The sequence below is a fragment of the Gouania willdenowi genome, chromosome 19 (assembly GCF_900634775.1).
Source record: "Gouania willdenowi chromosome 19, fGouWil2.1, whole genome shotgun sequence".
Taxonomy (NCBI): Eukaryota; Metazoa; Chordata; class Actinopteri; order Blenniiformes; family Gobiesocidae; genus Gouania; species Gouania willdenowi.
In genome coordinates, this window is record NC_041062.1 from 19,172,791 (window position 1) to 19,244,879 (window position 72,089).

The following is a 72,089-nucleotide window of genomic DNA, read 5'->3' on the forward strand; positions in this document are numbered from 1 at the left end:
CGCTATCAAAATATAAAATTCATAATAAAAAGGAAAAAACCCAACAAATCCACATGAACAAGCATAATCGTTTACTATAAAATATGTTTTTACATATTTTTGAATCCATTAGTATGTAATATAAATGTATTAAACACTACCCTACACCTTAAGAGGGATAATGTTGTCTTTATAATAATAAATATTTAGTTATTTTAAAAAAAGCACTGCTGTTTGGCTCAGTGTAATACCCAAATTTCACAACTTTTTTTTAATTGCAAGTCTTGCCAGATACAAGAGGTTTTTTAACCCCAAAATAACTTTTTTTTTTTGGCTAAAAACAAATATATTAGGTTATTAAGTAGTGCTACAGGAGCCCCACTCATAACAATGCATTCTAAAAATATCCCACTTGTGGCAGTTGTTGCTCAACGTTCTAAGGTAGCCATGGTAACGCAGAGTAAAAGATGAAAGATTAAAAGAATCTACCACAGTGTAAGTTCTGCAGCAGGATCTACAACAGTGACTGACTAAAGGTCTAATATCATTAAAACCAGTCCGTAAACATTGACCAGCAGAGGTCAGCAGTGACCAAGGTTTGTATCCAAAGGTTTTTTTTTTTTTTTGTAATATTGTAAACTAATGATTAATTCAGTGATATTCCTGAATCAAGTTAATAAATACTGCTCGATTTGTACTATTGTAAATATAGTTATTTATTCAGATAAATTCCTGAGTCAAGTTTATAATATTGAAAATGTAGTTACATATTCAGTTATAATCCAGTGTGTTTGAGCTGATATTGTAAAGCAATTTGGAAGTACTTTGTGATAAAAACCCTACTTAAATCTAGTCCATTTTAACATTTACTGTTTAGTCAGAATTGTTTTATTTAATACATAATTCCAACAGTGTGGAAGCCTTTTTGTGAAACTTTTGCTAATTTAATAGATTGAAAATGAACGTTATTGACTCATGTTTAGCAAGACTTCTCATCAATTCAATAGCAATGTGAATAAAGAAATGTATAAATACTTACACATTTAAATTCCATGAAAGCAAAGCATGATGTGTAAATTATATATATATATATATATATATATATGTTTATTGATATTTACAATGTACTGTATATTCTGTTGACCTTTGTCAACGTAGGTTGAGGTTTAATGTGTGTAATCTGTATACTTCCAGGACCTAAAGCGGTTCATGTCTGACTAAAATCTCACTGATGTATTCTGGACCAAACCCATTCACAGATTTATACACCAGCAGCAGAACTTTAAAGTCTGTTCTGAGGCTGAATAGGAGTCACTGTTTTATAGCCGACAAATTTTGAACACTTAACTCACTTTTCTTTCATTTGAGACAAATTCATATGAAACAACATGTTCAATATCATTGTTAAAAATGTGTAAACATGAAAAATAAATCTAAATGTTAAATTTAAATGTAAAAGTTAAATCTAAATCTAAATGTTAAATCTAAATTAGGCACTGACCTGCATACATTGCATAGTTTCTAGTTTTACACTTGGCTACCGATTTAACATTTAGATATAAATTCAACATTTAGATTTACATTTAACATTTAGATTTAGATTTAACATTTAGATTTTCATTTAACATTTTGATTTATCTATGTATTTATGTGACAGGGACAATGCAATTCAATATAGATATAAAAGTTTGCAGCTGGTGTGATGCACATAAAGGGTGGAGCCAATGCTAGTTCACAACTCCTGTACCTGGTTGGGCCTTTCTACACTACAGTCAAATATAGTCAAAACAATAAAACGTACCCACCCACAAAATAAAGATTATAAAACGTTCACATACACGCACAGCTATTTACAAATGGTTACAATTTAGATTTTCTTTCAGCCAAGACTTAAGAGTACAGGTGAACGTTTTAAAATCCGATATGGAGTTCAGGGGATAATGGATTCTCCAGCTTAACATTTAGATTTAGATTAATATTTAGATTCAACATTTATATTTATTTTTCATGCGTACACATTTTTAACAATGATAAAAAACACTGGTTCTCAACCTTTTTGGTGGTTGAACACAGACATGAACATTTAGAAATAGTCATGTGGAGACAGGGCCATCCATAAGGGGGAATAAAGGGGAGAGCTTTTAGGGGCCCATAAAGTCAGCAAAATGATGGTCCATTGTGGTAACCACATTTATTTATTTATCCAAATAATATCCACTGTTATCCAGGAAATTTATTAGGGTTAGGTTAGGGTTATCTTAAAGATGATTTAATCAGAAATAAAAAGCTTAAAGTAACCAAAAATGGTAGAAAAGGACGTTAAAACTTGCAAATTAGAGTGGACAAAAATTGACAAAAAAGAGTGATAGTAATGTCATTTATAAGGTAGAAACAAATAATTTAAACTGGACAATAATGGGCATGACATTTTTTTAAAAACCATAAATATACATATTTTCCTGTGCACCATGCATTTCACAGCATGCCTGTCAAAGGAAAACTTTCTTTCAAAATAAAAGACATGTCTAACATTAAACATTAAATATTTATTTATTTTTGACCCGCTGTCCGCGACCCACTTTTGTATCCCGACCCACCAGTTGAGAATCAGTGCTCTAAAGCCTTAACATATGTAACAATTTGCGTGGCGAGGTAAAAAAGATGACTGGTGAATGTAAACATGATGATATTCCCATTTTGTTTAAATCAACAGTGATGAATATGAATAAATGTTAAATTCAGCATTGCTCTTATCTTTAATGACTGAAAGCAGTGTTTAGTTCAATTCAATTCAACTTTATCTATATAGCGCTAATTACAACAAAAGTCATCTCAAAGCGCTATCAAAATATAAAATTCATAATAAAAAGGAAAAAACCCAACAAATCCACATGAACAAGCATAATCGTTTACTATAAAATATGTTTTTACATATTTTTGAATCCATTAGTATGTAATATAAATGTATTAAACACTACCCTACACCTTAAGAGGGATAATGTTGTCTTTATAATAATAAATATTTAGTTATTTTAAAAAAAGCACTGCTGTTTGGCTCAGTGTAATACCCAAATTTCACAACTTTTTTTTAATTGCAAGTCTTGCCAGATACAAGAGGTTTTTTAACCCCAAAATAACTTTTTTTTTTTGGCTAAAAACAAATATATTAGGTTATTAAGTAGTGCTACAGGAGCCCCACTCATAACAATGCATTCTAAAAATATCCCACTTGTGGCAGTTGTTGCTCAACGTTCTAAGGTAGCCATGGTAACGCAGAGTAAAAGATGAAAGATTAAAAGAATCTACCACAGTGTAAGTTCTGCAGCAGGATCTACAACAGTGACTGACTAAAGGTCTAATATCATTAAAACCAGTCCGTAAACATTGACCAGCAGAGGTCAGCAGTGACCAAGGTTTGTATCCAAAGGTTTTTTTTTTTTTTTTGTAATATTGTAAACTAATGATTAATTCAGTGATATTCCTGAATCAAGTTAATAAATACTGCTCGATTTGTACTATTGTAAATATAGTTATTTATTCAGATAAATTCCTGAGTCAAGTTTATAATATTGAAAATGTAGTTACATATTCAGTTATAATCCAGTGTGTTTGAGCTGATATTGTAAAGCAATTTGGAAGTACTTTGTGATAAAAACCCTACTTAAATCTAGTCCATTTTAACATTTACTGTTCAGTCAGAATTGTTTTATTTAATACATAATTCCAACAGTGTGGAAGCCTTTTTGTGAAACTTTTGCTAATTTAATAGATTGAAAATGAACGTTATTGACTCATGTTTAGCAAGACTTCTCATCAATTCAATAGCAATGTGATTAAAGAAATGTATAAATACTTACACATTTAAATTCCATGAAAGCAAAGCATGATGTGTAAATTATATATATATATATATATATATATATATATATATATATATATGTTTATTGATATTTACAATGTACTGTATATTCTGTTGACCTTTGTCAACGTAGGTTGAGGTTTAATGTGTGTAATCTGTATACTTCCAGGACCTAAAGCGGTTCATGTCTGACTAAAATCTCACTGATGTATTCTGGACCAAACTCATTCACAGATTTATACACCAGCAGCAGAACTTTAAAGTCTATTCTGAGGCTGAATAGGAGTCACTGTTTTATAGCCGACAAATTTTGAACATTTAACTATTTTTTCTTTCATTTGAGACAAATTCATGTAAAACAGTATGCTCTATATTATTGTTAAACATGTGAAACCTTGAAAAATAAATCTAAATGTTAATGTTAGTAAATAAAAACAGCCTGGGTCACCGTGGATTTATCATAATAGCAGCACTTTTGTCTCCTTTTCTTCCATCGCTCTGGTTTAAGGATAAAGTGCTTAGTTCTTGGAGAGAAGATCAGACCGCAACAGGTGCACTGACAGCATCTCCTGCCTCAGAGGTAGGAAAATACATCAGCCACACACACACACACAAAAAAAAATCTTTAAACATTTTATTATTTATTTAAACAGGAAGTACAATTTTTTTTTCTTTTTTTATGTTGATTTTTTCACTGGTTCTTTTTCCATGCCAGTTTGAGCATCTTCCATCTCAAACCAGGATATTGGACTTTCCAATGTCTGGAGCCAAAATGTTTAGTACGGACAGGTTGGAGATGTACACGGAGGATCAGGTCCAAGGGTTCAGACCTGCCCCCCTTGATGACGACCTGACCAGCCTCCACTGGCTCCAGAACTTCTCCATCTCGATGCAGCCCATCCCTCAAGTGGAGGTGGACTACAAGACCAACCCCAATGTCAAGCCACCTTATACCTACAAATCTCTCATCTGCATGACCATGCAGGCCAGCAAACAGCCCAAAGTCACTTTGTCCACCATCTGTAAATGGATAACAGAGAACTTCTGCTACTACAGACACGCCGATCCCAGCTGGCAGGTAACTGTCACCCACTTTTATTATTTATGAGTGTCCATCTGCCTTCATTTCTCATCACTTACTCATATTTGCTCATGGCTGAGTAATAAATCTTGGTTTTATTGTGTCTTTGTTACAGAAAGCTATTCGTTGGAACTTGTCCACCAAAAAGTGCTTCAGGAAGGTCCCTCGACAGAAAGACGAGCCCGGCAAGGGAGGGTTCTGGCAAATTGATCCTGAGTATTCAGACAGGTTGCTCAAAGGCTGCTACAAGCCTAGAAAAAACAAACGTTTTGAGGGCTATCAGGGCACTGCAAGCACTTCTGGTAATCAAGGTGTGAGTCCTGAACAGATGCTCCTGTCGTCTACAGACGACACAAAGACCACAAGGTCTACAGAGACACCTCTGGTAGCCAGGAAACCAGACTCCTTGAGTGGAGACAATCTTGCAGCAGCATATAATTACGTTTTTGCTGAGAATTATAGCATCTTGGAGGATTTTGACTATAACGCTGCTCTGAGGTCCCTGGAACGTGTGTTAGAGGAGTTGACCAACCAATAAGAGAGATGACAGGAGCAGGAGGAGGAGGAGAGATGTGATGAACCACCAGCTGTCCTATGGTTACATGCACTGGTGTGCCACCACCATGAAAGGCACAGGGAACGTAGCAGAGCTCCAAATGCCTCTGCAGGATCTCCATCAGCATCAGGACCAACAGCATTTGGTGCATCTGGATGAGTCCTTGGTGATATTTTCTGAGCAGTCAGGGGTAGGAAAGGTGCAGCCATGGGCGGAGGTCAAAGTGGCAACAAAGATCGAAACCACCCACCCTGAATCAATGCTTTGGTCTGAGTGAGGGCTTCTTCGCAGCTACCTGTGACCATCCACCACCAACAACATAGTTTTGTCATTTTCTCCTTCACAGCTTTGAAATAAATGTGATTATTGAACAAATAATCACATACATTGTCATCAAATGTGTCCAAACTATTATTGTATTTATTTATTCAAATAAATTGTTTTTGGCTAAATAATAATAGAGGACAAGCAGTTTGGAAGTGATAAGCATAAACCACACCATGGAAAAACTAACATGAGGACATGATTCATGACTTTGCCCGCAAAACTTGAGAATCTGTCGTCTAAAATCATCAAAATGCCCATATTTTGTGTAGTTTACAGCTGCTTCAATTGTTCGAACCGAGAAAAGGAAAAGAGATTTTATAGAGTACCAAAGATTGTCATTCACAAGGGTGAGAAATGTAAAAAGCTCACAGAACAACGGCGTAAAAAGTGGATTTTAAACCTACGTCAGTGGTCGGGAGGAGCAGAGTCTGCTGATGCTGTAGCGACCACTTCATAAGGTACTGTATGTTAGAGAGCTAACTTTGTTTTTGTGGCTGTGTTTATATAGCATTAGGAATCCGTGTACCCTTTGTTCTTTGGTTTTTCCGTTTTATAACCAAATCAAAATAATAAACAGTGTGATTATTAGGCCCCATAGCTCCCCCTTCCCTCCCCCCCGACGCCACACACGCCGGCCTGAGAGCCAATCCTTATCCCTAAGTTACAGGCCAACCACAGGCCACATTTTGAGATGACCACCAGGGGTCATCATTATAAAGTTATTGTTAAATGGTTTGTTTATAGGTGTGTAACGTGTTTACGTTGAAATGTTGCACCTTTGTTACGTACATCTCATGCTCAAAACAATATGTTTTGAGGAGAAATGTTTGGCTGAAATGTTGCACTTTGTTGTGAGTATTCTGTAATGAGTCAGCCATTTTTTTTTTTTTTTTTTTTTTTGGTCAATGTCTAAAAATAAATACATTGACATGTGATTTTGCTGCTCTGTTTTTGTTTTGCCTGTGCCATAAAGCCACAATGCTTGTGGACATGTGGTCTTTTACATATTTGAAAAGAAAATATTGTACTGTCACTTTAGAATTGGCTTCTTTATTTTATGAAATATCTCCAACAGATATTTACCGTAGAAACAAATCGTATAGTTCCAACACTGTATCGAATCGACTGGCATTGAATTGGTAACCTGTGTATCAAGATGCATATTGAATCGTTTATCACAGGGCGATGTGCAACACTAATACTCACCCTACCTCTATTCACAATTATCTCAATCCAACCTACTCACCACAGTCTACAGGTGCTAGATTTTATTTAAGGGGCGCAGCCAACAGTGCTGTATTTTGAGTAGGGATGTAACGATTCACTCAACTCCCGATACGATTCGATTCACGATACTGGGTTCACGATACGATTCTCTCACGATTCATTTTACAAAATGGGACTGTACTTAAATGACTGAAAAATGTTCCTTTATTTTTTTGGGGGAAAAAAAACTAGAAAAAACTGTATTATGTTCCTTTTATTTTTCATTGTCAAAAGAATTCCTTGATGAACTATTCAAACAATGCAATTTAACTAAAAATAAATCTTGAATGAAATAAATAAAGGAATAATACAAATGAAGAAGCCTATTCATTTAAATTCTGGTTCCATAGTAAACAATAAAAAACTGCATAATAGTTATTTTTCTTTTTTAAAGTGCAACTGAAAATGTATTTTGTGACTTAACAATTGGACCTTAAAAAAAAAAAAAAAAAAAACAGTCTGCACTGTATTTGCGTCAGATATTTGTTTGAACCAGCAGAGGGCGATGGTAACCCGGTGGTTGGTTGGGGTGCAGCTAAGTGCAGTGAAGAAGAGATGCTATGCTAGCCGACAGAGCTAATAGAAAAACGTGACTTTTACAGATATTCACGTAATATTACAGATATTTTTTTTGGTGCTAAAGGGGTAAGGAATCATTTATGAATATGTTTAAGAGTAGAAGGCGGCCAGAAAGAAAGTATTAGCAGATTTTGCCCGCCGCCATGACTTCTGGATAGCGGTTAAAAAAAGTACTGCGATTCAATTTTCACAGCATCGCTGTGAATCGTTATACCTATGAATCGATTTTTAACTGCCTTACGATTAATCGTTACATCCCTAATTTTGAGCCACCAAAAGCACCATTCTCAGCCAATAGCAAAATTCAATTGTACCAGCCGGGTTTCAACCCATACAGGGCAGTTACTGTGGCATTTTCACTACTAAATACGCCAAATTGAAATACTTGGACCAAAATGTCAAGCGTTGGCCCAGGATCAATCAACAGCACTACTTCATATGCACACACATGTATGCATTTGTTATTGGCAGAAAACCGGTTTTGGGGTGGAGTTAATCTTTAAGCTAAAACATCAATGACCATGTAGCACCATTTGTTAAAACCAACACAATTTAGTGTATTTTTTGTCTATTATATTTAAACATCTTCAGACATTTGCACATTTGTTCTCATTCTACGTGAAAGTCCCTACATGTAAATACTCCTTACATCATAAATATTTTCCCATTCACTTAACTGCTTTTTCATATAGGAGAAACTGAAATTTAGATTTTATGAACATATATTATATTTATTGTTGTTGTTTATTTTAGCTTTGGGAGGAACATGGAAAGAAATTAGATTCTACACACCCTTCAGGTATTATTGTATGGTATTACAGAGGTATTTTTCATTTTCATTAATATTTAATATCCATATTGGATAATCATTGCACATATTTAAAAAAAAAAGTATATATCACATACCAACAAACATCACACATACATCTCTATATAAGTGTAGCATCATAAGTTATTGATGTAGATTCCAGGGAGAACGTGGAAGCCTCTCATCTGTATTTTTCGGCCAGCACAGCTGCAAAAGCAGAGAGATACTTGTCCATTGCAGCGTGTGCAACCGCTGTGAATTCGTCGCCCAGGTAAACAGCCAGAGTGACCAGCATACAGTGTGAAAACAGCTGCAAAAGGAACACAAACAAAGCCATTGATGACTGCCTTCAAACTGTAAGATAAAAAATGAATTTATTTTAGTATGGTATAGTTGTACTGGTGCCTGGAAAAGTAAGTATATTCTCAATGTTCGCTCTTTTAAATAAAATAAAATTTAAAAACAAATCCAGAAAAGCGTCCTGTTTTAAGAACAGTGACATTTAAGACTTGATTTAATTCTGGAGCAGTTTGTAAATTAGTCACACACGAAGCCTGCATGAATGTAAAATATATTGTAGAATATGTAGGACAACAAAAACACACAAAACAACTACATTCATACACATAAATAGCAGGAAAAACAATATACTAAATAACAAAAATATACAAAATGACAACAAAAATAAACCAAAATGCACTTCTTCTCTTTTATCTTTCCCTCACTTCTGCCTTCTGTTTGGAGCCCTCGGTCCTGTACTACGTAGTTGGATAAACATATCTGAGATATTTTGAGAAAGGTAATTCGTTCAATAGTTCATTTATTCATTTCTAGTTACTTTGATGCACGCTGAGAACTAAAAACGTTTAATATATTTGTAGTTTAAAATACAAATAATGTCCACCCTCTGTGTGGGTTTACTGGGCTCTATGCTGAATGCAGCATGTCTCTCCTTTTAAAAACCATAATAAAGTGAAAGTGATCACAGTGCGTTCCGTTTAGTGTCTGATGAGTTATTTCTACGCATTAAAAGAGTCGGCAATTCTCTGCCTGCATTCTTTCCTTCCTGCTTTTGCTGTGGCAACAAGTGTTGCGTTTAGCCTGGATTATGGATTTTAATTCTTATTTCTTTTAGGAATAATTCTCTTTTAATCAATGATAATCTAGGCTGCTTTGTAGGGTTTCTATGAGATTGCGATTGGTCAGATGGTGCAAACTCCTCGGCTTTTTTGTGAGCACGCACTGATCCAGATTGGAAAACTGAGTTGATAACCAGCTTTGTAGTACAGCTGATCTGTATCGTGAATGTCTGGTTTAGTCAACCCAGCTAATATATATATCCTGGATAAGTAAACCCTGCTTTGTAGTTAAGGCCTTAGCTGTACTATGAAGCAGAGTTATTAACAACGTTGAATAACGTTGTTGGCAGTCAATGTGCTGGAAGCCTATAGCCTACCTTTTGTATGAGACGTCATTGGGTAAATGGAATGAGTTGCATCAATCCCTAAATATTCTTTCTCTCCTAAACTCACCTCTCGATACACATTCCAACCAGAATCTTCTAAGAATAGGCATTTCTAAGTGAACTAATTGGTCAGAACGCAGTCCTGGACTCTTCCCAATAATTGATGCTGTGAATTCATGGCATACAACAATTTTTTTAGAATACAGTATAGATCTATTATTATTTGTAGGAATAATTTGTCACACGTAATCTTTGACTCTATGGCAGGGCTGTCAAATATGGAGCAGCTTGAGCTCAAGTCAAGTATTTATGTGAGAAAACAAGTAATTTCCACATTATTGTGCCCTAGTTTACACTTCTAAGTTTACATAAAATACAAGATATGTAAGAAACTGACAACATCCAAGCATTAAGTGACAGACATCAGTCCCAACAGGATTGTCACTTAAAATTTTCTAAATTTTGTGATCAATTCCTATTTAATTAAGGGAAATACTATGTAATAATTTGAGGGAAAATTAAAGTTGTTTTTTCAACTGTTTTACATTAAAAGTTACTGCAATCTTGCAATATGAGCACCGGGAAAACTGTGAGAACCTGCAAATATTGTTGAGTTTCATTTACACGATTCATGTTTTCTCTGTCATTTTGACTTTCTCCTGCGGGTCGAAATGGATGCTCCATAGGGCCTGATTTGGCCCCCGGGCCATGAGTTTGACACGTGTGCTCTACAGTATATCAATAACTATAATAAGGTACATGAAGAAGGAAGTGGGCCCTTTCTACTTGGTTTGTGGGGACCTTGAAGTTGGTGGGATCAATCCGGAGCTGGTAGGCATGTAGGATCTGTAGAGGAGCCAGAGTGGACATGAGATCGCTGATGTTATGAGCTCCCTCTGCTATGGCCATCACAATCTTTTTCCCGTGATTGAATAGGTGGGTGGAGCCTGGACTGATGTCGAGATGGGCGAAGTATGTCTTGGTGCCAGGGTACGAGGCAAACATCCTGTGAGAGAAAAAGAGTGCACAGTACAAGGAATCTGAACTCACTCAATGAAGCTATCAAGTTATTCTTTTAGCAACACGTTGACCTTTTGGTAAAACTTTACTTGACGTTTTATACATAAGGCTGACATTAAGCTGTCATTATTATGACATGACACCTGTCCTTCGTTACCCTAACCCAGGGAGGGGCAACTGTTATCACAGTAGGGCCACAAAAATGTGATTGTCTAATCCGAGGGCCACATTTTCAACATTCATTCCAGTATTAAGAAAAACCACAAATCTTAGCATTAAAGGTCCCATATCATGCTTTTTTTCACCCATCTCCATTTGTTCTAAGAACCCCAAAAACATAGTATTTGAGGTTTTTTTTTCCCAAACTCGCCTGTTTTCCGGAGTTTTAGCCTCTGAAAAGTCACTTTCTGAGCAACTCTACACAAACAGGCTGATTTGCGGCCTACTTATGCATATTCATGAGTGGGCGTTATACATAGACTGTAGAAAATACATACATAGCACAGTAAGAAAGGAGCAAATCACCCTCTAACTAACGATTGAGTGAATCATGATCTTTGACAGCATGTGCAGACAAAAAAAAAAAAAAAAAAAAAGAGGGAATCAATGAAAAAAACACTTTGGGCATGTGTATGAATCCCAAATTCATACATCTGTGCCTTTTTTGATTTTGTCAGAATTTTTGTTGTTTTGGGTACTTTTTCTGTCATTTTGTGTAATGGTTGTTGTTTTGTGAGTTTGTGTCATTTTGTGTGTATTTTTGGAATCTTACTTGTGTTTTTGTTGTTGTTGCTTCATGTGTTTTTGTTGACATTCTGTGCATTTTTTGCTGTTGTTTTGTGTGTTTTTGGAGTTATTTCACGTATTATGTTGGGCTTCATTTTACTTCCAATTTCTTGAATTACTATTTTTGGTGGATTTGTCTTTGAGGGCAGCACAGAATTAGACCGAGGGCCGCGTGTGGCCCACGGGCTGCCAGTTGCCTATGTCTGCTTTAACCCTTCATTACCCTAACTTTAAGGATAACCCTAACCCTACCCTACCTCGATCTAACCCAAAAAATGCCAACATAGCTCCAAAGGTGTCATAATTTAGCGAACTACACTTAATGACAGCCTTCATGACACCTTATTCATGCTAATGACAGAAAATGACAGCATAACGTCAGCCAAACTTCAAGTAAAGTGTTACTGACCTTTTAAGTAGATTGTATACTTAATACCACATTTCTACAATTCTATTCTGACATAATTTCCAGTGTTTTCAACAGCAATGAATTTTGGATCATCCTTTAACTACTTAGAGTCATCAATCACCAAAACGTCAATATATTTATGAGCAAAATAAACAAAGTATTTACCTTAGAAGTGCATCTGATCCGATGTGTTCAGCCACAGGCGTCAGTCTCTCCCATATTTCTCTAATAAGTTTCTTCTCCTTCTTTGACAGCATGGCATCAAGCAACAGAAAGTCCCTTGAATTTGAATTTTCAGACTTTTCAGTGTCTTCTCGAGCGGCTAAGATGCTCATCGGTCAACCATTGTTTGTGCAGCTTTAAACAAACGAGTTGACAAATTTAGAAAAATGCTGTGATGTCTTCTGTGTGAGTGTATAGGTGTTTAAAGCTTTCAGAGGTCAGTAGCTGTGTTGTTTCTCTACTCGCCGTTATCAGGCAGCAGCCAGAGGAGGGCGGGGTCTCCACATCACTGTGCTATCTGCTGCTGTATGTGCGTCACACAAGGTTTTCCTATTTGTCATCAATGAGTTTAAGCTCTAGGGTCAGCCTGGATATACACACTGGGATCAATCGAGCCAAAAAGTTCATATATTTCATTTTTAGTTTTTTTTTTGGTTATAAACATTTGTAATACATTTTAAAAACCATAAAATGTGTTTTTCTTCTTGCTTTATTACAGTAATATTGTAAAGTTTGTGTTTCAGATAATGTCAGCCAGCTGCAGCTATCTGCATCACCATAAGGTGCTGGTCAAGTGCTTAGGGGTGTGGTCAAGTCTGTCTTTCTTGGTATCTTGTAAGGACAGTAATATATATATTTTTTTTACTTTAGCGTGAGATTATGACAAAATTGTAAAAATAATAATAATAACAAACCTGGCACAGATCTGTGATGGGATGGCCTTCATGTTTGCATTCTAATGTCTGATGACAATGACCTCCTTTCACCTCTTCTCCCACCCTCAGTGCAGCTCATGTGATGACAATGACGATGATGATGATGATGATGATGATGATGATGATGATGATGATGATGATGATGATGATGATGATGATGATGATCCTTGCTTGGTGGGAAGCCTCACAGCAGGCGCAAGGGGGACTCGCCCAGGCAGCTTGCTGCCTTGGTGTGACAAATGACCTACCAGGGGGTGGGGGGCAACGTGGGGTCAAACCGTGAGGGGAGATGTCCTACAATCCCTCGCCCACAACAGACGGAGAAGGAGCCAGCGGACCCGGACCTCTCTCTTTAAAAACCATTCAAGGCGAGGGCCCTTCGGGGGTTCGTACTGGTGCGACTCTGGTGGTGAACCTTGCACCAGAGGAGCTGCATGGTGTAGTATCCTTGGGGGGGGGTCAAGTCCCTGACGAGGACCGACGACCCAAAATAGAAATGGAAATGGAAAGATAAGAATGATGATGATGATGAAATTCAGTTCTTGCTTGGTGGGAAGCCAAGCAAGGGCAAGCAAGGGGGACTCGCCCGGGCAGCGTGCTGCCTTGGAGCAACAAATAATCTACCAGGGGGCAGGGGGGCAATGTCGGGTCAAACCGTGAGGGGAGATGGCCAACAACCCTCCTCCCACAACGTTTGATGGATGGAGAATTTCTCGTCTATCTGAGGTTGGCTGCGTATGATTACAGAATTTCCAGGCTATAAAGCGCACAGTTCTATTGGCTGCATTACAATAATTTAGCAATTTTTAAAGAAATATCCACACAAATGCCGCGCCTAACATTGGCCGCACCCTATTGGCTGATGAGGGTGCCCGTCAGACAACTTGGCCAATCAGAACGGGCAGGTAGGCAGGCGTCCGTGTTTCAACTGATAAGTTTCCTTTACTACATGAAGTCATTTCCTCACTGCCCCACGTCTACATATCAGTCCATTTACAGCTTTTTATGGTCACTTTTTACTGAAGCCAGACTGATACACCGTTTCGTCCACTCTTCTGACCGTGAACTACCGCAAAGCGATCGCAGCGCGTCGGACTCTGAGTCAGAATACGGACGCAATCACTTCTGAACAAATCCAACGTGGTGATTTGGTAACCATGCTGTTATGCTACTATTACAAACTGGCTGAATTTTACTGTAGACGGAGCAGAGATCAGAACAGCCTGGATACAGTCTGTATCCAGGCTGTTCTGATCTCCGCTCCGTTTGTCCATCCTCCATACGGAAGCGTCTCCATCAGCCTCAGAGTCCAGAGCACCGATCAATCCTGAACAAACCTAACGCGGTGATTTAACAACTTTATGCTGTTTATCCTTCTATTACAAACTGGCTGACTTTAACTTCATCCACACTGATGCTGCTGCTCTGTCTTTCTACAATCCACAATTTAGCCGCGTCATTGTTTAAGCCGCAGGGTTCAAAGCGAGAGAAAAAAGTAGCGGGTTACAGTCCGGAAATTACGGTAGTTTGAAACCACTGGCTTTAAAGTGAACATGTTAATGTTTTATGTTCTGACAGTCCTTGTGAGAGTCACGTATCACTTTAGAGTACATTTATTTTGACAGATCATGCCACACGGTTAAATGATTCAGTATTTCACCACACTCATAATGACACTGGTTTTTATTGGTTTTCATGTTCAGTTGAACATGTTTGAACTCCCCACTTTAATAACTGTACTGAAAACCAAGGCAGGGCTCTAACCGCATGCAGGCTTGTGTGAAAGTAAGTGTCATTTGACTAGATCTGCATGTGAAGACATGTCCCACTGCTTTTAGTCTTTCCTGATGATCATTCTTCTCCCCCTCTGTTTAAGTTCCCATTTCCTGTGCAGTGCTGCTATGTTAAAGTTGGTGTTTACACACATAAAGAGGGGGCCCTCCTAATGAGGGGAGGGGGGGATTCATCTTGACACAGAGCAGAAGTCCTGTGTTGTTTGCCCAGTGGGTCACAGGCACTGTGGAGGAGGGAAACTGGGAGCTCTGCCAGCTACTGATACGTTTACAGGAACACTTTGCTCATACCCAACCCTAAATAAGCTTCATTTTAGCTGCTGACACAAGCCCAAAGTGCTTCAGATGAGCAGGTCCAGCAGGAGGGAAAGGTTTTCCAGCAGGATCTTCACCGTTTCCTCTTCGATTCTCAACTTTTATCATAGTCAGATACTTCCAGCGTGGATAGGATACTAGAAATTCTTCCAATGGAATAACATACTTGTCATCTTTACATCACACACACACACCCAGAAACACACTGTGTGAGCCAGGTCAGGTGTGTGAGTGATGCTGTTGAAGAAGGACACAAAGCTTGTCAGAAAGCAATGACCCAGACCCCAAAAGCCTTCTGGAGCTCTTTTGACAGGTGAGTCAAGGTTAATACATTATATTACTGTACATACTTTTAAAATGATCTCATTGTGTTTAAACCATAGTATTATAATTGTTTGTATTGCTACAGTTTTTTGTTGCATAATCTTAGGTTGCAACTAAAGGCAGAGGTGTAAAGAGTACTGATATCTCCGACTCAAGTAAAAGTACTGTAGTACAAGTAAGTCGTACCAAAAATACTCAAGTACAAGTAAAAAGTAGTGCAATTAAAAAGTAGTCAAAGTAAAAGTTACTAGTTACTTTCACCCCCCATATTTTTTTTTTGGTAATAAATCTTGCGACGGTTCCCTTGCATATAGGCAAGGCAAGGCTAATTTATTTATATAGCACATTTTATACACAAGGCAATTGTGCTTTACATGATCAAAAATTGCATCAGAAAACATTGAACAGCTTAAAATCTATGAGAACATTTAAAATCATCAATAAAACCATTTAAAATCATCAACAAACACATTACGTCAACAACATGACCAAAAATCTCCCTCTCAATCCTACGCAGTAGAGAAAAAGAGTGCCTTTAACTTTGAATTAAAAATGTTCACATGTGATGCTGACGCAGTTTGTTCCACTTTGCAGCATAACAACTAAAAGCAGCAACACCATGTTTACTGTGAGCTCTGGGCTCCACTATCTGACCTGTGTCCATAGATCTGAGAGACCTGCTGGGTTCATACCTGACTAACATCTCACTGATGTATTCTGGACCAAACCCATTCACAGATTTATACACCAGCAGCAGAACTTTAAAGTCTATTCTGAGGCTGACTGGGAGCCAGTGTAAAGACTTTAAAACTGGAGTAATGTGCTCTGACTTCTTTGTTCTGAACCAGCTGTAGATGTTTGATGCTCTTTAGGAGGATTCCTGTCTGAAGACCATTACAATAGTCCAGTCTATTATATATTTGTCTGTTATTTATCAAAATGGTATTTATTTCAAAATGTTGTTTTTATTTATTTAATTATGAGTCTTTTGGGCTTCCATAAAAAAAAATTGCGATATATCGTGAAATTGATTTTTTTTCACACCCCTAATTATGGGGGCATTAATGTTTTCCCTCCTCAAATCTGTGTCACTTAAGATCAAACAACTTGATATTTTTCCACCTGAGCTAAAATAAGTTTGACACCCCTGTTGTAGAGGATGTGATTTTTTTTTCTTTTATTACCAAACATCTAAACAAATGTAATTCTTCTGAGAACAAAACACCGCAGCCTACCGACATGTTATATTGTGATTATTATGACATGTAATTACATTTATTGAGACACGTTTGAACAGTTTTCACAAACTCACGCCTCCTCGGTTCTCTATCGTTTTCCGTTTCACTCCCGGCTGAACTTTGAACAGCCTTCGAAGGTTCCCCCAGCTGTTCCGTCCCTAATCATGTGGGCGGAGTGTTTATCGCTGAACACTAATATTCTCCAAACAGTATTCCACACTCTGTGGAAACACACGTATACACACTCTGCCATGCAGGGTTTGTTTAGTGGAATAGAGGAGATGATTCTACTTTTATACTTTTCAGATCACAGAACAAATGATGCAATCAGGGTTGGGGTCAATTATAATTGTAATCATGCAATTCATAAATTATTACAAGTATGGCATAATTATAATCATAATTGTAATTGTAGTTGAATATATCTATTGCTGTTGTAATCCTAATTTAATTGTAATTGACTTTGGAATTAGAATGGAAATTCTTTAAAAACTGTAATTTACAATTTAATTCAACGCAAAACTTTTAATATGTTTCGATTCGTCGAAGTACGTGACCCAGAAGTGAAGCGTTGCACATTCCGAGGTATCTTCAGCTTTGCAACACTTAGGAGTCTCTAAATCCTCTGAAATCTTGTCATGCCACACTGCCGTTAGCATAGCCGTTAGCGTCGGATGAGAGTTCACTTCCGCATCACGTACTTTGGCAAATCGGTAATATAGAAAATTAATAAAGGTGTTCGTTTTCCGTTTTTGTTTTCTGTACCGAAGCAAAAGAGCTTGAATTTGAAAAAACAAGGCGTTTTCCGTTTTTTCATTTTGGTTTTGGAAACAAATATCAAATAATGAGTGTTTTTTGAAAAACGAATGAACAAATGATACACGGATTATTGTCTTTAGTTGGTTTTGTAGTTTTCCAAAATTAATTATCTTGTGATTTGGTTCCTGTATGTAGAGAGACTGTTGCTTTTCTTTCTTAAATGTGTTGGGGGAGGGGCTTCATGCTATATAAGAGGCCTTCAGCACCACAGGAGTAGTGTGTGTGTGTGTGCGTAGGAAGGGGAGCTGAGTACATGGCAGGTATAAACTCCTGGAAAAAGACTGAGAAAGCTGTAAATATTGTACAAAGAACTACACATGGGTTTGGTGTCGGTAAATCCATTTTTTTGCACTTTTTGGACGGACTTTGCACAATAAAGTCACTCAACACGAGTCTGACGACACTATGTGATGTAGTTCCTGAGATATTAAAAGCTGAAAATGAAAGAAAAGCAAGGACACACCTCATTAAAATGGCCATATTTAAAAAAAATATTCATCCTATCACACTAAAAATTTACAATGTGCCTATTGGATAATCACGGAAACAATGGGTAAAAAATTCAGAATTTTTTGAGACAAAGTATGTGGGCCATTTGTTGGAATGACCATGTTTCCCTATGTTGTTTTACTAACCACTCTACCATCAACAGAGGTACGGCAGACTGGTTTGGAGTGAGCAAAGACACTGACAGCACCCAGCGATGGAGGAGGAAGAGCCTGCATCACTGCAGCCATATGTACGGAGGTCTGAAGGCACAGGTGATGAGGGAGATGGAGCTGCTCAGCCAAGACAGTCCCACCGAGACCCCTCCATCCCTCCACGTCCCACCTCCTCACCCCAGTCAGCACCACTATGGCATGCAGAAGGTAGGCTGGGGCCAGGGCCACATTCTAGATCAGTACGCGATGGCACTACGGGGGGTACTTGAGATAGAGCAAGAGGAAAATACCAAATGAAAGCATTAAAAATATGGGTTTTTATAATGTTTATTTTTAATTAAAAATGATAATCACACTGAATATCACCAGCAACTCACTAAACGACCACAAAAACACACAACATAAGAGAAATATTTACTGAATGATAGAAATAAACAACAAAAAACACACACATTAAGAGAGAAAAATACTTACCATTACCAGCAACACACAAAACGACAACAAAGACATACTAAAAAAGAGAAAAATATACAAGATCACTGCAAAATACACGAAAAATAACGGAGAACATACAAAATGACATAAGAAACAACTAAACAACAACAACAACACACACACTAAGAGAGAAAATTTTAAATAATACCAACAACACACAAAAACAACAACAAAAACGCACAAAATAAGAGAGAAATATACTGAATAGTAAAAAGAAGAGACAACCAACAACAAAATACACAAAATGACACAAAAAACTCACAAAATGATGATAGAAATGATCTTCATTATAACACGAACTGAAAATACAAAGGTCAGTCTTAGTCCCATCAGCCAAGAGTTGACCATAAATGATAAAAACTATAAAATAAATCTATTCAGGAGGAACTAAATAATGTTTCTTTCCACTTATTTACAAAATGAGGTTCTTTAAAATGTGTATTATCACTCATTCATTCCATCATTATGCTCTATAGTAGTTTTTTCACAGAATTCTGAGCAAAATGTTCTAGTTGGACATAAGGTGGTACTTGGATTCAAAAGTACGAGAAATTGGGTACTGAGCCAAAAGAGTTTGAGAACCACTGTTCTAGATTTAAATAAGTAAACTGGAATGCTTAAATACTTTTCGTCTACTGCACTTTCTCACTTTCAAGTTCCTGTTTTGACGCGGTGCACTACGTTTAATCTGATTGGTCGGCTATGATGTGATGCATATGGTTTGTTGTCTGGTAATTTCATTTTTTTTTTGTAGTTTGACAATGTTTGTTGCTCATTTTAAAACTAAAATTTACTCTAATTTACTCAGTAATGGTTGGGTGTAGAAATGCAACAAATGACTTTACTTCTTTTAAAACGTACTTGCGCACAAGTATAGTTACTGATTTAGAAATATACTGAAAAAAGTGCAAGTACCCATAAAACCAACTCAATTGGAGTAATGTTAGTACTTGTAATCCATTACTTTCACCTCTGTCAGTTTGAAACATGATAAGCTCATACAGAGTTCTAATGGTAATAAATAAAAAAATAAATAAAAAAATAAATAAATAAATAAAAAAATAAATAAATAAATAAATAAATAAATAAATAAATAAATAAATAAATAAATAAATAAATAAATAAATAAATAAATAAATAAATAAATAAATAATACATTTTGTGTGCAGATTGTAGACCCCCTGGCCCGGGGTCGTGCCTTCCGTATGGCAGAGGAGGTCCCACAATCTTCTATCCCACCGGGCAAGGCGTCCCTCTGCTCCTTCTCCAGCTCCCATTCTGCCAACAATCGACTTCCACGACGACGCAAGCGAGAGTCTGTAGCTGTAATGAGTATCAAGGCTGCTGCAGCATTGATGAAGGTGTTTGTTTGATGATAATTAATATTGCTGTGTTTAATATTAACTGTTACGTTTCCTGAAAAACAGCTTATATGTTGTGATCTTAAGTATGCTGTTTTAGTTTCGACACTTTTAAACCAATTGCAGAGTTACTGATATGTGCGCATGCGCAGTGCTCAAACAAGAGTGTGGAGAAAATGTATGTAGCCATATGATTGGCTGAAAGCAAACACACCTGATTGGCTGATGAATCTGTCAGTTTTATCAGCCAATGGTGACGTTCGTTGACCCGCGACGTCAGGGCAGTCTCAAAAATCACCGCACACATTTCTCTCACAAATGCAGAGGTTTCACAGCACAGAAGCAGTTTGTAAATGCACATTCAGCAATTCGCATTATCTGTGGATTTATATTACAAGTGTGCCTCAAAATAATATTTGTGAAGTAGAGCGTGTGCATTTCAGAATTTATATTGCAAGTTTGCATGAAATATATATTTGCAAAACCGATCGTGTGCATTTGTGAATGTGAAATACAACTGTGAAACAAAACATGTGCATTCGTGAAAAACCCTGCAAGAGTTCATTCATTATGTTACTGTTCTGATTCCATAGTTCTCTTTCATAACATTCGTTTCGATGTCTCACTATGGGATGTATGCCTCTGCATTATTCCCCAGAAGCCCAATCTCATTTCGCCAATCCTGATTGGCTGGTGAAATGTATTCATCCGCTGCAAATAGTCCCACCTACTAGAAAGAAAGAGGATGAGGCTCTTTGCATCTGTCTGCCCCGGAAGTCCCCGGTCTAATCCCCACCTGTTTGGCACAAGGCGTTCTCGGCTCCTCAGGGCGCTCGGTTTAACATGCCTAAACTGTCTGTATCCCGGCCCGCCCAACCGTCACAACACGGTTTCTCTGGCCCAAGAAGCCTTCGGCCTCGGCTGCAGCTTTGCCGGCACCGCCCGGGCAGCATACTCTAGGAAAAAGAAGAGAGCAGCCTGATGCTCTCCTCTCATCATCTACAGTAACGCAGCTAGACATTCCCTGTTTTCTAGCTCCACTTGTTCTGCTTCCAGGCGTGCAAATGAGGGCCCCTCACGCCCCTGCCTCCCCGCTACCACGGCTCGGTCCAAAGGCTACCGGGAGAAAAGGACATTTTTTGATGGAGGTTCCGGCTGTTGCCTCTCTAAAAAATGTCAAAAGCATGCACACACACTCATATTCTTACCAAAAATATAGTGTGCCCCGCTGTCACACCCAGGCTGAGGGCGCAGAATATGTTACCATAAGCAGCACGGTGGCAACACCTGCCGTTCCCCCTTGGTGGGTGGGCTGTTGGGCCGTTGTTGCCCTGCCCCCCGGGGGGCAAGCAGACGATGCTCCCCTCGGGGGCGTTGGCAGAGTTCCACCATTAGAAGCTGCTGCAGGTATTTTCTGGTCCCCAAACGGGGGGGTTCCGGGATTCGCCCTATCCTGGAATTACGTGCTCTGAACGAATATGTCAGGAAATACAGGTTCAGAATTCTTACGCATGCCTACCTGCTGCACATGGTACGTCAAAACGATTGGTTCACGTCTGTAGACCTGAAAGACGCATACTTCCATATTCCAATATATCCTACGATTTGTTTTCTGGGGGATATGTTACTAGTACCAGGTACTCCCCTTCGGCCACTCACTGAACCCAAGGGTGTCGTGCACAAAATGATGATACATTTGGAGCTATGTTGGCATTTTTCTGGGTTGGATGGAGTGATCTAGTGGAGTTAGGTAGGGTTAGGGTAATGAATGGCACTTAATGACAGCCTAACTTAAAAAGTAAAGTGTTACCGACTTCTCTATCCGGGTCATTGGAAAAAAGAAAAACAAAAACCATGAAAAATGGTTAAAATCTCTGTTTCATGGTCACCTACTGTATAGTCAAAAATGCTGCAGCCTGAAAAGCTCATACTGACATGCTGAATAGTATCCATTGTTTATCTTATTGAAAGTGTTATTTCCAATGTTGGAAAACAGTGTGATATTAAAGATTATTTTCTACTATATGATTTAAAACTTTACATACATTCCCAAGGATTTGATATGTGTGTCCTTGTGTTTATTAGGGCAGGTCTTTGACTGATAGCACTGCTGCTTGTAGTCGCAGACAAAGTTTCATGCCTTCCAGTTTCTTTGAAGACGACACGGTGGATTTTCCTGATGATCTGGATACTTCGTTTTTTACCCGAGTGAGCATCGGACACACTTTGACCCTCAGCATTAAAACACACAAGCTGCTGTCAAGTGATGTGTTCTCCATGGGAACCAGTGACGTTTACTTGGTTCTACTCTGAGCTTCTGATCTTTGTGCAGGAAGGCCTGCCGGATGAATCTACCAGCTACGTCGATGAAGTCTTTGAGACGCCGTCAGAGGCTGCGATCAATGAGCTCGACGAAAGCGAGCTCACAGGAAGTGCACTCGACAAGAATGAGCTACAGAGGAATCATTTAATGCTGTGAGCTTGTTTATAATTCATATAACTAGTACAGTGCCCGTTGGAAGTATGTATTCATATAGTGGGAGGAGCTTAAGTAGAGTTGTCAATTATGGTCAAATGAGTATGTGTTTGAAGGTTGGATATACAAAGAGGTGTACATACTCTGTACTCTGTAGTGTTTTAAAGGGGTTTATGTGTGTGTGATGGCCACGGCCACACATTAAGGTTAAGTTACACAGTTATCATTGTTTCTTTGTGTTTCAATTAATGCACTGTCTGTTAATCCTGATTTTCTTTGTTTTTGAGTTACCTGTGGAATGTCTTCCTGGTCTGGCAAAAGATGGTGGAGAGGGCGGAGCTGACTTTTATGCTGAGACCCACGCCCATCGGACCAGACCAAGTCATTGAACTCATAGGGGGATTGGGAGTTTTTTATGTTAGATTTAAGTTAGTATATATCATGTTCTCCCCTGTGTGTGTCTGATGGAATATCCAACTCATATATAAGTCTCCCCTTGTGTGTTAGTTGGGGGTGGTGTGGGTTGTGTTAACACCATGCTGTGGAAGTTCCTTCTTGGGTAAAATAAAACCCAAATTGTTCAACTGCAAACCTGTTTCCTGTTCCTTGGCTACTTGGTCCACGACATTTGGTGGCAGTGGTGGGATCATCCAGTAAAGGACACCAGGTTTTTTTTGCTGCAGTTTTTTTCTTCTCTCTTCTCTTCTTCCCACCGTGATTGCATAGTTATGCAGAGAGGTGGAAGAAGTACAAGAACAGCACACAGAGACAACCAGCCTCAGATGACAGGAACGGAGGCCCTAAATGAGGGTGAGGAAGAAAATGGAGCTACTGGAGGGGTGGACAGTACTGAGGGCGAAGGTAAGGAGCCTTCATTATCTGACCTGGTCTCCTTGTTTCGGGCCCATATGACGCAGCAGGAAGCCCGAGAGGCCAGACAGCTGGAGGAAAATGCCCGACAGGAGCACCGCTCCAGAACACTCCAACACCAGTTCCAACTACTACAGCTGGAAGTGCAGGCTCGTACCTCCCCACTCTCAGAGCCTCTGTTAGCAGAGCTTGAACCACCAGATCTGGAGCAGCGGTCAGGTGAGCCTGAACAGTCTGTGCCTGAGCATCAGGACATGGCAGCTAATAACTTTCAAATCTCAACCAGTAAGGCGCTGTTTCATGAGCCCAGACTAGAAAGGCTCACAGAGGAAGATGATGTTGAACATTTTTTAATCACCTTCGAACGCATTGCACATGCTTGTCGGTGGCAGAAACAGGATTGGGTTTTTCATCTTATTCCTTTGCTCTCTGGCAAAGCTAGGGGAGCATATGTAAATATGGATGTTGATGATTCTCTTGAATATGATAAAGTAAAAATGGCAATTTTGGATAAATATGATATAAATCCAGAGACATATAGATTAAGATTTCGGTCTCTTGAAATACCTCCTGATGAAAACCCAAAAGAGCTTTATGCAAGGCTTAAGGAGCTATATGGAAAGTGGATTAACCCCAAAGGTAAAACAACCCATGAAATTGGCGAACTCATCATCTTGGAGCAGTACTTCAGAATGCTGTCTCCTGAGTTGCAGGTTTGGATTAAGGAGCGTAATCCAGGGTCTGCAGCTGAGGCTGCCAAGATGGCTGATGTGTTTGTCGCTGCACGGAGGAAAGGTCAGCCATGGAGCTATACAGCATGGGAAAGGAACGACAGTCGCAAATTATTCCCGCAATTTCATCAAACACCAACCACTGATGTAGGTAGGACTCCCATGAGGGACAGCCAGTCAGCTAATGCATCTCAAAAATACCCTGCTAAAAAGCTGATTTGTTATCGGTGTGGAATGGAGGGCCATACCAAACCAATGTGCCCCAAAGAATCGCCCAAGATAACACAAGTATGTTTTGTACCTCGGGCGGATGAGCCTGAAATCAAATTGAACTCAGAGGCCAAAATGTCCTTGATTGAAATCAATGGCCAAACTTTACAGGCTCTTATTGACTCAGGCAGCGACCAGACCCTCGTACACAGACATTTTTTACCACCAAATGTTATCAGCATTAAGGATACTGTCCCTGTTTTTTGTGTGCATGGAGACAAAAAGCCTTATCCAACAGCAGACGTGTACATCAAGGTACAAGGGCAAACATATCTCGTAAATGTTGGTGTTGCTGATAATTTGCCATTTCCTGCTGTGCTTGGTCGAGACCTACCTGTACTTTTTGATTTGTTGGATTCCAGCCGTGGATGTAATGCGGCAGTTACCAGAGCTCAAAGCCAGAGGTTGGAGGAGACCTCTCCAACACTAAGTGCCCTGCCATTCTATGATGCAGACCTGGAGACAGCACCTGGGAAGTCTCGTAAGTCACGTCGTCAGAAAAGGCAAGAGAAATTCCATAAGACTGTTGTAGCGCCACTCTCTGGTCCTGACCCTGAATTGCCTTTGGGTTTTGGAATTCCAAGCAATGTCATTGAGATGCAACAAAACGACACAACATTGGTACCTCTTTTTCAGAGAGCTAAGGAGGCGGGACAAGGAACTGTTCCTGATTCTTGCAGCAGTGAGGATTTTTTTCTAAAAGGTGGTATCCTTTATCGCCAGCAGGGGTCTGCCATACAGTTGGTGGTTCCGGGAGCAGCCAGGAAAACTGTGCTGACCTTGGGACACTCGGTGCCATGGGCAGGCCATCTTGGTAAGCACAGAACCATTGCTCGCATTAAACCCCACTTTTACTGGCCTGGCCTACGTGCAGATGTAGGACTGTTCTGCAAAAGTTGCCCTCAGTGCCAGAAGACATCCTCGAGAATCCCCTCCAGAGCTCCACTCCAGCCACTGCCAATCATCAGTACTCCATTTGAGCGGTTAGGGATGGACATTGTGGGACCTGTGGAAAGGAGTAAAGCAGGCAATCGTTATATGCTTGTGATAACTGATTATGCTACAAGATATCCGGAAGTTTTTCCCCTGAAGTCCATGAAAGCTAAATCAGTGGCGTTTTGCCTGGTCCAATTGTTTTCAAGGGTTGGATTTCCTCGTGAGATCCTTACCGACCGGGGAACTAATTTTATGTCTACCCTATTGAAACAAGTGTATCAGCTGCTGGGTATTAGGAGTTTAAGGACAACTCCATATCACCCTCAAACAGACGGGCTCACCGAACGCTTCAATCAGACCATGAAGCAGATGCTCAGGAAATTTGTGAATGAGACTGGTGTTGACTGGGATCAATGGCTGCCTTACCTCCTTTTTGCATATAGGGAGGTACCCCAGGCCTCCACTGGCTTCTCCCCATTTGAACTGTTATATGGTCATGAAGTAAGGGGTCCCCTATCTTTATTGAAAGATGTTTGGGAGGGAAATCAGGCAGGTGGGGGGGCTGATAACATAATTTCCTATGTTGTGCAGATGAGAGATCGGCTGGAAAAGATGAGGGGGCTTGCCCAGTCCCACATGGCAGAGTCTCAGCGGCGTCAGAAGGTCTGGTATGATCGGTCAGCCCGGCAGAGGTCCTTCAACCCTGGTCAAAAGGTACTCGTACTCCTTCCAAGCGATGGCAGTAAGTTGCTGGCACAGTGGCAAGGACCATTTGAGGTCCAACGTAAAATTGGGCAAACTACCTACCAAGTTTCCACCCCGGGCCGGCCACGCTCTAGTAGGAGGCTGCATGTGAACCTCCTTAAAGAATGGGTTGACAGACCTGGAAAGGGAGAAGTGTTGCTGATCAGGAAGGTTCCAGAGGATGAGGAAATGGAGGAGCAATACCTGCCCGCAGCTGCCTCCCTGGACATGCACCTCAGTCACCTGCCTGAAGAAAAGCAACAACAGGTGAGGGTTAGATGTAACCCCGAAATATTTCAGAAAAACCCGGGAAGAACACACCTTGTTGAACATAATATTGTGTTAAAAGAGGGAGCTTCTGTGAGACGTTTGAGTTACAGAATACCTGAACGGATGCTCTCTGTGCTGAAGGAGGAAGTCGATTTCATGTTGTCCCTGGGGATCATCGAGCAATCTAAAAGTGAGTGGTGCAATCCAGTGGTCTTGGTCCCAAAGAAGGATGGCAGCATCCGTTTCTGCATTGATTTCAGGTATTTAAACACAATCTCACAGTTCGATTCATATCCTACTCCACGGATTGATGATATGATTGAACGCCTGGGAAAGGCGAAATACCTAACCACCATAGATCTTTGCAAAGGCTATTGGCAGTTGCCCCTTGCTCAGCACTCCAGAGAATTGACTGCCTTCCGGACACCAGGGGGCTTGTATCAGTTTACAGTCATGCCCTTTGGACTACATGGTGCCCCTGCAACATTCCAGAGGCTAATGGACCAGGTCCTGTGTGAATTCTCAGACTTTGCTTCAGCATATCTCGATGACATTGTCATTTACAGCACCACCTGGGAGGATCATCTTGAACATCTGGAGAAGGTGCTAGGCCGCCTTCAGTCGGCTGGGCTGACCATCAATCCCGCTAAATGTTTCTTTGCTAAAGCGGAGACCGAGTACCTGGGTTTTATAATTGGAAATGGGCTTATAAAGCCACAAGTGAGTAAAATCCATGCCATTGAGTCATGCCCACTGCCAGAGACCAGAAAGCAGCTAAGGTCATTTTTGGGCATGGCAGGGTTTTACCATCGCTTTATCCCTCATTTTTCTGCCAGGGCAGCTTCCCTTACTGATCGGACTGGATCCAAATGTCCGAACAAGGTGCTCTGGACGAAGGAAGCGGAGGCAGCCTTTCGGGACATTCAACATTCAATGAGTAAGAGCCCAGTCCTGTACAGTCCAGATTTTAAAAAGCATTTCATTTTGCAAACTGATGCTTCGGAGAGGGGTCTGGGGGCTGTTCTAATCCAGGAATCAGCAGAAAAGCGACATCCAGTAGCATTCATCAGTCGTAAGCTGTTTCCAAGGGAGGTCCGGTATTCAACTGTGGAGAAGGAGGCTCTCGCAGTCAAGTGGGCAATGGACTCTTTTAAGTACTATCTTCTGGGCCGGGAGTTTACGCTGGAGACGGATCACAAGGCTCTTCAGTGGCTTGAGAAGATGAAGGACACGAATGGAAGAATCACTCGATGGTATCTTGCAATGCAGCCATTCCGCTTCATCATCCATCATATTCCAGGACGGGACAATTGTACAGCGGACTACCTCTCTCGCTGTCCCAGTGAGAGCTTCGAAGGGGGGGAGTGTGTGATGGCCACGGCCACACATTAAGGTTAAGTTACACAGTTATCATTGTTTCTTTGTGTTTCAATTAATGCACTGTCTGTTAATCCTGATTTTCTTTGTTTTTGAGTTACCTGTGGAATGTCTTCCTGGTCTGGCAAAAGATGGTGGAGAGGGCGGAGCTGACTTTTATGCTGAGACCCACGCCCATCGGACCAGACCAAGTCATTGAACTCATAGGGGGATTGGGAGTTTTTTATGTTAGATTTAAGTTAGTATATATCATGTTCTCCCCTGTGTGTGTCTGATGGAATATCCAACTCATATATAAGTCTCCCCTTGTGTGTTAGTTGGGGGTGGTGTGGGTTGTGTTAACACCATGCTGTGGAAGTTCCTTCTTGGGTAAAATAAAACCCAAATTGTTCAACTGCAAACCTGTTTCCTGTTCCTTGGCTACTTGGTCCACGACAGTGTGGGTGCAAAGTAAAATAGTGGGTGCGATTTCCCTGTTTTAATTCTATGGGACATGTGTGAGATAAATGTGTTTGTTGTTTTTACTCATTCTTGCATTTTTTTCGTTTGGTATATTTTTCTGTAATGCATGTTTCTTGGAGTCAATTTGTGTGTTTTTGGAGCCTTTTTGTATATTTTTGTGCATTTCTGTTGTCGTTTTGTGTACTTCTTATATCAATATTGTTTAGTTTTTGTTTTATTTTACTCATTTAGTATATTTTTATTATAAATACATTGTGTATTCCGGGAACTCTTTTGTTGTCGCAAAACTCTCTCTAAACAGCTCTGTGTGCGTTCAGCATGTACATCCAAGGTGAACGTTTGTAATGCTGTATTTGCAGAGAAATGTGCCGCTTTCAACACAGCTGCGGTGCGGCTTTTTTTTTTTTTTTAAAGCTTATTTTGTATTACATTACAACATGGAAAACACATTTAAGTGAGTCCTAACCCAAACCTTCCCCTAAACAAGCTACACTACAGAACTCACTCACACGTGCTGTCCCTTATAGGGGAAAAAAAGCCAAAAGTGGCACATATTGTGCTGCTGTTTATTAATAAATGTACCTGTGTGGTATTTATTAATGCATGCATCAGCAAATTTAACCGTCAATTGTCTTTCTGGTTTATTTGAATTTAAAAAATATCTAGATTTATTTTGTATATTGCCAGGTTCAGAAATAATATTGAGATATGAGTTTTGGCCCATATTGTCCAGCACTACTTACAAGGACAAAAATATGAAACGCACTGAGGCTAAATATCTTCATTGATTCGCCACCGTTGAAAGTTCTGAAAGTATTTTAAGCGAGAAAGTGACCAAGTAGAATATCAAAATGTGGTCATTTGATTCATAAAACTCACTTATACACATTTTATTTTGACATTTCAGAGATTCCATATTGTCTATTGACTACTGATGAAACGTGCCCTATTTACAAAATATTTTAAAAAAAACTATTGGAAAACAAGAAGATATGCTTTTGTTTTGAAAAGAAGATGTTTGATTTTCAGCTTGAAGCCAGTCCCAGGACGATTTTATTTTCCGCTCGCAATGCATCATGGGGCGGTTGAGTACGACTAGTGTGCCCACCGTGCATACTTAAAAAATGTCCCGATTAAATATACATCTGGGTATTTCTCATGTACTCAATCTTTTCGAACTGTCTAATGTAAACACTCGACATACTCATTTTGACATCAAACTAAGTATGAGTAGTATGTTAGTATGGCATTTACAACACGGCAACAGTCTTTCTAATCATGTAAAACAGAAGTCTTTCTCTTCCCTTCCCATCCTTCTAGGCCTTTGGAGAGAGGATGGCGTAAAGCAAAGGACAACTCACTGGTTCAACCTAAAATACGCATTAAACAAGACGTTGTGAGTGTCAACAGCCAACCGCAGCGTGAGCAAAGAATTGTTGTACCACTGAAGGAGCTTTTTGCCCTCGAGAAGAGGCCATACGGCCTGGGCATCATGGGCCGTCTGACTAACCGAACATACCGCAAACGCATCGACAGCTATGTGAAGAGGCAGATTGAAGACATGGACGCTCACAGGTGGTAATACAATGTAAAATGATCTTTAGGCCCCAAGAAATACAGTGAGAAGAACTCTGTTTGTTTATTCAGGCCTTTTTTTACCTACTGGATCACATGTGTCCATTTGATTATTACCATTGTGGCTGTCAGCATCTATGGCATCGCTCCTGTGGGCTTCACTCAGTATGAAACTGTGGACTCAGTGAGTGGAATACACACTGCTATTCTATGGTGAATAATTTATTTGTCACAACTGATGTTACATGTGTCACTGCATTTCTAGGTGCTGAGCAACAAAGGCATTTATGAAAATGTGAAGTTTGTGCAGCAGCAGAACTTCTGGATTGGTCCGAGCTCGGTGAGGATGTTTTCAGCTACCGTTTTCTAGATCCAAATGACTATTCGCTCACGTTTTCACAATTACCTTGTTTTTGGTTTGTTTTTAGTTGGAAATGTATTTGCTTTTTACTCTTTAAACTGCACCAACTGGAGCTGCTTTTGAACATAACATTGTTCCAAAAAGCTTGGACATATGTAGTGAGACCAAGAGCTTTCTTTATCTGATGCAAGAGTGCTAACCATCATTTGACCATGATGCCAATGTTAAATTACATCAACTAGTGGAATGTCGACCCTTTTTATCTTTCTTTTTTTTAATTTAGTTTTTTATTAACTTCAGTCAACACAGTACAGTAAAAAAGATTGTAGAGTTTTCCTACTACATAGCCATTTTTGAATTTGCAAACTTCAGCTTTTAGTATTGATAATATTGTTTTATTTGAATTATTTTCTTATACTAGAAAGGTTAACTGAAGTTTTTTTCCCCCATCTTTGATGTGTTTTGTGTCAACATTTACTGCAGCGGATCTCTGCGTGTGTGTTTGCACCTGCTTGTCAGGCGTACTATTTACCTGTGCTAAAACAATCACAGCAAATGGTTCCAGATTTAATGAATTGCATTGCGTCCCCTGCATTCATTTATTTGCATTTCCTCCTCCCATATTTTTGCTCCCCCTGGGAGATCCGCCTTCTATGCATCTTCATTAGAGGGAAACATGCTAAATGGAATGAGGTCGTATTTTGACGCGCTGAAGACGCACAGTCCTGATTCCCTGGAGTTTGCACTCCTTATTAGCACGTGGAGTGACATTTGCATACGTTTTAATACCCCTAAACCTTGATTAAATCTGCACTTCAATGTGTTAGAGGAGGCATAACCAACTATAGCTGAAACATAAGCATATCGGGTCTCCATCTCGTAAAGAAAACATCTTTTTTTTAGAATTTTTAATGCAGATATCATAAGCAGGGGGGTCCGGTTTGAACCACCTTAAGGTAATACACTTGAGAGCTGCAATGAGCAGTATATTCAAGAGATATTTTTTCACTCTACCATTAAAGGTCCAGTATTATGCTATTTTTCACCCATCTCCATTAGTTCTAAAAACCCCAACAACATAGTATTTGAGGTTTATTTTCCCAAACTCGCCTGTTTTCCAGAGTCTTAGCCCTCTGAAAAGTCACTCTCTGAGCGCTCCTAAAAACAGTTTTTTGGCGCTTCATAAATATGCATGAGTGGGCATAGCAGCAGCAGTAAATAATTTACATTCTTCTTTCTGCTTATCTCACAGAAATAGTCCATTTAAGACGAGAGTCCATTATTTTGTCTGACCACTGCGTCAGATTGGGTTACAAACACGTCAGATCATCACATCAAAGCAATATGAGGCGGTATAACGGCTACTAAAAGTGGAACAGATTGTGAGCGCTCTTTGGTTTATCTATAAACTGGATTATCTATACTGAACATAAATATATTAACTGTAATATCAACCTGCCTTCGCTATGTTTGTTTCTGTGAGGTAGTTTGAGAGGGAGGAGCTCACATTCTTATAGGGTAGGAGGAGCCAGATAGTTCCACGTTGTGATGTCATAAGGTGAGAAAAATCCAACTTTGAGCTGAAATTTTACAAATTGTGGAATAACAAGGGAGGGAGGAAACAACCTTTTCAACTTTGGCCCTCTGACTGAGGCTAAAGGAATGTATATCACTGTAGCAAAACCCTTATAAAGTCTTTAACTCACTCGAACAATGTTGCCCCCCTGCAGGAGGCGCTAATCCACCTTGGAGCAAAGTTCTCTCCATGCATGCGACAAGATGAAGAGATCCATAAACTGATGCAGGAGAAAAGAACAATAGAGATGAAGTCAGGCTGCTGTGTAAGGAAGGATCGCTCAGGCTGTCTACAAACACTCCAGGAGGAGTGCTCGGTCAGCAGATCCCCTTCCTATAACTCATCCAACTGTTGTTTTTGTTGTTACAGTAAAGCAACACTAAGGATGTTTGAGCATTTGTTTATAGTTACTGTTTGTGTGAGTCATAAAGTATAACCCTCCACTTGCTGCAGAGCACGCTGGCATTATGGGTCAAATGGCCTCAACATCCCAGTACTCCACATTTAAGAGGTCACCAACGTCAGCATGGGGCTGTCTGCCATCAGGACCCCAGGTACTGTTTGGCCATTCAATATACAGTATATACTGTAGAACAGATAAAATGTATTGTAGCAATGATTCTTATTATTATTGAACAATATACTTGCATTGCTATTGTACAAGGCTATATTTAGTTCATAATTGTTAGTCCGAAAAATAATGAAAGTTGACTGAAATCTCGGGCAGGGATTGTCATAGTTCTTCATTTTTCATTTATATGATAAAATGCATTTTATAGATAGATGGTGTAATTCTGTTGAGCGGGGAGTTCAGTCAAATTGCTAAACCAAATCAAAGGCACGATCCATTGTGACTTTGATCTAGTATAGCAAGGATCATTGCATTATTTTGGTTTTTGGTCTCCAATCAACTTTATTGGTTCCATTTGTTTAAGTATATTTCAGCATCTAATCTGTTTATCTTATGAACAGATTTATCCATTTTTTTTTTTTTTAGATTTTTTTTTAGATTTTTTTTTCTTAAATGTCTGTTTGTTGTTTCTGCTTACTAACATGTATTGTTCTTTAGAACTTGTTTGGAGCCAGCATCAGTTACACCGCATGAGTGGCTGGATGACATCACCCAGTGGCCAGTAAGTAAAGGCGTAAGAAAAAAAATCGATTCGGCGGTATATTGCTATATTTCACCACACAATTATTGTATTGATCCAAAAAATGCCAAAATCGATTTTTTTTTTGGTTTCATGTTTTTAACTTGAATTGCACTAACATGTGCATAGCACATAGGTGAGCATTTCAGCATCCTTCGCGCAGTGCTACGTATGTATTTTTGTAACGCCCCGCCCCCACGCTCTCTCCCGTGTTTATGAAGCAGCATGAGCTCGGCTACGGAGTGGGTGGGAGGTGGGCGGGCCGTCCTCTGGCCCTACGTCATCCTGCGTGAGGAGGAAGTCATTGTCCCGTCTATAGACACGCTCACTCATGAATATGCATAAGTAGGCCGCAAATCAGCCTGTTTGTGTAGAGAAATGAAAGTGACTAAACCTCTGGAAAACAGGCGAGTTTGAGATAATAAACCTCAAATACTATGTTTTTGGGGTTCTTAGAACAAATGGAGATGGGTGAAAAATAGCACGACATGGGACCTTTAAGGAGGATACGAACAATATGATATGAGAAAACTAACCCAGCAGTGACTTTGGTAAAGTAAGAAAGATATTCACAGAAGTCCAGCACTTCAGAAGCATGACTGGTCCAGGATGCTTTTGCTTTGATAGTTGTAATGTCCCCTCCGTTGTTTATTTTAATATGTTGAATATATCCCTCCGCAGTATATTGTAACCCCTTTCACCTGAATATGGAGGATATCGTGCAGCTACTGCTCCAAAAATAGTCACTAACACACACCGCTAGACTTCTCCCGGCCATTCCAGACGAGACCAACTGAGGAAAATGACGGACATCCCAAAAGTAAATAAGGAGGGCGGGACTTTTGCGAAAGCCAAATTACAGTCAGTTACCATTTACTTTTTATCGCTAGTTAAAAAAAAAGAAATACATTGTATTTCATACCATTTCATACTGTGAAATTTGTAATTATTGATTTCGCAACACCTCTACCAGTAAGCACATAACACATTTTTTATACATTTTTTTTTCTATAAACATGTCAAATTTAGACCTAGATTGCTAATGCATTGGTAGATTTTGGGATACTTGGGTTTTTATTTTGTTGTACTGTTGCATGTGTCGTAGATCTGTACCAAACACAGTGGAAATCACACCAACCTCCCTCACATAGACTGCACCATCACAGGCCGCCCCTGCTGCATCGGAACTAAAGGGAGGTAAGAACATTCCCACCAAACACCCAATGTAATGTAGATGTTCTTTTTTGGGCGAGATTTGATTGGTCGGTCTGAGCCTCAAATGAGCCCTTATTTAGTCAATGAAATTGTTTTGGTTTTTTAAAATATTTCAAAATCGGTCCAAATTTAGCCCCAATATAGTCGTTGAAATTTAGTTGTCATTGGATTGTTCTTGTTAGGTGTTAGTAAAATAGAAACATGATGATTTCCTGTGAAACTTAATGAAAATAAAACAATTCCAATTCCGAGAAATAAAGTGTTACGTGTTTAAACTTAAAGTGAAAATGTGAAAATGTCGTATTCAATAAGTGGGTTTTAAAGGGCCCATGTTACGCTAAATCGACTTTTCTGTGCTTTAAACATCATAAAAGTGCTATTTGGGCTTCATACACATGCTCAAAGTGAAACATTTGATGACGCGTTCCCACTTTAATGACAAATTTGACGCGCACTGAGCTGGAGAAGCCACGCCTCCAGGAAGCTCTCTGCCTATGGCAAGCCCTTTTAGCATTTAATAAGATATCTGAAATTCAATTGCAGATATCTGCAATTCAATTGTTACATGTAAAAATGTAATTGCAGATATCTGAAATTCAATTTTGACATGTGTCAATTCTAATTCATGATATCTACAATTCAATTGTTACATGTAACAATTGAATTGTAGATATCTGCAATTCAATTTTGACATGTGGCAATTCTAATTCATGATATCTACAATTCAATTGTTACATGTAACAATTGAATTGTAGATATCTGCAATTCAATTTTGACATGTGGCAATTCTAATTCATGATATCTACAATTCAATTGTTACATGTTGTAATTCAATTGTAGATATCTGCAATTCAATTGTTACATGTAACAATTGTATTACAGATATCTGCAATTGTTCTCACATTGCAGATATCTGTAATCTAATTGTTACATGTAACAATTGAATTGCAGATATCTGCAATTGAATTACAACATGTAACAATTGAATTGCAGATATCTGTAATACAATTATTACACGTAACAATTGTATTACAGATATCTGCAATTGAATTACAACATGTCGAAATTGAATTCTTGATATCTGCAATTACATTTTTAAATGTAACAATTGAATTGCAGATATCTGCAATTACATTTTTACATGTAAAAATGTAATTGCAGATATCTGTAATTCAGTTTCTACATGTCGAAATGACATTTTGACATGTTGAAATATATTTGTTACGTGTGAAAATGGCTTTACAGATATCTTGAATTAACATTTCAACATGTCAAAATTACATTTGAACATGTTCAAATGTAATTTCCACTAGTGAAAACTAAATTGCTACATGTCCGCCAGACTTATTAAATGTTAAAAGGGCTTGCCATACTCTGCCGTGACTGACATGTAAACAGATACGCCCACTCATGAATATGCATACACATCCCGCAAATCAGCCTGTTTGTGTAGAGTTGCTCAGAAAGTGACTTTTCAGAGGCTAAAACTCTGAAAAAAGGAGAGTTTGGGAAAATAAACCTGAAATACTATGTTTTTGGGGTTCTTAGAATAAATGGAAATGGGTGAAAAATAGCATGACATGGGACCTTTAAACTGGTAGCCATTCACTAGCTTTGAAGTAGCTCGCACTTTCAGAAAGGTTGGTGACCCCAGGATTAGAAGGTCATAACCATCCAACGGGTGTTTTCCAAACGTTCTCTTGCAGATGTGAAATCACGTCCAGAGAGTACTGTGACTTCATGCAGGGTTACTTCCATGTGGAGGCTACGCTGTGCTCACAGGTAAAAGTCACGCAGCTGCTAAAGGTGAGGCTTGAATTTAAAATGTCCGCCTTGCTCAGCAGGCAACTGTTCATAAGTAATGCACACTAAGCTGCTCATGTAGTCATTGACAAAATCTCGACATTTTTGGAGACTCATCAGTGGGTTTTCTGTCTCTCAGGTGGCCTGTATGGATGAAGTGTGTGGTTTGCTGCCTTTTCTCAATCCAGAGATCCCAGATCAGTTTTCTCGTCTGTGGCTTTCTCTCTTTCTTCACGCTGGGTGAATGAACAGTGAATGAACATGTCTGAATTCTACAGATTAGCTGTAAAATTGCACATGAAACTGTGGTCAAGAGTAACACACACACCTGCTGCTTTATGCCTGCAGCATCCTCCACTGCATGGTGTCGGTGTTGTTCCAAATGATTGTTCTGAGGGATCTGGAGAAACTGGCTGGCTGGTTGAGGATCTCCATCATCTACATGCTGAGTGGTATAACTGGAAACTTGGCCTCTGCTATTTTTCTGCCCTACAGAGCAGAGGTACGGTCATCCATCGCTCATCTTCTATGTCTCTGGAAAAATGTAAATAACAGCTTCACGCTATATCTAAAGCAAGTCAGTACGAATGTTGACAAATGAAGCGGCCTACACTGTAAAGCTTAAAGAGTAGCTAAACCCCAAACACACTTTTTTCAGCTGAATACATATGTATTTATGTATTAAGTAATGCCGTTGATTGATCCTAGTCCAACTCTTCACATTTTTGTACTTTTAATGTTAATATACTGTCCTCTATTGCTTGAACATCAGCTATTGCAATTGAATTTTGCTAATGACTGAGATTTTTTTTTTTTAATTTATTTTTAAATTTCAATTTTGCAAAAAAATCAATAAATCCCACCTTCTTTTTCTTTTTTTGGTGTTGCTCAGATCACTTGTTGTAGCCTGCAGGCCATAGTTAGCTTAGCACAGTGCATAGAGACTGTCCTGTGAATGTTACCTTAATGCTGCAAAGAACAATAATGAACATTTGTTTTATCCTCCTCTCAGGTGGGTCCTGCTGGCAGCCAGTTTGGGATCCTGGCCTGTCTGTTCGTGGAGCTTTTTCAGAGCTGGCAGGTCCTCGAGAGGCCATGGCGAGCTTTTGCTAAGTTGTCGGCCATCTTTGTCTTCTTCTTCACCTTTGGTTTACTCCCATGGATTGACAACTTTGCCCACATGTGCGGTTTTGTGTCGGGGTTCTTCCTGTCCTTCGCCTTCCTGCCATACATCACGTAGGTGTTAAATTTGAAACGTTACGTTTTAGTCCGTTTATGAAGTTTAGTTTGTAATAATTGTTTAACTATGAGAGTGCACGATTTAATTTGCTAAAAGATTAGAATAAAATACAGATAAACAGAAATCGAATTATTTGAATGTTCTCAATATCTAGACCAAGGTTTCTCAACTGGTCTCGCCCTGGGTCCCACATTTTGCAACGGTCATTAAAGGTCCAGTGTTATGCTAATTTTCACCCATCTCCAATTGTTGTAAGAACCCCAACAACATAGTATTTGACATTTATTTTCTCAAACTCGCCTCTTTTCTGGAATTTTATGCTGCGTTCACACCGAATGCGTTTTCTGCAGCACCGTACGCATCTGCTGCACGAAACGTACTGCAGGGTCCGCAGGATCGAAAAATGTCCCCATTTGCATCAAACGCACGTCTGAAGCGAAGCCCCGCCCACAAGCGACACATCCAACATGGTGAGTTTCACTGCCTGCTGAAGCGAGGAGCTGCGCTCCTTTTTCTCCTCTCACAAACATAAAACACCAGTGAAAAAAGCCGGTGTGATTAGCGACTAATGCTATCCTAGCTCAGTGCTACAGAGAGAAATTTTACCTGCTACTACCACCTCCTCGCTAATTCTCCTCCACGCCAAATGCTTCCTAGTTCGGTCTCGGTTATAAAGGCCGTGTCATTCAGCTCCAGGTGGTCACACACAGCTTCTACTCCATGGTTGAATGGGTGAACAGACCGGTGTCTGTGTTGACGGCCTGACGTCATTGTCAACAAAGACTCTGATTGGCTTTCGTCATGCGAAACAGTCGCAGGAGTTCAATATTTTCAACTCTTGCGGGTGTGCGTATATGCGTAAAATCGGGAGCGCGCTCGTACGGCCAACGCACTTGACGTACGAATCGCACCGCGCTGCCGCACTGGAAAGATTTCGCATCTGGGACGCATCTATCCATTGACTTTGTGTGTAATCTGAAAGTACGAACATTTTGTGATGCATCCGGTGTGAACGCAGCATTAGCCCTCTGAAAAGTCACTTTCATACCGCTCCTAAAAACAGGCTGTTTTTTGGGCTTTCGTGCATATGCATGCTCAGTGCTGCTTCAATGTGTGTGTTTATCACAGCAGCAGCAGTAAATCAATAACTGTCACTTTCTTCTCCTCCTCACCTTTCCTGGTCACAGAAATAGTCAATTTAAGACGATAGCCTATTGTTTTGTCCGACCGCTGCGTCACACTGGGTCACAATCATCCCATAAAGGCAATACGAGGTGGTACAACGGCTACTAAAAGTGGAACTGATTGTGAGCGCTCTTCGATTTATCTATATACTTGACTATCGATATACTGAACGTAAAGATATTAACTGTGATATCAACCTGCCTTTGCTTTGCTTGTTTTAGCTGTGAGGTAGATTGAGAGGGAGGAGCTCACATTCTTATGTAAGGTAGGAGGCGCCAGGATTGACAGGAGGAGGAGTTTCTGCGTTATGACATCACAACGCATGAAAAATCAACTCGCCCGTTTGGAGCTGACTTTTTGCAAAATGTGGAATAGCAAGGGAAGGAGGAAACAGAACTTTTTAAACTATGGCCCTCTGAATGAGGCTGAAGGAATGTATATCACTGTAGCAAAACCATTATAAAGTAAATACTTGCCTTTAAATCCACTAATTCTCTGGTCTTTGGTGAGAGCAGACGTGTTTTCGTTTGCTCCGATAACACGACCTTGGCTACAGCTGGCTACAGCTGAACAGCCTGAACAGCCTGAAAAACTGGGCCCAAGACTGAAGGAAAATGGTGAAAAAACCGCAGGGAGGCCCTTCAGAACCCAATTCGGGTTTGGAAGAGGTCAAGGAGATGATACGCGAGGGTCTACAAGAGGGTCTGCCGAGATAAAGTCGTTGGAAAAGACGCTGGAAAATTCACTGGAAAGACTACAAAGCGAAACAAAGGTACTGAAAGAAAAGAATGAAAGAAATGCTGAAGAGATAAAATTGTTGAACGCGAGGGTTGAACAGCTGGAACAAAAGGAAAGAGAGAAAGATGTCATCATCACAGGCCTAAAGATAAAACCCAGGAGTGACGAAGAAACAAAATCGATTGAACAACAGGTCATTGACTACCTGAAGTCGAAGGACATTGTCCTGAACCCTGACAACATCAACTCCTGCCATCTCCTGCCAAAGAGAAATGATACCAGAGCTGTAAAAATAATCTTCACGAATATAAAATTCAAAGGAGAAATAATCAAGCAAGGAAACAAACTCAAGGGAACGAAGGTGTACATCAATGAAAACCTGACGAAACAAAATGCAAGCATTGCATGGAAAGCACGCCAAATAAAAAAAGAAGGAAAGATTTTGAAGACGTGGTCAAAAAACTGCAGGATTTACATCCTGGAAGAAGAGGACGGAAAACCAGTTCTCATCAAAACGATGGACAACCTGGGAAAATACGAAGGATCCACCTAAACAACAACATTACTGATGGTAATCATGGATATGGACCCAGATCTATATAAACACTGGAAACAAAACTCAGACTGTGATTATTTTACGGAGACCGAATTAAATGTGGAAACCAAGAGTAAAAAAGGTCTGTCATTTATTCATTTTAATTGCTAGGTGGTGGGGTGATTAAGGATTACATTAAATTTAAATTCAAAGTGTTTATTGTCATATGTGCAGTTAGAAACACGATTTTTTTTATATACAATGAAATTACTACCTTGCTTATGAACTAAGATATAATAATGTGTTTATACAAGTTAAATCTAACAGTGGAAAATACAACACTGCCAATAAAACTAACAACAGCAGTTAGAAACACGCTTATGAACTAAGATATATTACATTAAAATACTACTTTGCTTGTGAACTGGAATGTGGTGATGTGTTTATACAAGTTGGATCTGATCCCATCATCAGACAGTGGAAAATACAACACTGCCAATAGAACTAACAACAGCTGGATTACCCTTGATGTAGAGACAAAACAAGGTGACATTGTGGATGAAAAGGGAAAAACCTTCCAACAGCAGGGAACAAGGCCAACAAAAACAAAGATAGAGAGGACAACACTGACTACAGATGGACGTTCAGAAGAAATCAAGAATGTTTTGACCAGAGAGACATGTAAACCCATGTAAATCTGCGATGGTAAAACAGGGGACGGGACCCGGATAAGCAAACTGCTTCTCTCGTCTCCTTTTTCGGCATGTACAAAAAATGTAAAAAAAAAAAAAAAAAAAAAAAAAAAAAGGGAATGTAACCATGTCGGAAATAAACTGAATAAATAAAAAAATAAATAAATAAATAAATTGCAACCCACTTTTTTTTTCGAATTAAATCAACCAAATTTAGTCTTTGAAAAATTACTGTTCAAACATATATCATCTTTTTAAAAACATAAATCGAAATATTTTCCTGTGCAACACGCATTTCACAGCATGCCTGTCAAAAGAAAAGTCCAACACGAGAGACTTTAAGTATTTATTTATTTTTAACCAGATGTCCGCAACCCACTTTTGGGTCCCGACCCACCAGTTGAGAATGCCTGATCTAGACTTTACTGTACTGACTTTGATTAACTTTGAGCTTTGAATGTTTAATGCATTTTTCTGAAGACTGAAACAGTTTGTCTTTGAACTCGCAGCTTTGGGCATTTTGACATGTACCGAAAGCAAGTGCAGATCTGTGTCTTCCTGCTGGCCTTCGTGGCTCTGCTGTCTGCTCTGGCTGTTCTCTTCTACGTCTATCCCATCAAGTGTGAGTGGTGTGAGTACCTCACTTGCATCCCATTCACAGACAAGTTCTGTGAAAAGTACGACTTGAACGCACACCTCCTTTGACTGTGTAACACAAGCTGGATCGCTTCTGCGTTAAAGCTGCAGTATGCAATTTTTTTTGTTGCCTGATTTGGTCTCAAATCCAAACTAACCTTTAAGCATATTGTAATTGTAAAGTTATTGTAAAGTTGCGGATTTCGGCGGCACAACGGTTACACGGTAAAGCAAGCCAAAAATAAAAGGAAGACTGACATGGAGAAGCTAGGGCTGGGCAATATGGACCAAAACTCATATCACAATATTTTTTTCTCAAAATGGCGATATACGAAATAAATCTCGATAATTTTAATTCAAATAAAGTTGTCCCAGGGTTAAATTTGATGATGCAAAATGCCACACAGGCACATTTATTAACTAACAGCTGCACAATTTGTGGCACTTTTTCTAGGCTTTTTCTCCTATAAGGGACAGCACATGTGAGTAAGTTCTGTAGTGTGGCTTGTTTAGGGGAAGGTTTGGGTTAGGACTCACTTAAATGTGTTTTCCATGTTGTATTGTAATACAAAATAAGCTTTAAAAAAAAAAAAAAAGCCGCACCGCGACTGTGTTGAAAGCGGCACATTTCTCTGCAAATACAGCATTACAAACGTTCACCTTGGATGTACATGCTGAACGCACACAGAGCTGTTTAGAGAGAGTTTTGCGACAACAAAAGAGTTCCCGGAATACACAATGTATTTATAATAAAAATATACTAAATGAGTAAAATAAAACAAAAACTAAACAATATTGATATAAAAAGTACACAAAACGACAACAGAAATGCACAAAAATATACAAAAAGGCTCCAAAAACACACAAAATGACTCCAAGAAACATGCATTACAGAAAAATATACCTAACTGGGTTAGGACACACTCGGAAATCCATCTAAATGTGCTTTTAATGCTGTTCTGAGAAGTAGTGAAAGCAGCGACTCGTAAAACAAGTATTTCAAAACAAAATAAGCAATACCAAATATATATTTAGGCAATGTTGTATTTTTCTATATCGTCAAAATAGAAAACTCATTGTATCTTGAATCTCGATATACTGTATTCCTCAGCCCGAGGGGGGAGCGTGATTCATTCCATACAAGTCTCACAAATCTACATACTGCAACTTTAATGATGCTGACTGATAAATTAAGGAGCAGGACACTGAAGCTGAGGACAGACATTTCTCCTTTCTGGACCAAATGCTTTTTCTTATTGTTATTTTTTATTTAATTAGTTTTTTTTACTGCAGCAGGATTTTCACTTTTTTCATTTGAAGGATACAATAAACTTGGCTATAAATAAAGTTACACAACAATTCCCCCAAAATGAAGTAACTTTGATCTCCAGGATTTATCATGTTTTATAATGAATGCACAAACTGTTTCATTACTGATATTTACCTCCTCTGTGTTGTAAAACTGAGTTAACTGAGTTACAACATGACATTAAGGTATTTTATTTATTCCTACTTTTACTGCTTTTGAAACAAGGCTTTAAAATGCCTCAAAGTACCTTAGTGAGATATAATCACTCACCAATTTGTGTTCTGTTTGTTGCAGCAGTGAATAGACAAAAAATCATGTCAAAGACTGTATTTGACCAAACTGGACACTATAAAAACATCCATGTTGTCTTAAAAGTCATTATCTAAAAAGCAAAGTGCCAATATTTTTAGTGTTTCCATTCACAACTGGAAATAAAACCTTTTTTATTGTTATTAGCACTGGTGGATTTTTTTTTCAATGAATTGCATTGTATTTGGTAGTGTTTTAGTGAAGTCAAAGTAAGCATCTATGAAGAGAAAGTTTGTTGCTCACACAAACCAAATGGCTTCACTACAGGTGATGCTTAATATCACAACAGCATTGCACACAAGGCTATAAAAGGATGTCTACGATGGTAGAAGAACTATATCCACCTCTGATTTGACCAATGTTCCTGGAGAATGTCTGGAAAAACAGGTCAGTATTGTATATCTTTAGAGTAGGGTGAACATACAACTTAATGTGCCCTTCAGCATTAATACAGAATATGCATTTTTTAAATTATTTTAAGACATAAACACAAGGCCATGAATACTAATTATTAAGTTGTGCAGTTTAAAAGAACAAATGACTGCCATGTTTGCCACAAAAATAACAAAATTGTAAACTATGATTTTTTTTTAGTGTAGAAATTGGTTTATAAATATCAACCACAGTGTTATAGTGTTTTTTTGTTTTTTTTTAAGTATGTAAGTATGTCCAGAATTAAAGTTGAATAAAATCATGGTTATTTTTCCAACTGGAATTTTTTGTCTTTTTTCCTTTCAATACATAACTCTATACATAAATATTGTATCTTATCGTTATCGTCTCGCTTAGTTAACTCAGTGTATCTCTACACCCCCACTAGTATGGGACACCGATTGTAAAGTATCGCATGCTAAAATAAACAGCAACATTTAGCAACAAACCAATTTCAAAATCATTTTTTTTTTATGTTACTTTTGACCAGATTTACTGCAAGATTTGTGAAACGTGTGATATTTTTCTCATAAAAATATAATGTCAATGTACATCTAAATCTAAATGTCAAATATTAAATCTAAATCTCAATGTTAAATCTAAATGTTACATTTAAATATGAATGTTACTTTTAAATCTAAATGTTACATTTACATCTTAATGTTAAATCTAAATCTAAATGTTACATTTAGATTTAACTGTTACATTTAGATCTAAATGTTATATCTAAATCTAAAGGTTATGTCTAAATCTAAATGTTACAGCTTATTCTAAATATTAAATTTGAATCTTAAATGTAAATCTTAAATGTAAATCTTAAATGTAAATCTTAAATGATAAATCTAACTCTAAATGTTAAATTTAAACCTAAATGTTACATTTAAACCTAAATGTTAAATCTAAGTCTAAATGCTAAATGTTGAATCTAAATATTAAATGAAAATCTTAAATGATAAATCTAAATGTTAAATCAAAATGTTACATTTAAATCTAAACGTTAAATCTAAATGTTATATCTAAATCTAAAAATTAAATATGAATCTTAAATTTAAATCTTAAATGTTAAATCTAAATGTTAAATTTAAATCTAAATGTTAAATTTAAATCTAAATGTTAAATTTAAATCTAAATGTTAAATTTAAATCTAAATGTTAAATTTAAATCTAAATGTTAAATTTAAATCTAAATGTTAAATCTTGATGTTACATTTAAATCTGAATGCTAAATCTAAGTCTAAATGCTAAATGTTAAATCTAAATGTTAAATCTAAATCTTGAATGTAAAATGTAAATGTTAAATGTTAACCCTAAATGCGAAATGTTTCATCTAAATGTTAAATCTTAAATGTTAAATCTAAATGTCATTGGTGAAACTAAATATTTAGCTGATGTGCAAATTCACTAGAAGCACCATAATAAAAGCTAATTAATGTGAAGAGCGCTGTCCTTGGTCTTCTCAGACAGAGTGATTGCACTCTATTGTCTGTCTCGCCTCCATTTTTATAAGAAAAGAGAAAAAAAATCACAAAATTCACAAATATTTCTGTAAATCAAGTCAAAAGTAACATAAGACACATTCTGATACGTTTTTTTACATTGCTAAAATGCTGCAAAAAGTTGCTGTTTATTTTAGCATGCACAACTTTACAATCAGCACCCCATGTACTAGCTACACTTAAAGAAAAACAAAAAAAAAAAAAAAAAAACGTCCAGCAATGAGCCACTAGATGGCAGTGCAGGTCCACTAATTACCACCAAGCCCCAAAGATCAGATATTTTTACTGTCTCACACACACACACACACACACACACACACACACACAAAGCCATTGGGAACCAACAAGGAATCAGTATGTGTGTGTGTTGCTGAAGGAAAGTTGGATATACTGTGTGGCTCATTAAGTCTTGTCTGTAATTTGGTCTAAATAAGTATGTACTTAAATTCAAGAGGAGCCGAGAGGCCAGAACAGCACAAACACAGATGATGCTCATCTGCATACAACATTCAACATACACTTTGTTCCAACATGTGGCTACAGTGGGAGAATTTTGATTGATTTAGTGTTTTAGCATTGGATACTTGTAGCCCAACACTTGTAAATAAATGCTGACTAAAATGATTAGAAGGTAGAGAACCTTACAAGGCCTCCAAGTTTAACATGATGATTTTAGTTAGATTTATTTTTGTATTATCTCTTTTGACCACAAAGAAAAGTGAGGGAATTATGTCATCTGCTGCAGACAGCTAAAAGTAATCAGATATTTTGCTCATCGAGTAATATAGCCGCTGGAGGAATTACTCTTTAACTGTGTTGTGACCTTTCAGAAGTTCCGTTTTGTCATCAGTATTCAGCTAGCTAAAGAGTAAGGCAATATAGTGGAACTGACAAAGCTAGCATGAGAAATGTCATGTTATTTTGCACAAATACCAACAAGTTTAACTGACAGTTAAAGCTGCAGTATGTAATTTTTTTTATTTACTTCATTTGGTCAAAAATCCATAATCACCTTTGGAGCATATTGTAATCCAAAGTGTTCTGAGAGGAAACAACTTTTGCAGCCTCCCTTGGCCCTATACAGTATATGAGTTTTAAAAATACAATCAGAGATCTTTTTACAAATAGAGTGTTACATGATCGGTTTTGGTGCGTTACTATTTGCTGCCTGACTAAAGTTGAAGCACATTCACGTCCACAATCCAGCAGGAGAAGTCCCCATCGTGGCACAATGATTACACGGCAAAGCAAGCGGGAAAGGGAATATCAACGTGGTGAAGCAACTGTCTAAAGTCTCAAACATACCCGGATGGAACAGACTCACAGACGTCCATGACTGCGCGCAGTGTGCCCGATGTGGGGAGTGGTGCCCTGGTGGTTAGGAAGCGGGCTTTTAACAGAAGAGTCACCGGTTCAAATCTCACCCGCGCCATCACTGTGGGACGCTGAGCAAGTCCCCAATCCAACTGCTCCCTGAGTGCCTGCAACTGGCAGCCCACTGCTACCCCTCGGGGAAAATAGGTGAAATGCAGATAAGAAATTTCATAACGGGGTTTAATAAAGGTTACGTTATTATGAACAGGTGTCAGAGAGAGAATGATAACTGATGGGATAAAATGGATGTAAACCAAAGAGAAGCTTATCCACTTTGCAGTATAGATACGCGAGTGGTAGTTGTCACTCTACTCTGGTCTGCAGCTGGGATACCTTCATGTCAGAGTCTTAAATTAGGACTTCCCTAACAGAGCTTTAATCTAATTAGTGCAGTGTAGGAACTATGTATTGCTATAGAAAAGTGGGAGGGTAGGTAGATTTTTCATGCATAGTCAAATGAGGTTGTGTTTGAAGGTGGAACGTCATCACTGTGGAGGTAGGACTGATGTTCTAATGTTCTAATGTTCCAACTGATGACATCATCACTGAAGAGGGTAAGACCAATGTTCTAATGTTCCAACTGATGACATCATCACTGAAGAGGGTAAGACCAATGTTCTAATGTTCCAACTGATGACATCATCACTATAAGATCGAGGACTGATGACATCATCAGTGAGTCCGTTGACTCAGGAGGTGTGGCGTGGGGGTGGGGCGTCCAAACAAATCTGACGTTGCACACCCTTGAACCAAGCAGCAGCCATGTTGAAACTCTCAGGTCATTCTGATCCTGATGCGCAGAGATATTTGAGGAACACAGACACACAGACAGACATTCCTTTGTTTTTATAGAGAATTACATAAATCTGTTACTGGGTGATGATTTGTGTTGGAAATGCAAAGAGGAAACTGGAACTTTCCTCCACTGCATGTGGGAATGTATTTTAAGCAACTGGTTTGAAGCAGAAATCTCATCAAATTCAGAGCTTTTCTTACTGGGGAATAAATCTCAGTTGCCCAGTTCAACCAAAGGTGACTTTTTCCTATAATTTCAGTGTGTACAACAACAACCTGTTGATTGGTTTTACATAAGACACTGGAAGGCATATGTGCAATGACTGAGACTGCATCCTTTGAATGTATGTTTAGTAGATTAAGCGATGACAAGGGGGGAGGGGGTGACCCTTTGGGACAGGACTACATAAAGGTAGATAATGACCCCCACTAGGATTCTAGTTTTCCTGTTCATTTGTGCTTCACCCAAGTAGGATCATGTTATACTGTATACCTCATCAATATGTCTATGTGATATGGGTAGATAAAGATAAGCTCAGTCCGTCATCGGAGTTAATTGTTAATTGTATATTATGTGTTCCTGTAAGGAGAAACATATTAAGTTTACCATGTACCAAGCCTTTGAAAAGCCCAATAAAGTGTTGAATTAAAAAAAAAAAATAAAAGCACCAGGCCAAACCATTAAAACTCCCTCACCTTCCACACTGCCGCCTCCTTCCCAGCAGATCTCATCATTAGAAATTACCTCTCCTCCCACCATTAACCCCCCCCCCCAAACACACAAACACACATCATCACTCTTCACTCACCATTTCTAAAATCCAACCTCCATCTCCTCCTTCTCCTCATGTCCATTTCATGCCTACTTGTTTCCATCATTTATTCATCCTTTGTTTTGTTTTTTTAATCCTCATTCCCATCCCCCTCTTCTTTTGCTACTCCTCATCTCCAGCATCGCCCACCCACCTCCACCCCCACCCCCTCCATCAGGGCTTCTATATAGATGGTAATGTGAGGTGAAGAGGATGGCACCCATGAGCCATTGATCAGCATCAAACGAGACACACTCAGTTAACTCCTCCCCCTTTCTACTCTTTTCCTCACCGCTGTAGCTGGAACTTGTCTTTCAGTCGTCGATTGTGAAATTGAAGAGGTTTCCAATGATGGTGATGGACAGACATCAGAAAGTAGATGTTGTCTCCACACACATGGAGAGTCGACTGTGAAACGGGACCCTGACAGCTGGCCAACAGGTGGCAACTGACAGACCCTCGCTCTGTATTGTGTCTGCACACACACACACACACACACACACACACACACAGTCTCAGCACCTCGGCCTTCAGGTGGAGTAGACCGTGGGGGGGGGGGGGGGGGGGGGGTGTTGGATGTAGGTTAGTGTTCTAGAGAGGGAGGTCAGGAGGGGGTTTCTGGCCCAGCACACACCACACCTGGCTGAGGATCCCCTCGGTGGTAGAGCTGATGGAGGGTAATGTTATAGCTCCACCGCCGTCACCTTCCCCCACCATGAGCCTATGCACCACCTGGAGTGCTGGTGACAGACCAGTCAATGGCCACAGATACATGATGTTTTTTTGAAATTCGGAATTAGTTATTCCAAATTAAATCATTCTGAATTAAAGTGTCCTGCTTTGTGTTTACATGGATATAGTAATTCCTGAGTTGAGGTTTACATGGAAAACCGGTATTATTTAGTTCCGCTTTAGGTCTGGGGGTTGGGAAGGCTCTGATTGGACAGGGGGCGAACGTGACGTATCACGTTGATCACGTCTATTGGGAAAAACACACAACAAACCTATTCGGCCTCGCTTTTAACTCATTAAACCGAAGGCCGAATGTGGCTTTTTTTGCCACAGAATATTCTTTGCATTCCAAATTTTAGGTAATACATCAATTTTTTTTTTTGTAGTTTTCCCTGTTATTTCCTTTATACAACAGACAGAACAAATGGCAGTGTTTCAGGCCGTTATCAACAAATTGTTATCATATGTTGTAAGAGTTGAAGAGAGTCCTCTGATTTTGGTAAGAAGAAAAGAAGGTCCGCACAAGTGCGTAGTTAGCTCCCAATTTCAGTTTTTAATATACACCAAAGAACGTGACGTTTCGGGCTGACCGCCCTTCATCAGACATTCGGTCAGCCCGAAACGTCACGTTTTTTTGGTGTATACTAAAAACTGAAATTTGGAGCTACTGTAACTACGCACTTGTGCGGACCTTCTTTTCTTCTTAGCATTTTTGGACCTTTTGATCCAGCATACTACCTCAAGTAAAAGGGAAGTGCGTGTTTATTTGATTGTCCTCTGATTTTGTTCACAGTGCCATGAGCATCCAAAATTATGTTTTGCTAATGATTGGTTACTAATTAATCCTGTTTCCCAGGTTGGTTTGAAACAGTGAAATCATATTAAAAAAAAGTAATTTACTTGCATTTAGTAATCAAAACATGATTTCTCTACTCTACCATTAATAACTCCAGAAAAGCCCCAACATATTTCAACGTTAAATAACTGGACGATAATGATGTAGAATAAATGTTCTGTGTATCGCTCAAATGAGTTAAAACTCTTATTTTTAAGCGGATATTAACTGATACTGTATAATATAAAATATAAGTCTGAGAATTTTAAGGGGAAGATTTTTTTTCACTTCAAGGCTCAAGGATGTCCTTAGTGTAGAACTAATAAAACTCTGATAGCTCTTGATGACAATCACTTTTATTTGCAGTGATCAATATTTTATTAAGCTGTAAAATGTGTTAATTCAAGTATAATCGTTGTCCTTAGTGGAATGTGGTTCTCCCACATTTCACCCCTATTGTTCTTATTCAAACACTGGTTCTGCCTCTTTTCAGTGATTCTGTTCTAATCGGTAGGTGAACAGTAAACAGAAATGCATAACTGGGAGAAGTGGGCATTGTCTCGGGTGTAAGACAAGCAGGACTAATCATTGTGTGAGGCGAGTCTGGGCCTGCCTGAGCCACTAACTGTCCTCAGTCAGGAGAAATGGTGTGACACATTTCATGACACCAAGGACATGTACACACGGTCAAGGTGAAACCACCTTCACTGGGTATTGGGGATTTTCCAAGATGAAAATGCAACATGTTTTTTTTTTATTTGTCTATTAAACTCTGAAATACACCTTCAGATCAACTGCTCAATTAGTCAGCAACAGATTGGTTCTGGTCCCTGGACTTTTTGGTACTGGGCCAAAAGCTTGAAAAGTTGAAAATTCAAAGAAAATGAGGCAAACTTGAAACAATAGCTGCATTTCTAGTACCCCTTGAAATGCGCAAGATCTAAATAGTGCAATAAAAACAAGTAATGGAAACACCTGAATTTCGAAAAAAAACACGAAACATTTTGCTAAACGGTTTTTACGCTTTCATGAGGAGGAATTTCAGACTTTTTGATATGCCGCTCTGGGAACCACGCTGCTCCTGTGACGACTGACGATAAGGGTTCCTTCATTTGTTTACCTTAAGCAGCCGCGAGCTAAATTTATTAGATTGTGTGCTATTTTTTGGCTCTGCTGTTTGCGTACCACGTATCCCAGCTAATGTTGGTCTAATTGTTGAAAATTCTAATCCATACAGGCATAACCTGTATAGGTTAGTGTACAGCGTCAGTGCTGCAAACTGTATGCTCAAGCAAACAGGCTTGCACGCAAATTCCACATGTGAACTACGGATGCTAAAATAACTCTTTTTCGAGCATACCACTCTATAAGATAAGATAATCCTTTATTCATCTTGCAATGGAGAAATTTACAGTGATATACAGCCTATATGTGGATAAGTTACAGTAAAGCTAAAATGAAAAAAATACTAGTAGCTTATGATGACTTTAGAATTCTGCTCAAAGAACCTAGATCTACAAGTGCGAGTCAATTGTCAGTAATAATGTTCCAACTTTTCATGCTGAAATTTTATGTTTAAATATATGCTGAGGTTATATAATCGAAAAAATGTGTTGATTCGGGCAATGGTTGAGCCTACATTAAGTGACACAAGATATTCCTTCTGTTATTAGAAGCATTGGTGGGAATGTTTGTATGTGTTTTAACTACATGTGCTATGTGAATATATTGTACTTATTGTTGTGTGTACCTCTTTTATAAGGACCAAATTGGTGATTAAAAATGTACATGAACATCTGTACCCAGTATAGACTGGAAGTTCCCAAATCCCTTTAAGACACACCACCAAGAGTTCAGCTTCCACACTGACCAACAGGTGCTGGCTATTCAAGCAAACTTAGTGGTGGTTGACAAACACCAGCAGAGGGCAGTGGTCATAGATGTGGCGATACCAGCTGACATCAGGTAGAAGGAACACAAGAAAGTGGAAAAGTACCAAGAGCTTAATCGGAAAACTTTTTAGCAATATTTGAGTGTTTTTTCAAAATGCAGGTGTTTTAATTACCAGTTTTTATTGCGCTATTTAGATTTTGCACATCTCCAAGGGTAATGGAAACACAGCTTGAGACGTGGCCAAAGGACATCTAATTCTAGGCCTTTCTGTGGCCCTTTTAGTCTCTCTGTATCTCTGTTGCCACCTGCTGTTGCCACTCTAAGATCAGTGGCCACTACTACTTGAGAACGTCTTGTTTGATGAGATGAGAAGGACTGTTCAAATACAAATTCTGATTAAACATGACATTTATTTGTCGACTCATGGATCAAACACGTGTTGTTAAATTAAACTTTAAGCTCCTTGTTAAAGAACAGAAAGTTGTGCAAGAAGTACTGAAATATTGAACAGTTAGACATGCAACCAGATCTCCCGCGAGAACGTGGCAATTTCACAAAAATGAAAGAATCTATTGTTTTGTGCGTGGCAGTACACTAAAAAAAGAAAATAATTTGACCAATTTATTTGAATTATTTCAATTGGTAACACCTAACGGATTCAAGTTAAGGAAAATTAAGTTAATAAACTACATTAACGGATTGATTTAAGTCACATTGACAATAATGTAATTGTTATCAAATCAATGTTTTGCATTAGTCCAACTTATAATGAAGGCAAGTCAACTTTAAGCAAACTTAAAATTTTCAGTTGTTCCACCTCAATAGTTTGTATAACCCAAAAGTAAAATACGGCTCCTTCCTACCCTGATACCATCTTATTGTTTATTTTCCTTGTGCCACCTTGAGGCTGCAGCACAAGTTTGGGGTGAAGGGCCTTGCTCAATGGTCCATTGCTATGACCCACGGTGGGACTCGTGCAAATGGCTACAAATCTACAGTACTTGCGAAACCATCAGGCCACCACTCCGCTTGCATAGATCATTGTTTAATGAAAATTAATTTTTGTAGTTAAGGAATTGAAATTTAGTTTTAAGTTGGCAGAAAACATAAAACTCAACAAAATCTGATTTTATTTCCTAAAAAAAAAAAAAATCCCAGAGAAGATGGAGGTGTCATGTTGTCGAATACACAGCAACACAGAAAACCTTATTAATTCAGGTTCACTCAAATGAGAATAGCATGTTGTAGACTCCCTTCACTAAAGCAAAAATCTAAATAAAACTCACTCAGAGCTTTGAGTTACTATCTATCTATCTATCTATCTATCTATCTATCTATCTGTCTGTCTGTCTGTCTGTCTGTCTGTCTGTCTGTCTGTCTGTCTGTCTGTCTGTCTGTCTGTCTGTCTGTCTGTCTGTCTGTCTATCTATCTATCTATCTATCTATCTATCTATCTATCTATCTATCTATCTATCTATCTGTCTATCTATCTATCTATCTGTCTGTCTGTCTGTCTGTCTGTCTATCTATCTATCTATCTATCTATCTATCTATCTATCTATCTATCTATCTATCTGTCTGTCTGTCTGTCTATCTATCTATCTATCTATCTATCTATCTGTCTATCTATCTATCTATCTATCTATCTATCTATCTATCTATCTATCTATCTATCTATCTATCTATCTACAGTAAAAGTCTCATCAAGCTCTTGCCAAAGCTTCATCCGATCCATTAATCTAAGGACTGAGGGTTAATCAACAGCAAAGTGTTTCCTCTCATAATTTATCTTTAGACATTTGTAAACTCCACTTTAGAACATCAACACACACACCCACTAACTAACAATCAGCACTTGTCAGCTGTTTTTATCTTTACCTCCATGATACGTTTACCAAGGTTCACCTGTGTCAATAATTAGTGGATGCAGCTCTTCCTTCAGATAAGAAAGTACTATTTTAAAAAAGTTTTTAACAGTTTGAAGTTGTGTAACTTGTCACATATCTCATGTTGCTACTGGGTGTAAGTTTGCAACTAAATATCCACTTATGTGCATCCTAGTTAGGTGCCTTTCTTTTATTTCAGATGGGCTTTGTAGTATACCAAGGCAAGCTGAGGCTTGCACAGACAGCCCTCCCAAGGTCTCAGGCATACACACATACATGCACACACGCATACACGCACACGCACATGCACGCTTGAGTGCACGCACTGGGACACAAGTACACACATACATTAACACACAAAACACGACTTCTCTAATCAAATGGAGACCTTGTGAATGCCCCGCGACTAAATTAGTGATTTTTGTGAAAACGCAGCTCTTCAGACGAAGCCAATCATTTGAGCTTTTCTCTAAAGAGGCTGTCGTCTGCTAACCCGTCTGACCTCCAACCAGCAACAAGGAGAGCAGGCAACATTTTGTTTCTGCTTGTCTTCATTTTTTTCTGACAATTTGTTGTCCTAACATTCAACTTGGGTGGCTGTTTGCAACATTGGGTTTATAGAGAACTACACCGCCAGCTTGATTCTAACGCATTGATGTGTGTAGATTTCTTACTGTAACGGATACTATATTAGACATATTTGTGAGTGTAATTGAACTTTAGTAATTGAGGATGTAATTGTAATTGATTTCAGGGGGAAATAATAATTGTAATTTTAATTATATTTGGAAAAAAGGCTGGTCAATGTAATCATAACTGAGTTGTACTTTACCATGGATAATTGAAGAGAATGTAATTGACCCCAATCCTGCTCACTACCCAATAAGAACACCTGTTCTAGTACCTTGGTAATGTACATGCATCTTTGATATATTTAAAAAAAAAAAAAGTGTGAAAGGAAATGGAACTACATAGGTGGGGAATATTGTAGCATTGCCTACCAAAATAAACTAACTCACCTGGAATATCCTGGTTTAAAATCCTCTTTAGGGAGTCGTCCACTCAAAGAAACTCCCATTGACCATAGAGCTGCAATGTGTCTAATGATAGAGCACTCCCACCTCTTTACCTAGCACAACATCATCCTCAGAGAACAGTTCCTGCTAAAGTGAGCAGAAAATCACATCCGTCACCTCAACACTCAATAGTATACAAAGCTAACTAACCTAACACACTACCAGCAATCGCAGCATCTGATTCGAAACCATCTGGTGAACAACTCTTTCCTTTCTCTCTTTTCTTGGGTTGAATGTAAAACATATTGTCTTTAACAGCTTTCCTGTCCATTCAGACTGCAGTCATACTGGAGGGTACATAAAACCAAACCCCTGCTATAGCAGCCTGACAAAACCCAGTACATAAACCCAGCAGCACCACCACCCACACACTACAACCCAGCCTTCTTTGGTAGCAGACACAACAAGCGGGGTGTTGGTTGTTTACTGGGGGTCTCGGAGCTCCTGGCATGCTCTTTAAGGCACAGAGTTGGTAGCAATAGTGAAAGGGTCTTCCAGTGACCAGCTTTGGTTGGGCTATACATAGTACATAGTCTCTGCAGGCAGCTATTATCATGGTAAACAGCAGGTTGAATGGAAGTGGATGTCAGGGACACACATAAAACAGAGAAAAACCTGAGGAGGAGGGAGAGCTACTCAAACAAGCAACCACCGCAGACCAGCTGTACTTGTTGGAATGTGTTGGATCTGTAGTAAGATTAGAGATAGATACCAAAAGGTGACCTTGTCTCCAAGATAAATTATCCTGGTGTTCACAAACACCAGAATCCATCTTGTGCTGTTCCCGCCTTTGCCTTTCAAAACGAACCGAAACGGTTAGAACCAATCATGAGTCAGTGTTGTTGTTTAGGGCGGGATATCCGGGTGTGACAAAAGCAAAACTGGCAAATGCGCAGATGCGGGAAGAGGAACTAGTTGAGCTACCGCTATTAGCATAGCTCTGAATAAAAACAGAAAGATATCGATGCAGGAGAATGAACGTGTGGAGTCTGCTATAAACTCAGTTTTAGAAAAATCCAGCATTTCCCTTTTGAAAGAGCAACAGCAAGAGACGCTTTGTGCATTTTTGGACAGTAAAGACGGCAAAGCGGAGCCTTGTTGTTGTAGCAGCAGCGTTTCTGTGGTGCATGCCGATGATCATCATTTGTTACCTCGTGATTGGCTAAAACAAATCATGGTGGATAGTCGCTTCGCCCAATCAGATTCAAGCATGTCCCTCCCTGGTTCCGAAGCGATTCGCCAGACACAGACCCAGATTAATGTGGAGAACTTGAGTTATGCTGCGTTCACACTGGATGCATCAATGGATAGATGCGGCCCAGATGCGAAATCTTTCCTGTGCGGTGGGGCGGTCCGATCCGCACGTCAACTGTGTTGGCCGTGCAAAAGGGCGCTCCTAATTTTACGCATATCTGCACAACCGCACAACCGCGAGAGTTGAAAATATTAAACTCCTGCGACCGTTTCGCATAACGAAAGCCAATCAGAGTCTTTGTTGACGATGACGTCAGGCCGTCAATATGGACAACGGTCTGTTCACCCATTCAACCATGGAGTAGAAGCTGTGTGTGACCACCTGGAGCTGTATGACACGCCCTTTATAACCGGGACCGGACTAGGAAGGATTTGGTGTGGAGGAGAATCAGCGAGGAGGTGGTAGTAGCAGGTAAAAGTTCTCTCTGTAGTTTTCATCTTTGGAAGTCGGCACTGAGCTAGAATAGCATTAGCCGCTAAGCACACCGGCTTTTTTCACTGGTGGTTTATGTTTATGTTATGAGAGGAAAAAAAGGAGTGCAGCTCCTCGCTTCAGCAGGCAGTAAAACTCACCGAGTTGGATGTGTCGCTGGTGGGCGGGGCTTCACTTCAGATGTGCGTTATTTCATCCTGCGGACCCTGTGGTATGTTTAAGTACGGCAGAAGACGCATTCCGTGTGAACGCAGCATTAGAGGGAGGGCTACACATCAATCTGGCTCTTGCCAGGTTAACCAAAAGGTGCACTGACCAGGTCTGATTTCTTGTTTACTGGTGAATGCAAACGTCTAAATTAGACTACCAAAAGCCTAATGTTCCTGGTGCTTCATAGGAATAACATACAATAAATTAACTAAGCACTACCAATGTCTGATTGAAATGCTGAGTACTAGTCCTGACACAATGAGAACCTGATGTGCAAAATTATGTGTATTTAAAGGCTGAAAATGGAAATAAATGACTCTATAGACATTTCTTACATGGTTTGGTAACACATTTTTATTATTTGAGCTTTAGACGTATCATCTAAAGTGCAGTTTTTGAATGGGTTGAGTATCGCTTTAAGGCATGCATGCATCAGATCACTGAAGCACATTTTTGCTGTGAGTGAAGCACAGAGGGCAGAAAAAGGGTTAAAAAGGGCTTTTCTACTTGATATTCCTGGATAAAAGCCCTCTAGAAAGGAGTGACGTGTGTGAGGTAATCAGTAAAAGATTTAAGTGTGCCAGCGACTGTGTACACACACACACACACACACACACACACACACACACACACACACACACACACACACACACACAAACACACACAGAAGCACACTCATTGCTAAACAGACTAAAAACGGAGGGAAAATGCCAAGTCGAGGAGGGAAGAGAAGGAATAAACACTCCTTTCAGGGTTTCTTCTCTCTTTCAGCAGCACTTCTTCTTTTCCAGCTGCCTGCTGTGTTGGCACAATGGGAAAGAACTTTAAAAGGATTCCCCCTTTTAAAAGTTCACTTTCGTGGTTAAGGATATCTGATTTGACCTTTTTTCTCTTCTGGTATGTCTTGTATTCCTGTCCACTTGTTATTCTGTTGTTTTCTACTAATGCCAATAACTATTGGACTGGCCAACACAACCAACTAATGCGTCATCATTTTTTCCTACACGGACAAAAATAACCAAATCTTCCTTAACATATCATACCAATCGAGTCCAAAACACTAGTTGAATTAGGAGCTAAATTGAGCTATTAGGACTTTGACATTCTAGTGCATTTTGTAAGAAACTCCATAAAGAAATGGGTAAACAAATTTGGTGTTAAGATACTGTGGCTTGCACTGAAACACACTAAGTGCTGCAAACCAGGCCTTTTGGCAAACATCAGTGCCTGACTTTAGGAATACATGTCTAAAGAAATTCTGAAATTCCTGTAAACATATATTTAATCATTGCAAAGCAATTCAGTTCAACCTTTTATCGTGACACTTTGTCCAAATTTATATAGAACCCTAAATACAAGCCTGACGCCAAGGCAGCAGCTGAACAGGATGGTTTACTGTACAACTTTTTGTTAGCGCAGACCAAATAAATCCTAAACAACATTTTATATTTGGGATTAGCTACAGACTGTTCAAGTTTTTCTGAATGTAGTCAAAAGTGTTCCTTGTGTTTTATTGATAGACACACAGAAACCTTCCTTGATGTTCTTCCACAAATACCAATAGTGTGTCCAAATATTCCCTCCTATGTTCTTTCCTATCCACTTTTCCTTAAAGCTGATCTCCAGAGTTTCTGAGAAATCTACAGTATGTATATGTTTGATTCTTTTACTATGGTCTACTGCCGGTGGTCATTCATATACATTAATGTATATAAGTCCCTCCTTTGTCCTATAGACTCCTACACAAATAGAAATGATCACCATGTGTGCCCAGCCAATAGGCTTCAACTTCCTGTTTTTGAGACTGTCAATCAAAATGAGTTTGGAACTGTGCACGGAAACAAGGCCGCGCGTCACAACAGCAAACAGGTAAATATGATTTTGGCTCTTACCTGACCCATAGACTTATATCAATGTGACCTGATGCAGCCTTGTTATGTTCCGTGATGCGCGTGCAGAAAAGTAGAGGCGTGGCTTCTGGTAGATTAGGAGAGGCAGTCAGAAGAAGTGAAGCTGTTTAGGGCGGGACATCGAGACGTTTCTCAGAAACTCCAGATATCAGCTTTAATCCCCGAAAGTTTTTAAGCGGCAGCCATGATAAGGAGCGTTCCAGTTCTCTTGAAGTTAAAGAAAGGAGGCTCAATCTTTCCTACCAGATAATGCTGACCCACAATTCCTTGCGGCGACATCATTTAAAGGGACACACTCATCCGAGCGTTCATGGAAACTCACAATGAGATAAAACAGACACTCTTTCAAGAAAAAGGTATCGGAAACTATTTTAGCCACATTATGTTTTATTCAACATATTTCATTCACCTAGGAATGCTTTTCTTTGTGAGGTTGTACATGTGTATGCTTACAATGTTATGTTGGCCTATATCTTGCATAAATGTAACAACTTCATGAAATCATACTTAATTTGGATTAAAGTTGATTTCTGAGTGGAAGATGAGCGTGAGCAAACATTCTCAATGTGAAGTTCTTTTAGTTTCACTTTTGTTCCTCGTAGCCTCTTTTCCTTTGATTTACATTCAAACCTTGTGATATTTGATATTATATCAGTGGTTAGAGGCACAGGGGAAAGTGTTATAAATGCTAACAGTAGTAGTTTTCTCAAAGCAACATTGGATTGGATCAACCTGATCCAGATACATGATTTTCAAGATACATTTTTTATTTTGAGACAAAACACAAAAATAACAAAGATCCACTCCATTCATAATTTATTTATGGCCCCTCATCTGAGTCACAACAAACACAAAACATATATACACAAAGAAATACAATGTGGATATTTTTAAAATCTCCTAAATAAAAAGGCTAAATGTCCAATACTGTAGTCCCTCACTATAACGCGGTTCATCTCGCTGATTTTTTTACAGTGCAATTTTGCAAGCATTTTTTTACAGCGTATGAACGCGTATTGTGTTCTACGTCCTGATTGGCTTTGCTGCATTCACACCAAAATGCTCACCGAATGCTTCTTCTGCGGCACGAAACGTACCGCATGTGTCGCAGGATCAAAAAATGCCCCCATTCGCTTTATATGCGCGTTTGAAACGAAGCCCCGCCCACCAGCGACACATCCAACTCGGTGAGTTTCACTGCCTACTGAAGCGAGGAGCTGTGCTCCTTTTTCTTCTCTCATAAACATAAACCACCAGGGAAAAAAGCCGGTGGGATTGGCGGCTAATGCTACGCTAGCTCAGTGCTACAGAGAGAACTTTTACCTGCTACTACCACCTCCTCGCTGATTCTCCTCCACACCTAATCCTTCCTAGTCCTGTCCCGGTTATAAAGGCTGTGTCATACAGCTCCAGGTGATCGCACACAGCTTCTACTCCATGGTTGAATGGGTGAACAAACCAGTGTCCGTGTTGACGGCCTGAGAGTCATCGTCAACATAGACTCTGATTGAGTTCGGCATCAATATCTGATCGCTAGCTGTGTGACTCTGAAGTGCTGTACGTTTGAAATCAGGTTTATGTTTTAAAATCTACGAAGGTTTGAACTTTGAGAGTGTTTAAACAAGAGAGAAATGTTCATTCCTGTCTGAGAAAAGTGTATAAAGTGTGTGGTGAGGGGTTTTACAGCCTTAAAACATGTATAATAACTGTAAAAAATAAAGCTGACTACTTGCGGATTTTGCCTATTGCGCGTTATTTTTAGAACGTAATCCCCACGATAAATGAGGAATTACTGTAGCTACAAAATAAATAATGCTTTTAGGAGGCGGATCTGAGGTTTCACTTGATTTGTTCCTCTGCCAGGAGTATCTGTGCTTCTTCTCTTTCAGTTTCTTGTTTGAGAAGTAATTCATAGGCATCATCATCATTATTTGGCAAAGGACGCTTCAACGCTGCTCATTGCAAAACAAGATTTGCAATTGAGCGTTTGAATTCAGTTCTGAAGAGACGCTTTGCATGTCTTAACTACTTACGAGTGGAACGACAGGGAGCATGCAACATAATACAATACTTCCTTGTATTGTCCTGCACAACATCGCTACCAGGCACAATGTCCGTCTCTGTGATGGTGTTGATGTTGAACCAGACCAACCTCTGGTGTTCTGTCAGAATGAGGGACTGACGCCCGGACGTGTAGTCAGAGATGCAATTGTTAAACTTTATTTTTGACAGTTTCATCTCTGATGATTGTTTCTTTCAAATGATAATATATAATGATGACAAAAACATTTCATATATATTTGTTTGTAATCTGTTTGGAAGATTGAGTCATGGTTTCATTGTTTTCATTTTTATTTTATTTTGATTTTACTATGCTGAAAGGCCTATTGGTAGTCTGTCTACGTTATTTACTTGATCACTGTAAAGGTCAAATAAGTCAAGTGCAAAATATGAATAAAAGTATATACAATAAATGATACAAATGTATTATTTGACCAATTTTAAAGTTTTACTACATTTTCTTCCTGAAATCCACCTTGAAATCCTACCCGCTGTTGGGATCTGGATAATTCTGTTTTTTTTTTTTGGATCAAAGTTGAAACTGGGATTGGATTATGTGATCTAATCTGATTTCATAATCCTTATTTTCCTTTTGACCAACCCATTTTCAAGATTTGATACAATCCGATCACCAAAATCCGATCAGATTACCTTAGAACAACTGGTCCCATGAGATCAGGCTAGGAGTACTAGTCTTCAGTACTCAAGTAAAAGTATAGATACTTGAATCAAAAATGACTTTGGTAAAAGTAAAAGTATTGAAGTTTCTCCCTTAAGTAAAAAGTACATGCTACTGAATGTACTTAAGTAAAAATGTAAAAAGTAAAACAAATGTCAATAATAAGCCAGAGTTTTTAAACCAGCAAATTCTAGATCTATTTACTTTTTAAAAAAACTTGTAGAATACTGGTTAAATATGTTACCTTTGAACACCTTGTGAATTTTACATTCATTATAGATCAAATTTGTAAATAAATGTCAAGAAAAAAAATGCAAATGCTCAATTAAACTAAATGTTTACCATCAAACTAAGGAACCTGCCTAACAGAAAAAAGATCAAACTACCAATGTCATGTTTTCCAGGTTTTTGGAACGGAGACGTAACCTTTTTGGTCTGAAAATGACATGTGCTGCGCTGAAAAGCCTTTCACAAGCAGTGTCGCGGTTGTTGGTTTGCGTCTTTTTTCATCGTGACGTCATCTTCGAAGGTCTTAAAAGTAACAAGCTCGTCTTTAAAATGTAAGGAGTAGAAAGTACAGATATTTATTCTAAAAAGTAAGGAGTAAAAGTAAAAAAGCACCAAAAATAAATACTGAAGTAAAGTACAGATACTAGAATAAACTACATTAAAGGGCCCATGTTACGCTAAATCAACTTTTCTGTGCTTTAAACATGATAAAGTACTATTAGGGCTTCATACACATGCCCAGAGTGTTTTTTCAATGATTCCCTCAATCGTTAGTTAGAGGGTGATTTACTCCTTCCTTACTGCAGGGTGAGCCCAAACACTTCGCTCTAATTTGATGACGCGTTCCCACTTTGATGACAAATTGAGCTGGAGAAGCCGCGCCTCCAGGAAGCTCTCGGCCTTGATTGACATGTAAACAAACACGCCTACGAAGGTGAGCATTTCAGCGTCCTTTACACAGTGCTATGTATGTATGTATTTTCTACAGTCTATGCATGTACCGGTGAACGCCCCGCCCCCACGCTCTGTCTCATGTTTATAAAGCAGCATGAGCTCGGCTACGGAGTGGGTGGGAGGAGGGCGGGCCGTCCTCTGGGGAGGAAGTCAGTGTCCCGTCTATAGACACGCCCACTCATGAATATGCATAAGTAGGATGCAAATCAGCCTGTTTGTGTAGAGTTGCTCAGAAAGTGACTTTTCAGAGGCTAAAACTCTGGAAAACAGGCGAGTTTGGCAAAATAAACCTCAAATACTATGTTTTTGGGATTCTTAGAACAAAAATGGAGATGAGTGAAAAATAGCATGATATGAGACCTTTAAGAACAGTAACAAAGTATTTGTACTTTATTACTTTTCACTTCTGGTAAATTAGGCTGTTTTCACTGCTCTCGATAGTGAAAACATCCAGAAGTGTTAGCTGCACTACACAATCACTGGGTAATTAAGTCATTATTAGAATTATATACAAAATTAATTTTATTCTGAATAAAAAGCTCAACATGGAAACCTTTACCTTTGATTCTTATTCAAATATGTTTAAATTGTAAGATTTCAAGTCAGTCACTGAATTTTAATCTCCACTTTTGTATATTTAACATATTTTACAGATTTTTAAACAATGTGTTGGGTGCATGAAGAGAGTTCTGTGCAGTTTTGCAGGTAGTTGGGCTCTTCTTCATGACTGTCCCAATGGAACATTGATGTTAACGGGTATTGTTGGGCGGCCTGAGCTCGGGGTGGGTTTAATAGCTCATGATTACTCTGGAGAGGAAAGCCATAATTACAAACACAAATGATTTCACGCCCCTCACCCTTGTGCGACGTGCTCTGAACCTAATGACATGCAGGGAGGCGCAGCGGGGGAGCGGGAGCGCTAACACAAAAAAAAAAGGGGTGGCCCTTTGTTTACAGACAGGATATCCACAGAATAAAAATGTGTTCTATTTTCTAGTTAAGTGTGCCGTGCTGAAGAGGGATGTGCTTTTGTGTGTGTCGTGTCTGCTGTACCTCCGACATGTAAACAGAGGAGTGGGTGCTTCATATAAAAACCAAAGCACATGTAGACATGTGTGAAAAAGTTCCATTTCATGTCTTACATTTCGTCACTTTTCCTACGCTTTCTTTTCTCTACTTTCTTAAACAATCACCCATTCATCAATGTCTGAATAGCTGAAATAGTTTTGTTTGTCTCCGGGAAATTTGTGTTTACTTCTCTCAGCCAGTGACCAAATGAGTCCAAACAGACCACATATAGGGACTCCCCCACTGGGAACACTGGTATTCAGCTGTCATACAACTGATGAACAGCTTTGAGCAAATTGATTCAGATTTCACCTTAATTATATACATATTCAACACACCGTTTGAGTGCTTGACTTGGCATTGAACCCACATGCACGCACGCATATGGCACGACCAACTTACGCTATAGCCAAGCTAACAAACAACAAAGACAGAATGGCCACATGCTTTAAATGGAAGACAAACAGAGGAATGCTGGAGGAAGGATGGAGCAAAGCGCACGTCTGCCCACATAAGACAACTTTCAATAGAGATTGGCCAGGAACGCGTAAACGAACCCAAAGGAGGGAATGAGTAAAATAGGCTTAAAGGTCTGGAAAGCAAAATGCTGGAACGAGAAACAACAAGTATTTGACCAAATTTACTTAATTTTAACTGGTGTTAGATCGTCATTGCCCTTTTTAATGGTTTGAAAAGATGTCACTAAAGATGATGAACTCTTTTTTATTGTTCATTGTTCTTTTTGAGATACTATAATTATTTATCCCTATCCTAAATATCCTTTATCTTTTTTTTTTCCTGACATTTAATCTATTTTTTTCTTATTGTATTTTTCACATTTTGGTGGATGTGTGTTTTCTACTGCTGGAGACATTGTCAGTTAAATACTGGGCGTGTTGACCAGCTCCTGTTCTTCCATAAAAATTGTGCCACTTCCGCACCTCCACTCCAGTAGATGGCACCGTAGATAATAATAATAATAATAATAATAATAATAATAATAATAATAATAATAATAATAATAATAATAATAATAATAATAATAATAATAATAATAATAATAATAATAAATAGGATGTTTTGAAGCAAACCTTTTTGTCCTCTGAATGACCAATATCTTCTGATGAACATATACAGCAACTTGCAGCGACGAGCGCTATGCGGTCGATATATAGAGCGCGATCGAGCGAGCAGCGATCTAGCGAGCGCAGCGAGCGATCGAGCGAGCGAGCGAGCGAGCGAGGAGCGAGCGAGCGAGCGATCGAGCGAGGAGCGAGCGAGCAGCGAGCCGAGCGCGCGAGGAGGCGAGCGAGCGAGCGAGCGAGCGAGCGAGCGAGCGAGCGAGCGAGCGAGCGAGCGAGCGGAGGCAGCGAGCGAGCGAGCGAGCGAGCGGAGCGAGCGAGGCGAGCGAGCGAGCGAGGCGGCGAGCGAGCGGCGAGCAGCGAGAGCGAGGCGAGCGAGCGAGCGAGCGAGAGCGAGCGAGCGTAGCTATCTAATCATCTATATTATCTATCTGTTATCTATCTATCTATTATCTATCTATCTATCTATCTATCTATCTATCTATCTATTCTGTCTATCTATATATCTATCTATCTATCTATCTATCTATCTATCTATCTATCTATTCTATCTATCTATCTATCTATCTATCTATCTATCTATCTATCTATCTATCTATCTATCTATCTATCTATTCTGTCTATCTATCTATCTATCTATCTATCTATCTATCTATCTATCTATCTATCTATCTATCTATCTATCTATCTATTCTGTCTATCTATCTATCTATCTATCTATCTATTTATTCTGTCTATCTATCTATCTATCTATCTATCTATCTATCTATCTATCTATCTATCTATCTTCTTTGCCTACATTATGTCAGAGGGTTTTTTACCCCAGTCTAGAAGGTTTATGGTCAACACTGAGAGTCAGACCACCTCAGACACACACACACACACATACACACACATCTATTCATCATTTGCAGTAGTTTGTCAGCTCTAATCACATAATCTGCTTTTTTGAAATGCGGGAGAAAATCCGTAGAAATCAGGGACCAAGACCTGCAGCTGATCTGCATTCATCAAGCTGTGGAGCAACACATCTGCTATTGATCAAAGACTGTATATTTTAATTCAGATTCAGCAATGAATGCATGTATAAGCTGATAAGCTGTTAGGTATAAATAAAAATAAAACATTCACTTAAAGATATTGATCAACATTTATATCAACAAGCTCGGAGCTCTTTTACTTCATCCCATGGCCTTTTTTCATTCTCCCAACCTCTGACTGACCACCAACCACAGGACTAACTTCTCTCTTCACTCCATCGTTCTGCTCTATTCCTCCTCTCCATCATTTTCTTGGTGTTTTCCTCACCACTCGTTCATCTTTTTGACTCTGACATTATTTTCTGCTCTGTTGATTTATTTTTTTTCCCCACTTCATCCCGTCTGTCTGTAACAGTTGTACAGCCTTGTATAATAAACTGTCATGAGCCGCCCTGGGTCTCGTCCAGATCTGGCGTGGACATCATCCACCTGACTCGCCCTTTTATGTTCCCTCCTCGTTCACACTCTCCATTTCTCATTTTCCTCATTTGTCGTGATTGGGACCACTTCCGAAAAAACTGAAGTTCTCCATTTTTTTGGAATGAAATTCACTTTTTATTCAAACAAATTGATCAAATAATTGTGATTGATGTCATGACTATGTGAAACTTGATTAAAACCACAGCAGCTGAGGTAGCTTTAAGTTCCTTTGGTAGCAATTCATTTCAGTGTTACATTCATATCTGTCAAGTTTCCTGTTTTGGCTGGAAAACTACCATATTTTACCCCTCTTTCCCGCCATCGTCCCGTATTTATGTTCTCCTGTAAAAATCCCATATTATAATGTAGTAATAATTAAAAGATAAATAAATAAAAACATTCCTCTGCCTAAGTCGTTGGCACATGGCATGTTAAAGTCAATGTTTTGAGTGTAAAATATGCCTATAAAATATATTTCATACATAATGTTCTCATGAAGGTGTACAAATTTGATTTTTAAGTCGTATAGAAAATCTAAAAAATCTCAATAATCGCCTTATACTTTAATATCAGGATATATTGTATCGTATCGTGACCTATGTATCGGGATACACATTGTATCGCCAGATGCCAGGCAATACACATCCCTACTATACATTATACTTTAAGGATGTAACGTCTAGAACAAAAATCTGTATAATAAGTCATTAGTTAATGTCAGAGAACAACATGAGAGAAAACATGTCTTGAAAATAAAATGTAAATGTCGAACGTAAAGACGAGAAATGTGAAATTTACTGTAAATATGCAACGTGTTGACTTGTATATGAACTGTAAGTACATTAAATAAGCACACGTGCCTCATATACACATTTATGTTTTAATTTAGGCTAGCGTAGGAATGTTCACAGCATTTCAACATCAACAAAAGTAGGCCTACCACATTCTAATCACCCAATTGACACCAGTCTTAAAATATAAGGGATACTGGAGTTTGGTTAGGGTGGTGGGACGGCTCGTAGCGTGCGCCAGGAAATTTCCCTTATTTTCAAATCCAAAACTTGGACAGGTGTGGTTACATTATGGAAAAGAAGAGTGAACGGTCCACAGCAAAGTTACATTTCATTTTAATTGGCCATGAAGGCTATGTCGCACCAACGGGGACAGCCTGTTTACACCGACACGGTCACAAAGGATGAGGCAGTAATAATGATATCTATAGATGATTAGCATTAAGGTGTGGATTGTCTCTTAAATAGACACTTCCCTCCATCACGTGCGTCTTCTTCTTCTCTAACATGGCCGTGGTGTAGTCTATCATCTCTTTGTGATCCCTATCTTATCCTCTTCAAGTCTTTCTGCATCTCCCAGTCCCTTTTTGTTCCCTGTTATCTTTTCCCACTGGACTCCTTGGATTGCCTTTGCTCTCCAGTGGCTAATTTGACTGTTCTACTTGCCAACTTAGCAGCAGGAGTGCTCTCTCTCTTTCTCTCTGGATTTGGTGTGTAAGTGTCACTTGTCCCTTGTTAGCTGCTGTTGTACGACACTAGCATTCGCCTTTGCACACAAACATGTCAAGTGACAGTAAATACATAAAGAAGACATATAAATATAGCTGCCAAAGGTCTGGGACATTGATGACTGTACACTCGCTCCTCCTGGAAACGCTTGAAAAATAAAAAGCCCAATACGACTGGAAAAGGTTGCATCCCTGCAAGGTTGACTGCAATGTTTGCCTTTGGATTTTCTTCATAAAAAATCAAAACAGGCTGTTTAAAGTTCACAAGATTATGAAAGGTTTCTAATAAATGTATAGAAATATCTGTTTTTTTTCCCCGAACTTGTCACAAGTACAGTTTAAACAACCATATGTCCATCCCAGCCTGTCAATGCCTGTTAGATATCTGAAGCTAAGCAGGTCTGGGCCTGGTTAGTAGTTGGATGGAGACCACTGAGTGCCACAGTGGGGGACAGCACAGACATTATATACGTAGACGCCGCATTGACTGTGGAGGGACACGTCAACAGCGCCGCCATCTTGGACCTGTGGTGGTGGAGGCAGCGGTGCATGGACATTACAACAGAAAGAGGTCAATCTCTAAGTAGACTTATTAGCTGAATTACTCTACACTTTGAATGAAAGCGTTCCTAGACCAGCAAAAACATCCACTCTACAATTCGCCTGTTTGATCTCCTCTAGACTTTGTTTGCGTGTTCACACTGACCAAACGAGCTGGACTCTCTGAGCTAATGAGTGACTGCTGTTGAGCGTGGACCGAAAACCAATAATACACATCATCTGTGACAAATACCACAATCTGTTTGGACATTGCAAGGGAATTATTTGCAATTAGAGTTTTTATACATTAATTATGGTTATGACATTTTACATAACAGGCTTATCTCCACGAACACTTTCACTCCTCCTCCTTCCCAGCGGTTGGTCAGTAGGAGGCGCTATAAGGGCAGTGCCATACTGTGGCTGACCTGTGAACTACCCATCCTAAAGACCAATTCCTTGTGCTAACGTGCTATTGTATTAAACTGAATGTTGTGTTTGTTGGTTCTTGTCGCAATGTTACTAAAGAGTTTTTTCATGATCCCAAACTCTGCCTCTCTCTACAATGGGCCTAGTTTGGTTTTTGCCTTTTTTTTTTTTTACCTCTTCCTCTTACCCATTGTTGTTATCCCTTTTCTCATCTAAATAAGGGGCGCAGCCCTCGTGGCGAACCGCAGTTCTCCCGCTCCTGTGCTCCCATGTTATAAATGTTACGTGTGATTGTCTTTTCATGTTTTGTTGGATGGGATGAAACTGAAATGTAATTTTGTTGCTCTGTTGCTTTGTAACATGTGCAATGACAAATAAACTCATCATCATTTTATTGCAAATATCGGCCGATATGTTCGGTTGGCTGATAATATTGGCCATTGATAGTTACAATAATCAGTAATAAAATAAACCAGCGGCAATCCTTTATCTCCACAGTCTGGGACCAAACTCTAAACTCCAAGATAACAACACTCACTCCCACAGGTTGGAAAATGGATGGATAGAAAGATGAAAATACATGCCTGCTCGTATCTTTAACTTCTATAAACACTTGTTGGATCACCTTAGATGGGCTGCCCCTGCTTGAATGACCAACACCAACATGTTGCTGATTTGCGAGAAATGCTGGGTTAAAGGTGCAGTCTGCAACTCTTATAAAAGTGACTTTTTGTCATATTTGCTAAAGCTGTCACTATGTAAGGACAGTTTTACATCAAACTAGTAGTTTGTGTGAAAAAAACAGGCTCATTTTTCCCGGGGCTGGAGCACCGTCTTTTTTACAGTCTATGGTCTGGAGGAGTAGAAGATGGAATTAGCAACTTTTCTGCTTGAAAGGTATTTACTGCTGTTTGATTTACATTATGTTTGATTTGTAATTGTTACACTAGAACTTTGTGGTACATGTGTTGTTCATGTGCGTGCAGCAGCCTCCGTGTGGGCTGCTGTAAATTTCACTGTGTTGCTGCTGCTGCTGAGGTGTGTGCACATAGAGAGAGAGAAGCGCTGCAGAAGCTTTTAACAGTGCGTGTTATATTACTGTGATGTTGCTGTCAAACTAATGTTAGCTTGTTAGCTCCTCTGAGGGAGGGACTTTGGAAAGTTTGGAGGCAGGGCAAGAGAGCAGCGGGGAGGGAGGGGGAGAGAGGGATCTGAGAGTTGCGGACTGCACCTTTAAGAATAGAATGCCATCCCACAGCTGTGTGTGACCAGGTTGGTGACCAGCATGAGGAACAGGTGCTTGGCTGTAGTGGTTGTGTATAGTTCTTCCACATGCTACTAGTCTCCTGTTTGTTAAATAAATGAATGGTTGATTGTCAAAAGCCTTGTTTCTTCACACTTCAATCATCCAATCCACCAAACACTGAAAAAAAGCCAATGGTAGAATAAGAAGTTTGGCATTGGCGGAGGAGATTCAGCTAATTTTTACAGCAATTATTATTATACGTCAATATTAATAGCGCTTTTCTGGGTACTCAAAATCACTTTACAATGGAGAATGCTGTGTTGGCGTTTGGTGCCTGGCTTAAAGGTACCTGCTGTAGTGCTCGAGAAGTGCCCTGGTACCTCTCAAATTGGCAAAACCCACTTACTCAGCTATAATAATGATAATAATTAACTTTACTGTATATTACTTACAAATGAGTCACCATTTAAAAGGGAAACATACAGACGTTCCAATGGCATCAGATTTGTTTTGCCAAGAAGCAGAATGAATCTAACAAAAACACAAAATGCCTTATTTTTCATGCTAAATGTATATCACAACACCTATCAGAAATGCTACTTTTTTCTTTCAAGAACTGAGGATTGTTGGAACAAAGAGACAAGCTTGACGTTGACACAATGACAGCCTGTGCTTTTTTCTTTCACCTCTTATAGACACACACCAACACTGTGACCTCGCATTCATTATTAAAGGATTGACAATTAGCTCATCTAAGCAATCTAAGCTGTGAGATAAGGTGTCGTACACAGTCACGGCTGCACAATGAAAGGTAATTTCTCAAGCTGGCTGAGGTGAGGTCATGCTTTATAAACGGACACCGGTGAGTCCATAATGAATCATTGCTTACGTTAAGATGTGCTTTACTGTAAACCCTTCACATGTGTTGTCACGTTAGGTTCAGAACGTAAACACTGAGTCACATGATAGGTGGTTTTTCAGCTTTTAGACCCAGTTAGAGGACGCTTCGTTGTTTCTTTGTTTGTGAACCAACGCTTCAGGTGTTTGGATAAATTCTGCAATTGTGTTCCACAGAATCCCCTGGCAAGACAAACGCTCCTTTGGTTCACAAAACAAATTACAGCTAATCAAATAAGAGCTCTCAGCAGCAAAGACGTAGGGTAGAATCGTGTGTGTGGGTGTGTGCGTGTGCGTGTGCGTGTGTGTGTGTGTGTGTGTGTGCGTGAGTGTGTGGGATGGGGGAGTTGGGGGCAGTCTAGTGGCTTCAAGTGATCTTGGATGGGTGATGGGGAGGTAGGGAACACACACACACACACACACACACACACACATACACACACAGCAGTTGAATGCTAACACATAATTGCCTTTCATAAAATATATTGGGAGTAGTGGCCCAGTGATCGGAGGTACTGGAGGCTCTGTGTTTAAATCTGATGGAAAGTAAACAAGACCACCATCCCCACGTGTCTCTTAGCAAGACCCTTAACCCTCCCCTTAACCCCTGAGCGTGCGTTGTACAACATTTTGTGATGTATCAATGGATTAAAGGTAACTAGAGCTTAATTAGGGCGCACGGTGGATTAGTGGTTAGCACGTCTGCTTCACAGCATGAAGCTCCTGGGTTCAAACCCTGGCCCTGGGGTGGACACTTGGGTCCTTTCTGTGTGGAGTTTGAATGTTCTCCCTGTGTTGCGTGGGTTTCCTCAGGGTATTCCGGCGGTTTCGTCCCACAATCCCAAAAAAGATAAAACATGACTGGTAGGTTGATTGGAGTCTCTAAATTGCCTGTAACAGTGAATTTGAGTGGTTGTTTGTCCGTCTGTGTGAACCCCCACCTAGTGCTCAATGTGAGCCGGAGATAGGCACCAGCAGACCCCCGCGACCCTAAAATAGGACAAAGATGGTCTGAAGATGAATGGATGGATGGATAGAACCAGTGCATTAAGTGGCTCAAAAAAGGTGCCGGTACTCTCTTTTGCATGAGTCAATCTTAAAAAAAGAGTCAATTTCTTGATACAAAGATCGCTCGTTCAGAATCCCTGCCGCAAACTCATTTTTACCCCATTAGGTTGCAAGAATAATATTTCAAATATCACCTACTTCCTCCATCATTTTGTTTTAATCCAAAAAACGGATTAAAACAGAATATACAACATTGACAATCAAAAATCAAACAGAAAATAAGAAAAACACCAAAATAAATTCAGAATTCACTCAAAGCATAAACTTTTAAATTGTACACAAACTGCCGTAAAAAAGGCCGACCAGATAGAGATGCATTTCGCGCATGCGCACCAGACCCTGGACTAATTTGGATGCCCGGACATATTTGGTACCTCCATACTGTGAAGGCTGATGTGCTCTGATAAGCAGCAGAGCAACTATTTGAAGGATTAAAATAGATGTGCTGGTGAGTGTACCAGAATGCTGAAAGTACGTTACTGGTAATTGGAGAAGATTTTTAGAAGTCCTGGAACTCTGTACCGGTGTGTTCCGACCCACTTAAACCACTGGATAGAACTTAATCGATTAATTTTACCTGGACCAGCAACAGTTTCTCAAAATGTTTAGTTAAAATTCATAAATATACAAATATTTTGAAAACAACATTTTTTGCTGTAAACAGGTGGTTCGTGGGCAGATCAAACCACAGGGGTTTGTTGAGTCAGCCTTAGGGGTTTAAAAAGAGTCTAGACATAGACAGAAAACATTTGTTTAACAAAATGCCAGTTTCTTGAAACAAATTTAAGGATGAACATTTTAAATTTGAATTTGAAACAACAATTTATAAAAAAAAATGTAAATGAAAAATGTTTTGAACAAAGCCAAAAATCGGTGCAGACTTTTGTTTTTGAATGAATATTTTTTCCAATTACTAAAGGGTTGGTTCAGTACCACCAGGTTCACCAATAATGTTGCAAATACTGTTCTAGACCCTAGGTTCCCAAAGTGGGGTACAGGTACCCCCCGGGGTACTCAAATTGTCATGGGGTACATGAATAAAAAATAAAAATTGAAAACTAGAATATAAATCAACAAGCAGTCAGCAGCCTTCATGCATTGCCACAAAAGACAGGGTTACATTGTATGTGACATTACATCAGTGGGTCCCAACCATTCTAATTTTTGGCGTCTCAGAGATGTTTTTCTTTCTTTCTAGAATGAGTTTTTTGATAAAGTTTGTTGTTGCCAGGATTAGTACACAAAGTGACAAGATGTGCCAGCTCAGATATTTTTATACTGCATTTTTATTTTAACTAGATTTATGGTAAATATAGAATCCAGTTGTTTAGGATTGTTTTGTTTGCGATCAGTGTTGTAATAATTATAATTATAATAATTAAAACATTTAATAATACAT

The 72,089-nt window shown here is 39.2% G+C and overlaps 3 protein-coding genes across 7 annotated transcripts; 2 read left to right on the plus strand and 1 right to left on the minus strand.

The window, feature by feature from the left end:
• Window positions 1-3,307: 3,307 nt before the first annotated feature.
• LOC114481985 (forkhead box protein J1-B-like) lies at window positions 3,308-5,677 on the plus strand. Its single transcript, XM_028477106.1, has 4 exons — window positions 3,308-3,392; window positions 4,347-4,418; window positions 4,554-4,916; window positions 5,035-5,677. The coding sequence occupies exons 3-4, from the start codon at window positions 4,596-4,598 to the stop codon at window positions 5,455-5,457; spliced, it is 744 nt and encodes a 247-aa protein (XP_028332907.1). The 5' UTR covers window positions 3,308-3,392; window positions 4,347-4,418; window positions 4,554-4,595; the 3' UTR covers window positions 5,458-5,677.
• Window positions 5,678-8,183: 2,506 nt separating this feature from the next.
• On the minus strand, window positions 8,184-12,627 carry hbae4 (hemoglobin alpha embryonic-4). The gene is made up of 3 exons (XM_028475417.1): window positions 12,301-12,627; window positions 10,722-10,926; window positions 8,184-8,765 (listed from the first exon to the last, which is right to left on the minus strand). Exons 1-3 carry the CDS (start codon window positions 12,468-12,470, stop codon window positions 8,637-8,639), a joined length of 504 nt encoding a protein of 167 aa, XP_028331218.1. The 5' UTR covers window positions 12,471-12,627; the 3' UTR covers window positions 8,184-8,636.
• A 2,357-nt stretch (window positions 12,628-14,984) lies between these two features.
• On the plus strand, window positions 14,985-41,572 carry rhbdf1b (rhomboid 5 homolog 1b (Drosophila)). 5 transcript variants are annotated; one of them, XM_028475415.1, is made up of 18 exons: window positions 14,985-15,494; window positions 18,215-18,431; window positions 19,889-20,080; window positions 22,166-22,288; window positions 22,413-22,555; window positions 29,537-29,791; window positions 29,864-29,975; window positions 30,057-30,131; window positions 31,883-32,044; window positions 32,182-32,282; window positions 32,798-32,861; window positions 33,985-34,076; window positions 35,801-35,900; window positions 36,037-36,137; window positions 36,246-36,399; window positions 36,910-37,133; window positions 38,325-38,444; window positions 38,544-38,960. In XM_028475415.1, exons 1-17 carry the CDS (start codon window positions 15,454-15,456, stop codon window positions 38,428-38,430), a joined length of 2,262 nt encoding a protein of 753 aa, XP_028331216.1. In that variant the 5' UTR covers window positions 14,985-15,453; the 3' UTR covers window positions 38,431-38,444; window positions 38,544-38,960. The 5 variants fall into 5 exon arrangements, with proteins under 5 accessions (XP_028331216.1, XP_028331215.1, XP_028331213.1 ...); XM_028475414.1 differs by having other exon boundaries at window positions 38,325-38,960; XM_028475412.1 differs by lacking the exons at window positions 38,325-38,444; window positions 38,544-38,960 and adding an exon at window positions 40,797-41,572 and having other exon boundaries at window positions 14,986-15,494.
• The last annotated feature ends 30,517 nt before the right edge of the window (window positions 41,573-72,089 follow it).

Coding starts and splice junctions, on each gene's coding strand:
- rhbdf1b (XM_028475412.1), top strand. CDS start 15,454: ATGACCCAGACCCCAAAAGCCTTCTGGAGCTCTTTTGACAG. Junction 20,081..22,165: donor CTGCTGCAGCATTGATGAAG/GTGTTTGTTTGA, acceptor TGTGTTTATTAG/GGCAGGTCTTTGACTGATAG. Junction 37,134..40,796: donor GCCTTCCTGCCATACATCAC/GTAGGTGTTAAA, acceptor TTGAACTCGCAG/CTTTGGGCATTTTGACATGT.
- hbae4 (XM_028475417.1), bottom strand. CDS start 12,470: ATGAGCATCTTAGCCGCTCGAGAAGACACTGAAAAGTCTGAAAATTCA. Junction 10,927..12,300: donor GGATCAGATGCACTTCTAAG/GTAAATACTTTG, acceptor TTTCTCTCACAG/GATGTTTGCCTCGTACCCTG. Junction 8,766..10,721: donor TTGATCCCACCAACTTCAAG/GTCCCCACAAAC, acceptor TTCCTTTTGCAG/CTGTTTTCACACTGTATGCT.
- LOC114481985 (XM_028477106.1), top strand. CDS start 4,596: ATGTCTGGAGCCAAAATGTTTAGTACGGACAGGTTGGAGATGTACACG. Junction 4,917..5,034: donor ACGCCGATCCCAGCTGGCAG/GTAACTGTCACC, acceptor TCTTTGTTACAG/AAAGCTATTCGTTGGAACTT.